The 72,089-nt window shown below is 43.8% G+C and overlaps 1 protein-coding gene across 1 annotated transcript; it reads right to left on the bottom strand.

The window, feature by feature from the left end:
• Positions 1–24,638: 24,638 nt before the first annotated feature.
• On the bottom strand, positions 24,639–43,913 carry LOC109869859 (insulin receptor substrate 2). The gene is made up of 2 exons (XM_020460144.2): positions 40,295–43,913; positions 24,639–27,277 (listed from the first exon to the last, which is right to left on the bottom strand). Exons 1-2 carry the CDS (start codon positions 43,626–43,628, stop codon positions 27,273–27,275), a joined length of 3,339 nt encoding a protein of 1,112 aa, XP_020315733.1. The 5' UTR covers positions 43,629–43,913; the 3' UTR covers positions 24,639–27,272.
• Positions 43,914–72,089: the final 28,176 nt, after the last annotated feature.

Below are 72,089 nucleotides of genomic sequence, written 5' to 3' on the forward strand. Positions count from 1 at the left end.
TGGTAACATGGTGTATATGGTAACATGGTGTATATGGTAACATGGTATAAATGGTAACGTGGTCTATATGGTAACATGGTGTATATGGTAACATGGTCTATATGGTAACATGGTGTATATGGTAACATGGTGTATATGGTAATATGGTGTATATGGTAACATGGTCTATATGGTAAGATGGTGTATATGGTAACATGGTGTATATGGTAACATGGTCTATATGGTAACATGGTCTATATGGTAACGTGGTCTAAATGGTAACATGGTCTACATGGTAACATGGTGTATATGGTAACATGGTCTAAAAGGTAACATGGTGTATATGGTAACATGGTAACATGGTCTATATGGTAACATGGTCTATATGGTAACATGGTGTATATGGTAACATGGTGTATATGGTAACATGGTCTAAATGGTAACATGGTGTATATGGTAACATGGTCTATATGGTAACATGGTCTATATGGTAACATGGTGTATATGGTAACATGGTCTATATGGTAACATGGTCTAAATGGTAACATGGTGTGTATGGTAACATGGTCTAAATGGTAACATGGTGTATATGGTAACATGGTGTATATGGTAACATGGTCTATATGGTAACATGGTCTAAATGGTAACATGGTCTATATGGTAACATGGTCTATATGGTAACATGGTCTATATGGTAACATGGTCTATATGGTAACATGGTCTATATTTCAACGTGGTGTATATGGTAACATGGTCTATATGGTAACATGGTCTAAATGGTAACATGGTGTATATGGTAACATGGTCTAAATGGTAACATGGTCTATATGGTAACATGGTCTATATGGTAACATGGTGTCTATGGTAACATGGTGTATATGGTAACATGGTCTATATGGTAACATGGTCTAAATGGTAACGTAATGTATATGGTAACATGGTCTAAATGGTAACATGGTCTATATGGTAACATGGTCTAAATAGTAGCATGGTGTATATGGTAACATGGTCTATATGGTAACATGGTCTATATGGTAACATGGTCTATATGGTAACATGGTCTAAATGGTAACGTAATGTATATGGTAACATGGTCTAAATGGTAACATGGTCTATATGGTAACATGGTCTAAATAGTAGCATGGTGTATATGGTAACATGGTCTAAATGGTAACGTAATGTACATGGTAACATGGTCTATATTAAAACATGGTCTAAATGGTAACATGGTGTATATGGTAACATGGTCTAAATGGTAACATGGTCTAAATGGTAACATGGTCTAAATGTTAGCATGGTGTATATGGTAACATGGTCTATATTAAAACATGGTCTAAATGGTAACATGGTGTATATTAAAACATGGTCTAAATGGTAACATGGTCTATATGGTAACATGGTCTAAATGGTAACATGGTCTATATGGTAACGTGGTGTATATGGTAACATGGTGTACATGGTAACATGTTGTATATGGCTTCCAGCTCTCACAGTCTCACGTCAGAATTAGACATTCATCCATGTTTCTCCAACATCAAATTTGAAGTTTAAGTTCTGGTATTAATTCTGAGTGGTTATCGTGAGGGTTAAGGTTTGGGATAGGCTTTAATAAGGATCCGCCCCTTTTTTTTACATTTTCACCTATAATAACATAACCGAATCTAATTGCCTGTAGCTCAGGCATTGAAGCAAGGATATGCATATTATTTGAAAGGAAACACTTTGAAGTTTGTGGGAATGTGAAATGAATGTAGGAGAATATAACACATTATATCTGGTAAAAGAAAATACAAATAGAAAACCAAACGTGTTTGGGATTTTTTTTTTGTACCATTATCTTTGAAATGCAAGACAACGGCCATAATGTATTATTCCAGCCCAAGCGAAATTTAGATTTTGGCCACTGGATGGCAGCAGTGTATGTACAACGTTTTAGACTGATCCAATGAACCATTGCATTTATGTTCCAAATGTTGTATTAAGGCCGCCCAAATGTGCCTAATTGGTTTAATAATTAACAAGATTAACAAGAATTTAAGCTTTCTGCCAATATCAGATATGTCTATGTCCTGGGAAATTATCTTGTTACTTACAACCTCATGCTAATCTCATTATTCTACATTAGTTTAAGCATCCTGTGGGGGACCCAATGATCCTGACTTTCTATCGCTTGATTCAAACTTGCAACCTTGGAATCAGAGGCAGTACCTTACCTCCATCCCCAAAACCGAAACCTACTAACTCACTTTTTCCCCTAGTTGCCCCTAGCCCCTAGCCCCCAGTTTCCACCGTCGTTTCCTGACGTCCTCAGATATGAATAGACGTTGAATACTGACTTGTATCACGGGTGACCTGGTTGGTATATGTCTCCGTTCTGCTCTCATGCGTCACACACTGACTGAGAGAGATAAGCATGAGCTCCAGGGAATAGATAATGGAGAGAAGGAGAAAACAGAAAGAAATAGAGGAGGAACCGTAGTACACTTGATTTCTCTCTCTCTCTTTCCCTGTCTCCGTCTCTCTCTCGCCCTCTCTCTCTGTCTCTCTCATATCCCCTCTCTGTCTCTCTCATTTAGTCTGCCTGCCTTTTCTTGGGAGATTCTGAGATATTCAACAAGATTCCCAGAGATCTGACAGAAAAGAATGCAAATATAGAAATTAAGGAATTCTTGGACCATATTTGTACATTTGCTGCTTGACCAAACATCAAGGGAAAACATTGTCACAAACACACAAACATGAGCATACTGTGACAAATACACAGACATGCCCTAAAAAGTACTCAAACCAAGCAATACACACACACACTGTGTGCTGCCCTCTGAAACTGATATTTTTCTCACTTCAAACAACTATTCAAATGGCACTTCCTATCTGTAAGAACACACTTTGTTTGATAACAACTGAGAGATCCATTCTCACACAACACTCACTCACAAACAACACTCACTCACACACAACACTCACACACACACAACACACATAACACTCACTCACACACAACACACACACAAACTCACTCACACACACACATAAACTCACTCACTCACACACACAACACTCACACACACACACACACACACACACACAAACTCACTCACTCACACACACACAACACTCACTCACACACAATACACACAAACTCACTCACTCACACACACAACACTCACACACACAAACTCACTCACTCACACACAACACTCACTCACACACAACACTCACATACACACACACAACACACACAACACTCACTCACACACAACACACAAACTCACTCACACACAACACACACAAACTCACTCACGCACACACACAACACTCACTCACACACAACACACACACAAACTCACTCACAACACACACAAACTCACTCACTCACACACACAACACTCACACACACACACTCACTCACACACACAACACTCACACACACACACACAACACACATAACACTCACTCACACACAACACACACACAAACTCACTCACACACACACACAAACTCACTCACTCACACACACAACACTCACACACACACACACACACACACACACACACACACACACACACACACACACACACACACACAAACTCACTCACTCACTCACTCACTCACTCACTCACTCACACACAACACTCACTCACTCACACACACAACACTCACACACACACACACAAACTCACTCACTCACACACACACACACAACACTCACTCACACACAATACACACAAACTCACTCACACACACAACACTCACACACACAAACTCACTCACTCACACACAACACTCGCTCACACACAACACTCACATACACACACACAACACACACAACACTCACTCACACACAACACACACACAAACTCACTCACACACAACACACACAAACTCACTCACTCACACACACAACACACACTCACACACAACACACACAAACTCACTCACAACACACACAAACTCACTCACTCACACACACAACACTCACACACACACACTCACTCACACACACAACACTCTCACACACACACACACACAAACTCTCTACACACACACACACACACACACACACACACACACACACACACACACACACACAAACAACACTCACTCACTCACTCACACACAACACACACAAACTCACACACACACACAAACTCTCACACACACACACACACACACTTCCTCTTGTGTCACTGTTTCACAATGTTGCGTAATCGTGTCGTTGGAGAATATAGTAAACAAACCAAACTTCCTCTTTCCTAACCTAAAACAAAATCTTTCTCTCTTTCTTATTTCTTTGTATCTGTGCAATCTGGCCCTAAATTGACAGTACACTGTGGCTAAATATTTGACCATGGTTACTGATCAAAACCTCTCTCCTTCTCTCTCTCTCTATTCAATTCAATTCAAGGGCATGGGAAACATATGTTAACATTGCCAAAGCAGGTGAGGTAGATAATATACAAAAGTTTTAAAAAACAATAAAAATTAACAGTAAACATTACACTCACAGAAGTTCCAAAATAATGAAGACATTACAAATGTTGTAACGATGTACAAATGGTTAAAGTACAAAAGGGAAAATAAAGATTTCTCTCTCTCTCACTCTCTCTCTCTTTCTATTTCTCACTTCTTTCTCTCTCTTCTCTCTCTCTCTCTTCTCTCCCTCTCTTGCTCTCTCTATCTCTCTCTCTCAATTCAATTCAATTAAATTTGCTTTATTGGCATGTAACAATGTACATAATGCCAAAGCTTATTTTGGATATTTACAATATAAAAATTAAAATGACAATCAAAATTGTCAACGGGACAACAGTAACCACAATAACCAACTGTCAAAATAACCAGACATTCAACAATAACAATAAGCATACAGTAGAGGACATGTGCAGGTTGATTGGTTTGTCAGACACTGTCCCTCAACTTATGGCAGGCAGCAATGTAGTGCGCTGCCAATCCACAGCTCTCTGTGTCCTCCCCCAACAGGACAGGTAGCCTACTCTCATCAGAGAGGTGTTTGAAACCTTGAATGAGGGTTTCAAATTTGGGGAAATGACACTCTCTAATTGTTTTATATTTTTACATTTTGTCAGGAGATGCAGCTCCATCTCAGGTTCTGCTGTTGTGCAGTGGTTGCACAGCCTTTCCTCTACAGGGAGCCAGGTTTTCCTGTGTCTACCCATCTCAATGGCAAGGCTGTGCTCACTGAGCCTGTACTTTGTCAAGGTTTTTCTAAGGTTTTGATCAGTAACCATGGTCAAATATTTAGCCACAGTGTACTGTCGATTTAGGGCCAGATAGCACTGCATTTTGCTTTGTGTTTGTGTTTCCCAATAAGCAATATAGGTTTGTTTTGACTGTGTTGTAATTTGGTTTATCCTGATTGATTGGATGTGCTGGTTCTGAGGCTTCAGTGTGTTAGTAGAACAGGTTTGTGAACTCAGCCCCAGGACCAGCTGGATGAGGGGACTCTTTTCTTTGCTCAGCTCTTCGCATTGCAGGGCTTGGTAGTGATATGAGAGGGGGTCACTGTATTTTAGATGTTTCCAAAACTTAATTGCTCTTTTTTGAGTGTTTATTTTTAGTGGATATTGGCCTAATTCTGCCCTGCATGCATTGTTTGTAGTTTTCCTCTGGACATGTAGAAAAATCTTACAGAACTCTGCATGCAGGGTTTCAATGGGGTGTTTGTCCCATTTGATGAAATCTTGTTTTGCAAGTGGGCCTCACAACCTCGCTGACATAAAGTGCAATTGGTTCAATGACAGCCAAATGTTAATAGGTATTTCAATTTGAATTGGCTTTTTAATGGCGTAGAATGCCCTGCGTGCTTTCTCTCTCAGTTCATTCACTGCCTCATTAAGGTGTCCAGTTGAGCTTATTTTAAAACCTAAGTAATTGTAGTGTGTGCAGTACTCTATATATTTTGTACCAATTGAGAACTTTGGTCTAATTCCCTGAGATCTGGATCTTCTCTGGAAAATCATTATTTTCGTCTTTTTGGGGTTTACTGTCAGGGCCCAGGTCTGGCAGTACTGCTCTAGCAGGTCCAGGCTCTGCTGTAGGCCATGTGCTGTGGGTGACAGCAGGCATAGGTCATCTGCGAAGAGTAGGCATTTAACTTCTGAATTGTGGAGACTAACACCAGGGGCTGAGGATTTTTCTAGAATAGTGGCCAATTCGTTGATGTAAATATTGAAGAGTGCAGGGCTCAGATTACAACCCTGACGAAAGCCCCTGGTTAAAGAATTCTGTTTTTTTCTTGCCAATGTTAATGCTGCACGTATTGCCAGTATACATTAATTTAATTATGTCATATGTTTTACCTCCTACAACTCTTTCAATAGCTTTGTAGACTCAAATGCTTTTTGGAAGTTGATAAAGCAAGTGTCAATTTTGGTATTATTTTGGTGGACATATGATCAGTTGTGCGATGTTTTGGTATAAATCCAATTTGTCTTTTACTCAAGACATTGTGCTTATTCAGGAAGTTTAGAACTCTTACATTTATAATACTACAGAAAACCTTCCCCAGGTTACTGTTCTCACAAATGCCTCTGTAATGGTTAGGGTCCAATTTGTCTCATTTTTTAAAGATTGGGGTTATGAGTCCTTGATTCCAGATGTCAGGGAAATAATCTACACTCAGGATCAAATTAAACAGTTTTGATAAATCCAATTGAAATGTTGCACTAGTGAGTTTGAGCATCTCATTTAGGATGCCATCAGGTCCGCAAGCTTTTTTATATTTGAGAGCCTGAAGTTTCTCGTTGAGCTCCTGGTGTCATGACTTCTACCGAAGGTAACTCCTCTCCCTGTTCGGGCGGCGCTCGGCGTCGCCGGTCTACTAGCCGCTACCGATCCCTTTTTCTTTTTCTGGTTGTTTTGTCTGTGTTCCTTTTCACACCTGGTTTTCAATTGCTTTGATTTCTGTGTGTATATAGGGCACCTGTTACCTGCCGTAATCCGTGCAGGATTAAGCTTGTGAGTACTAGCGTTCAGTATTCTATGCTGTTTATTGTTTTCGCATTGACGTATGTGTAGATAGTGTCGGAACTGTGGTTGTTCCTCCGTGTACTGACACGAGTTTGCATTCCTTCGAGCGCGTTGTTTGGACATTCATCTGGTCCAATTTTGTATTGGTGGACTATGTGTACAGATCTCTACATTAAACACGCTTCTCAAAAAAAATCCCTGCTCTCCTGCGCCTGACTCCTACACCTCTCACCGAGACGCACTTTATCACACCTGGTCAGTAATTGGGGAGTCCAATGGATTTTGATTGGCCTTTATAGCTTTTTCTAATCCATTCAACTTCTCATGAATGTGGCGTTGTTCTGCATTTTTGTCATTTGAACGATGTTGTAAAGTGTTTTAAAATGGGTCCATATGTCACCATTTTGTATCGCTAATTCCTCTTGTTTAGATTTTTTGTATTTTTTTTTCAATTTTGCCAGAAGTTGTTTGTGTTTATGGACTCCTCAATTAGTGTCAGCTGCTTGCTGTTGTACTGTGCTTTTTTGGTTCTGAGTGTACGTTTATAGAGTTTTAAAGTCTCACAGTAATGAAGGCGTAATTCACCATTATTTGGTTGGATAGTGTTCTAAGTTTTTTCCTTATAATTTTACAATCTGCATCAAACCAGTTGTCATCTGTGATCTTTTTAGTTTAGTTTTTTATCAATTTCAGTTGTGCTTTTTTTGCCATTTGCCTGAATATATAGTTGATGTTTTGTACTGCTAGATTGATGCCTTCTTTACTGTGAGTGAATGTGGTATCCAGAGAGTTATCTAAGAGTGTTTGGATGTTTTGGTTACAGGTTGCTTTCTGGTATTCTTCTGTGCTGTTTTGGGCCCATCTGTATGAATTTATGATGTTGTACAGCTTACTGGGCTGTGAATGTCTGGTTGTTTCCATGTCTGTTCTTTTGAGGAACAACGTAATTTGGCTGTGGTGCTAGTGGCTTGACAGTGAATGAGCTGAGCGAGAAAGGGTCAACGTCTGTGATCATATAGTCTACTGTACTGTGGCCAAGAGGTGAGCAGTAGGTGAATCTCCCCGAAGAGTCCTACCATTGACAATGTACAGACCCAGGCTTCTACAGAGCTGCAACAGATCACTTCTGTTTTTGTTGACGATGCTGTCTCTCTCTCTCTTTCTATTTTTCACTTCACTCTCTCTCTTCTTTCTCTCTTCTCTCTCTCTGTCTTTCTATTTCACACTTCTCTCTCTCTCTTCTCTCTCTTTTCTCTCTTTCCAATTCTAACTCTTCTCTCTCTCACACTCTTCTCTTTCTCTCTTTCTATTTCTCCCTCTTCTCTCTCTCTCAAATGCTCTCTCTCTCGCAGACCTTTCCCTGGGATATAATATAATAAACTATATTGTATTGTGTTTCCTATGGCAAACTAGCAATCTAACGCCACTCATGCGTTATCAAACATGGAGTCTGAGTCCTACTTTTTACTGTTGTTATGGGAAGCTGTAACAGGGGGATGTTGATTTGGTAAGCTGTATGAGGGGGTGTTGATTTGGTAAGCTGTATGAGGGGATGTTGATTTGGTAAGCTGTATGAGGGGATGTTGATTTGGTAAGCTGTATGAGGGGATGGTGATTTGGTAAGCTGTATGAGGGGATGTTGATTTGGTAAGCTGTATGAGGGGATGTTGATTTGGTAAGCTGTATGAGGGGATGTTGATTTGGTAAGCTGTATGAGGGGATGTTGATTTGGTAAGCTGTATGAGGGGATGTTGATTTGGTAAGCTGTATGAGGGGATGTTGATTTGGTAAGATGTATGAGGAGGGGTGTTTTTATGGGAAGCTCTATGAGGGGGGATGTTGTTGTGGGAAGCTGTGGGGGTCTATTATTTGGAGCATGATAGTTCGTTGGTGATATAGACATAAATTCTTGACCCGCCCCACTCCTTGTGAGAGAGGTCGGAGACCACACAGACAGACAGACAGACAGACAGACAGACAGACAGACAGACAGACAGACAGACAGACAGACAGACAGACAGACAGACAGACAGACAGACAGACAGACAGACAGACAGACAGACAGACAGACAGACAGACAGACAGACAGACAGACAGACAGACAGACAGACAGACAGACAGACAGACAGACAGACAGACAGACAGACAGACAGACAGACAGACAGACAGACAGACAGACAGACAGACAGACAGACACAGAGTCCAGTGGTTCTGAGAAGAGCCTTGGAATGGAGACGGAACTGTGTCTGTCTGAAGGTGAACAAACAGGGAAGAGGGACTTATATAACATTCCCAGAAGGGCATTCCACAGGCTTGTCTGAACACAAGAGTGAGGGGCAAGAAGGAAATAAACAGAGAGAGATAGGGAGAGTGTAGTAATGAATGCATAGCAAGTAGGGCTGCAGGTAGCCTAGTGGTTAAGCGCTTTGGTCCAGTAACTGAAAGGTTGTTGGTTTGAATCCCTGAGCCGACTAGGTGAAAAAAATCTGTTGATGTACCCTTGAGCAAGGCAGTAGTTGGTAGTTGGTCTGGAAAATAATTTCTGCTAAATGACTAATATGTAAGCGTGAAGAAGTTATTGAGAAAGAAATAGATTCCTGACAGATCTCCCTATGATGCTGTGTTTCTTGTAAGTGGGGTTTGATTTCATAACAACAACCAATTTATGACTTTATAAAGTGTTTCCCAGACACCAAGCCATGTGATTCCTGAGAAATGAGTCAAGATGTCCCATCTGTGTGTGTGTGTTTTGGTCAGCCTGTTTTTCATCTCAAGACATTCCCAGCTGTTTTTCCAGGTAGGTTTCTCATGCTACTCACAGCCGGTCATGTTGACTGTGGCCCCGCCCACACCTGGCCACCAAATGAATGGAGCTCACCTCAGCCACACCTCTTCCCACCTCTGATCAGAGAGAGAAGAACAACAAAGACAGGACAGGAAACCAACTGGTGGGGGAGAGAGAAGAGAGAAAGAGAGATGGGGGACAGAGAGAGAGAAAGAAATAAGGGGGAAGAAGAAGAAGAAGAGAGGAGAGAGATAGTGAGGGAAAGGAGGAGCAGCAAGATGGAATGAAAAGGGAGATTGCGAGGAAGAGAAGAGAGGGAGTGTGAGGGATGCAATGAGCTCATGCTCTGTCCCCCGACCCAGCCCACCAAGAGTGACTCATCCCTGGCAGGTGTGTGTGTGTGTGTGTGTGTGTGTGTGTGTGTGTGTGTGTGTGTGTGTGTGTGTGTGTGTGTGTGTGTGTGTGTGTGTGTGTGTGTGTGTGTGTGTGTGTGTGTGTGTGTGTGTGTGTGTGTGTGTGTGTGTGTGTGTGTGTGTGTGTGTGTGTGGGTCTGGGCGTGTCTAAAACACAACAGATAGAGAGCATGTTTCCTCAAGCACATCATTTCACCAGAACCTACAGAGAGGATCTCAACAACAGGCTAGTTAGTTACAACCTGCCTGGTGTTTTAATACCTAACATACCTTAATACCCAACCTAACACAGTCATGAAGCAAGACAGAGATCAAAGAGATCTCCCCAATGAAAGGGAGAAAAGCCAGTAAGGAAAGGGAAAAAATAGGAGACATGGTAAAGATGGAGGACAGGGGAAACTGGTGAAAGAGATGGACAGTAGAAAGAACCAAAGAAAACAGAGTAGAGAGATGTTTCCTGTATTTCTCCTGACCCTGTTCTCATTTCAAGAGCCAAAACACGACGTCCCACACTTCCACAACCCTGTTCTGTCCTGTCCTGTTCTGCTGGAGTTATAACTACGACTCCCAGACATCCTGCCCCTAGCCCTGCTCCTTACCCCCTTGCCCCCTACTCCTCCTCCCCTCCCTCAGCAGCAGGACAACACCACCTGGACCCTACTCAATGAGTGAGTGTGTGGTTGTGTGTGTGTGTGTTTATGCGTGTATGTGTGTGTGGGTATTCATGGTAGTGAGTAGCAATGAGCTGTAGGTGTTTACTGTATGTATGTGTGTGGTGATGAGTGTTAATGAGGTGTGTATTTATGTGTGTGTAGTGGTGAGTGTTAATGAGGTGTGTATTTATGTGTGTGTAGTGGTGAGTGTTAATGAGGTGTGTATTTATGTGTGTGTAGTGGTGAGTGTTAATGAGGTGTGTATTTATGTGTGTGTAGTGGTGAGTGTTAATGAGGTGTGTATTTATGTGTGTGTAGTGGTGAGTGTTAATGAGGTGTGTATATATGTGTGTGTAGTGGTGAGTGTTAATGAGGTGTGTAATTATGTGTGTGTATTATTTTTTTTATTTTTTTATTTCACCTTTATTTAACCAGGTAGGCTAGTTGAGAACACCTTTATTTAACCAGGTAGGCTAGTTGAGAACAAGTTCTCATTTGCAACTGCGACCTGGCCAAGATAAAGCATAGCAGTGTGAGCATACAACAAAGAGTTACACATGGAGTAAACAATTAACAAGTCAATAACACAGTAGAAAACAAAGGGGGGGTCTATATACAATGTGTGCAAAAGGCATGAAGAGGTAGGCAAATAATTACAATTTTGCAGATTAACACTGGAGTGATAAATGATCAGATGGTCATGTACAGGTAGAGATATTGGTGTGCAGAAGAGCAGAAAAGTAAATCAATAAAAACAGTATGGGGATGAGGTAGGTGAAAAGGGTGGGCTATTTACCAATAGACTATGTACAGCTGCAGCGATCGGTTAGCTGCTCAGATAGCTGATGTTTGAAGTTGGTGAGGGAGATAAAAGTCTCCAACTTCAGCGATTTTTGCAATTCGTTCCAGTCACAGGCAGCAGAGTACTGGAACGAAAGGCGGCCAAATGAGGTGTTGGCTTTAGGGATGATCAGTGAGATACACCTGCTGGAGCGCGTGCTACGGATGGGTGTTGCCATCGTGACCAGTGAGCTGAGATAAGGCGGAGCTTTACCTAGCATGGACTTGTAGATGACCTGGAGCCAGTGGGTCTGGCGACGAATATGTAGCGAGGGCATACAAGCATACAAGTCGCAGTGGTGGGTGGTGTAAGGTACTGTGATAGACTGTGATAGACTGCATCCAGTTTGCTGATTAGAGTGTTGGAAGCCATTTTGTAGATGACATCGCCGAAGTCGAGGATCGGTAGGATAGTCAGTTTTACTAGGGTAAGCTTGGCGGCGTGAGTGAAGGAGGCTTTGTTGCGGAATAGAAAGCCGACTCTTGATTTGATTTTCGATTGGAGATGTTTGATATGAGTCTGGAAGGAGAGTTTGCATTCTAGCCAGACACCTAGGTACTTATAGACGTCCACATATTCTAGGTCGGAACCATCCAGGGTGGTGATGCTAGTCGGGCATGCAGGTGCAGGCAGCGACCGGTTGAAAAGCATGCATTTGGTTTTACTAGCGTTTAAGAGCAGTTGGAGGCCACGGAAGGAGTGTTGTATGGCATTGAAGCTTGTTTGGAGGTTAGATAGCACAGTGTCCAAAGACGGGCCGAAAGTATATAGAATGGTGTCGTCTGCGTAGAGGTGGATCAGGGAATCGCCCGCAGCAAGAGCAACATCATTGATATACACAGAGAAAAGAGTCGGCCCGAGAATTGAACCCTGTGGCACCCCCATAGAGACTGCCAGAGGACCGGACAGCATGCCCTCCGATTTGACACACTGAACTCTGTCTGCAAAGTAATTGGTGAACCAGGCAAGGCAGTCATCCGAAAAACCGAGGCTACTGAGTCTGCCGATAAGAATATGGTGATTGACAGAGTCGAAAGCCTTGGCAAGGTCGATGAAGACGGCTGCACAGTACTGTCTTTTATCGATGGCGGTTATGATATCGTTTAGTACCTTGAGTGTGGCTGAGGTGCACCCATGACCGGCTCGGAAACCAGATTGCACAGCGGAGAAGGTACGGTGGGATTCGAGATGGTCAGTGACCTGTTTGTTGACTTGGCTTTCGAAGACCTTAGATAGGCAGGGCAGGATGGATATAGGTCTGTAACAGTTTGGGTCCAGGGTGTCTCCCCCTTTGAAGAGGGGGATGACTGCGGCAGCTTTCCAATCCTTGGGGATCTCAGACGAGATGAAAGAGAGGTTGAACAGGCTGGTAATAGGGGTTGCGACAATGGTGGCAGATAGTTTCAGAAATAGAGGGTCCAGATTGTCAAGCCCAGCTGATTTGTACGGGTCCAGGTTTTGCAGCTCTTTCAGAACATCTGCTATCTGGATTTGGGTAAAGGAGAACCTGGAGAGGCTTGGGCGAGGAGCTGCGGGGGGGGCGGAGCTGTTGGCCGAGGTTGAAGTAGCCAGGCGGAAGGCATGGCCAGCCGTTGAGAAATGCTTATTGAAGTTTTCGATAATCATGGATTTATCAGTGGTGACCGTGTTACCTAGCCTCAGTGCAGTGGGCAGCTGGGAGGAGGTGCTCTTGTTCTCCATGGACTTCACAGTGTCCCAGAACTTTTTGGAGTTGGAGCTACAGGATGCAAACTTCTGCCTGAAGAAGCTGGCCTTAGCTTTCCTGACTGACTGCGTGTATTGGTTCCGGACTTCCCTGAACAGTTGCATATCACGGGGACTATTCGATGCTATTGCAGTCCGCCACAGGATGTTTTTGTGCTGGTCGAGGGCAGTCAGGTCTGGGGTGAACCAAGGGCTGTATCTGTTCTTAGTTCTGCATTTTTTGAACGGAGCATGCTTATCTAAAATGGTGAGGAAGTTACTTTTAAAGAATGACCAGGCATCCTCAACTGACGGGATGAGGTCAATGTCCTTCCAGGATACCCGGGCCAGGTCGATTAGAAAGGCCTGCTCACAGAAGTGTTTTAGGGAGCGTTTGACAGTGATGAGGGGTGGTCGTTTGACTGCGGCTCCGTAGCGGATACAGGCAATGAGGCAGTGATCGCTGAGATCCTGGTTGAAGACAGCGGAGGTGTATTTGGAGGGCCAGTTGGTCAGGATGACGTCTATGAGGGTGCCCTTGTTTACAGAGTTAGGGTTGTACCTGGTGGGTTCCTTGATGATTTGTGTGAGATTGAGGGCATCTAGCTTAGATTGTAGGACTGGCGGGGTGTTAAGCATATCCCAGTTTAGGTCACCTAACAGAACAAACTCTGAAGCTAGATGGGGGGCGATCAATTCACAAATGGTGTCCAGGGCACAGCTGGGAGCTGAGGGGGGTCGGTAGCAGGCGGCAACCGTGAGAGACTTATTTCTGGAGAGAGTAATTTTCAAAATTAGTAGTTCGAACTGTTTGGGTATGGACCTGGAAAGTATGACATTACTTTGCAGGCTATCTCTGCAGTAAACTGCAACTCCTCCCCCTTTGGCAGTTCTATCTTGACGGAAGATGTTATAGTTGGGTATGGAAATCTCGGAATTTTTGGTGGCCTTCCTGAGCCAGGATTCAGACACAGCAAGGACATCAGGGTTAGCAGAGTGTGCTAAAGCAGTGAGTAAGACAAACTTAGGGAGGAGGCTTCTGATGTTGACATGCATGAAACCAAGGCTTTTTCGATCACAGAAGTCAACAAATGAGGGTGCCTGGGGACATGCAGGGCCTGGGTTTACCTCCACATCACCCGCGGAACAGAGAAGGAGTAGTATGAGGGTGCGGCTAAAGGCTATCAAAACTGGTCGCCTAGAGCGTTGGGGACAGAGAATAAGAGGAGCAGGTTTCTGGGCATGGTAGAATATATTCAGGGCATAATGCGCAGACAGGGGTATGGTGGGGTGCGGGTACAGCGGAGGTAAGCCCAGGCACTGGGTGATGATGAGAGAGGTTGTATCTCTGGACATGCTGGTAGTAATGGGTGAGGTCACCGCATGTGTGGGAGGTGGGACAAAGGAGTTATCAGGGGTATGAAGAGTGGAACTAGGGGCTCCATTGTGAACTAAAACAATGATAACTAACCTGAACAACAGTATACAAGGCATATTGACATTTGAGAGAGACATACAGCGAGGCATACAGTAATCACAGGTGTTGAATTGGGAAAGCTAGCTAAAACAGTAGGTGAGACAACAGCTAATCAGCTAGCACAACAACAGCAGGTAAAATGGCGTAGACTAGGCAACGGGGCCAACAGATAAAACAAACAAGCAGAATGGAGTACCGTGATTAATGGACAGTCCAGCGTGCATCAGCTATGTAGCCAAGAGATCAGTGTCCAGGGGGCAGCGGTGGATGGGGCAGGGAAGCTGGACTGGCGAGTGTTATCCAGGTTAAAAAAAACTAACAATGACTAAATAGCTTGTAGCTAGTTAGCTGGTTAGCTTCTGGAGGTTTTTGAGTGTGTTCTAAAAATAAATAAAAAATAATAGCGATTCCGTATCACATTGGGTGAGGCAGGTTTCCGGAAGGTATAAACAAATTAAAAGTCAAAAGAGATAGAAAGTAAATATGGGTCCGGTGGGCGTTTGGGACGCGGCGATTCAGGCGGTTAGCAGGCCTGTGCTAACAAGCTAACAGTTTGTAGGCCCGGGCTAGACAAGGTAGCAGTTAGCGGACCGGAGCTGGACAAGCTAGCAGTTAGCAGGCCGAATTAGCAAGCAGGGAGATAGCGAGGGCTAGAGAGTTAGCCTTTGGGGGACGTCGCGATGGGGTGAGTCTGTTTATTCCTCTTCATGCGGTGACATCGATAGACCGGTCGTGGGCCCGGGTATTGTAGCTCAGGAGTATGCTACGGTGGTAGCGCAGGCCGGGCTAGCTTCAAGCTAAGTGGGTGGAAACGCTAGCCAGGGGTAATCATCCGGGGTTGCGGTTTAGCTAGATAGCTAGTTGTGAAGATCCAGCGTATTTGGAAGCTTAGGTTTAGCAAAATGTTTTTAAAGGGATAGCTATGTAAAAAAACGAAAAATAAACGAAAAATAAACGAAATATACAGGGACACGACACGACAGGACGACAGGACGACTTACTGCTACGCCATCTTGGAGTTGACTATGTAGTGGTGAGTGTTAATGAGGTGTGTATTTATGTGTGTGTAGTGGTGAGTGTTAATGAGGTGTGTATTTATGTGTGTGTAGTGGTGAGTGTTAATGAGGTGTGCATTTATGTGTGTGTAGTGGTGAGTGTTAATGAAGGTGTGTATTTATGTGTGTGTAGTGGTGAGTGTTAATGAGGCGTGTATTTATGTGTGTGTAGTGGTGAGTGTTAATGAGGTGTGTAGTGTATGTTCGTGGTTGAGTTACATGGTGATGAGTGTTAATGAGGTGTGTATCTATGTGTGTGTAGTGTATGTTCGTGTTTGAGTTACATGGTGATGAGTGTTAATGAGGTGTGTAGTGTATGTGTGTGTAGTGTATGTTCGTGTTTGAGTTACATGGTGATGAGTGTTAATGAGGTGTGTAGTGTATGTGTGTGTAGTGTATGTTCCTGTTTGAGTTACATGGTGATGAGTGTTAATGAGGTGTGTAGTGTATGTTCGTGTTTGAGTTACATGGTGATGAGTGTTAATGAGGTGTGTAGTGTATGTTCGTGTTTGAGTTACATGGTGATGAGTGTTAATGAGGTGTGTAGTGTATGTTCGTGTTGAGTTACATGGTGATGAGGGCGGTTCAAACCACCAGCTTTCCTCCTCTAATTCCTTTTTCTTCCTCATGCTTCTGTCATAGTGGCAGTAATGGATCTGGGACGATGCCAATGGACCATGACTGGCCACATGGACTATAGGGGTGGAGAGGAGAGAGGGAGGGAGGGAGGGAGGGAGGGAGGGAGGGAGGGAGGGAGGGAGGGAGGGAGGGAGGGAGGGAGGGAGGGAGGGAGGGAGGGAGGGAGGGAGGGAGGGAGGGGACAGTGGAGAGGGAAAAGGGACAGTGGAGAGGGAAAAGGGACAGCGAGAGGGAGAGCGAGAGGAAGTGGGGAGAGGACGAGGGCGAGGGCAGGGGAGAGAGGGAGATGGAGGACAGAAGGGAGAAGAGAAGAGAGAGAGGGAGAGGAAGGAGGGAGAGAAGAGAGGAGAGGTAAAGGTGAAGGTAGAGGGAGAGGGAGAGGGAAAGGAGATGGTTAAATGGCCTACAAGCCTGGTTATTAGTGGGAATATCACATACTCAAGAACAGTACAACTCAGAACACACATACCTTCCCCAACACACACACAGCAGGATTACTAATGTGTGATCACTGACCCAGATTGTCTCCCGGAAGCATCCCGTTTCCTGTGTTGTTATGGTGAGAGTTTGTGGCATGGCTGATGCCTCCCAGGAGGAGAGGATACATTTCTCCCCTCATTCACCCAGGAACCAACCCCCCTCCCTCACCACCATTAGTACACACTCTCAAACACACACATATACTCTTTCTTTTTAACACGCACATGCACACACACACCAGACCTGGGTTCAAATACTATTTAGGCTACTGTTTGAAAGTAGGTATTCTGATATTTTTTATTTGAATGGATTGTATTTGGGAATACACTTGGAAAGTTTTGGCATGTACTTGCAAATCTTCAAATAAACAGAAAGGCATACTACCCTTTCACAAAATATTTTGTAATTATGACAGTATGACAGTGTGTGTGCATGTGTGTGTGCGTGTGTGCGTGTGCGTGAGCGTGTGTGTGTGTGTGTGTGTGTGTGTGTGTGTGTGTGTGTGTGTGTGTGTGTGTGTGTGTGTGTGTGTGTGTGTGTGTGTGTGTGTGTGTGCAAGGGTGTGTGTGTGTGTATATGTGCGTGTGTGAGCGTGTTTGTGAGGGCGTGTGTGTGCGTCCATAGAGAACACTTAGGTTGTTTTATTATTTAATAGAATAAATGAGTGAGCTTAGTTAGGCCTAACGAGCAGAGAGGGAGAGATGGAGAGAGAGAGGGAGGAGAGGAGTGATGGATGAGACCTCGTTAAGAGTGACCAGGTGGGACCTCTCCCTTCAGAATCCCTCAGTCCGTCCAGGATTGCAATTTTTGGGGGCAAAATCAACAATTCCCAGCATATTATGCCAGGGCCTGCAAATGTCACTGCACTATTTCCACATAAAACAGTCAAATCATCTCAAGATTATTGCATACAAATCTCTCTTCACAGCACTTTTACTTCATAGAAATGGTTCAATCAAGCAACAAATCATCAGCAGTGGTGGGTAAAATCACTGAGGATGCCAAGCCAGTAAAACATCGCCCTATTACAACCTACTCTGTGTTGTGATAATTGTGTTGTTTGCTCTGTAAATCCTTGTAATTCATATGCCTTGCCACCGTGACATATACACAGCATTCAGAAAGTATTCAGACCCCTTTACATTTTCCACATGTTCTTACATTACAGCCTTATTCTAAAATTGATTAAATTGTTTTTTCCCCTCATCAATTTACACATAATAACTCATAATGAACATCTCTGGAGACCTGAAAATAGCTGTGCAGCTACTCTCCCCATCCAACCTGACAGAGCCTGAGAACAACTGCAGAGAAGGATGGGAGACACTCCCCAAATACAGGTGTGCCAAGCTTGTAGCATCACACCTTTATTTAACCAGGTAGGCTAGTTGAGAACAAGTTCTCATTCACAACTGCGACCTGGCCAAGATAAAGCATAGCAGTGTGAACAGACAACAACACAGAGTTACACATGGAGTAAACAATAAACAAGTCAATAACACAGTAGAAAAAATTTAAAAAAGAGTCTATATACATTGTGTGCAAAAGACATGAGGAGGTAGGCGAATAATTACAATTTAGCAGATTAACACTGGAGTGATAAATGATCAAATGGTCATGTGCAGGTAGAGATACTGGTGTGCAAAAGAGCAGAAAAGTAAATCAATAAAAACAGTATGGGGATGAGGTAGGTAAATTGGGTGGGCTATTTACCGATGGACTATGTACAGCTGCAGCGATCGGTTAGCTGCTCAGATAGCAGATGTTTAAAGTTGGTGAGGGAGATAAAAGTCTCCAACTTCAGCGATTTTTGCAATTCGTTCCAGTTACAGGCAGCAGAGAACTGGAAGGAAAGTTGGCCAAATTAGGTGTTGGCTTTAGGGATGGTCAGTGAGATACACCTGCTGGAGCTCGTGCTACCGGTGGGTGTTGCCATCGTGACCAGTGAACTGAGATAAGGCGGAGCTTTACCTAGCATGGACTTGTAGATGACCTGGAGCCAGTGGGTCTGGCGACGAATATGTAGCGAGGACCAGCCGACTAGAGCATACAGGTCGCAGTGGTGGGTGGTATAAGGTGCTTTAGTAACAAAACGGATGGCACTGTGATAAACTGCATCCAGTTTGCTGAGTAGAGTATTGGAAGCTATTTTGTAGATGACATCGCCGAAGTCGAGGATCGGTAGGATAGTCAGTTTTACTAGGGAAAGTTTGGCGGCGTGAGTGAAGGAGGCTTTGTTGCGGAATAAAAAGCCGACTCTAGATTTGATTTTAGATTGGAGATGTTTGATATGAGTCTGGAAGGAGAGTTTACAGTCTAGCCAGACACCTAGGTACTTATAGATGTCCACATATTCTAGGTCGGAACCATCCAGGGTGGTGATGCTAGTCGGGCGTGCAGGCAGCGAACGGTTGAAAAGCATGCATTTGGTTTTACTAGCGTTTAAGAGCAGTTGGAGGCCACGGAAGGACTGTTGTATGGCATTGACGCTCGTTTGGAGGTTAGATAGCACAGTGTCCAAGGAAGGGCCAGAAGTATACAGAATGGTGTCGTCTGCGTGAAGGTGGATCAGGGAATCGCCCGCAGCAAGAGCAACATCATTGAGGCTGTAATCACTGCCAAAAGTGCTTCAACAAATTACTGAGTAAAGGGTCTGAATACTTATGTAAATGTGATATTTTTTAACATTTCTGCAAATGTATTAAAAAAAATGAAATATCACATTTACATAAGTATTCAGACCCTTTTCTCAGTACTTTGTTGAAACACCTTTGGCAGCGATTACAGCCTAAAGTCTTCTTGGGTATGAAGCTCCAAGCTTGGCACAGCTGTATTTGGGGAGTTTCTCCCATTCTTTTCTGCAAATCCTCGCAAGCTCAGTTAGGCTGGATGGGGAGCGTAGCTGCACAGCTATTTTCATGTCTCTCCAGAGATGTTCGATCAGGTTCAAGTCCGGGCTCTAGCTGTGCCACTCAAGGACATTCAGAAACTTTGTCCCAAAGCCACTTCTGGGTTGTCTTGGCTGTGTGCTTTGCTTCATTTTCCTGTTGGAAGGTGAACCTTCATCCCAGTCTGAGGTCCTGAGCACTCTGGAGTAAGCTTTCATCAAGGATCTCTCTGTACTTTGTTCCATTCATCTCTCACTCGATCCTGACTGGTCTCCCAGTCCCTGCCGCTGAAAAATATCCCCCCATGTTTAACATTCACAAGGCCGCAGGCCGAGATGGATTACCAGGATACATACCAAGAGCATGCGCTGACCAGCTGGCAAATGTCTTCACTGACATTTTCAACCTCTCCCTGACCCAGTCTGTAATACCTACAGTACCAGTCAAAAGTATGGACACACCTACTCATTCAAAGGTTTGTCTACATTGTAGAATAATAGTGAAGACATCAAAACTATGAAATAACACATATGGAATCATGTAGTATCCAAAAAAGTGTTAAACAAGTCAAAATATATTTTGTATTTGAGATTCTTCAAAGTAGCCACCCTTTTCCTTGATGACAGCTTTGCACATTCTTGGCATTCTCTCAACTAGCTTCATGAGGAATGTTTTTCACAAGGAGTTCCCACATATGCTGAGCACTTGTTGGCTGTTTTTCCTACTCTCTGTGGTCCAACTCATCCCAAACCATCTAAATTGGGTTGAGGTTGGGGGATTGCAGAAGCCAGGCCATCTGATGCAGCGCTCCATCACCCTCCTTCTTGATCAAATAGCCCTTATACAGCCTGTAGGTGTGGTGGGTCATTGTCCTTTTGAAAAACAAATGATAGACCCACTAAGTGAAAACCAGATGGGATGACGTATCGCTGCAGAATTCTGTGGTAGCCATGCTGGTTAAATGTGCCTTGAATTCTAAATAAATCACAGACAGAATCACCAACAAAGCACCCCGACACCATAAAACTTCCTCCTCCATGCTTCACGGTGGGAACCACACATGTGGAGATCATCCATTCACCTACCCTGCGTCTCACAAAGACACGGCAGATGGAACCAACAATCTCAGATTTTGTCTCATCAGACCAAAGGACAGATTTCCACCGGTCTTAATGTCCATTGTTCGTGTTTTTTGGCCCAAGCAAGTCTCTTATTATTATTGGTGTCCTTTACTTGAACTCTCTGAAGCATTTATTTGGGTTGCAATTTCTGAGATTGGTAACTCTAAGGAACATATCCTCTGCAGAATAGGTAACTCTGGGTATTCCTTTCCTGTGGCGGTCCTCATGAGAGCCAGTTTCATCAAAGCGCTTGATGGTTTTTGTGACTGCACTTGAAGAAACTTTCAAAGTTCTTGAAGTTTTCTGGATTGACTGACTTTCATGTCTTAAAGTAATGTTGGAATGTCGTTTCTCTTTGCTTGTTTGAGAGGTTCTTGCCATAATATGGACTGGGTCTTTTACCAAAAAGGTATAAACCCTTCTACCTTGTCACAATACAAATGATTGAATAAAACACATTAATAAGGAAAGAAATTCCAAAAAGTAACTTTAACAAGGCGCACCTGTTAATTGAAATGCATTCCAGGTGATTACCTCATGAAGCTGGTTGAGAGAATGCCAAGAGTGTGCAAAGCTGTCATCAAGGCAAAGGGTGGCTATTTGAAGAATCTCAAATATAAAATATAGTGTTTTGATTTGTTTAACACTTTTTTGGTTACTACATGATTCCATATGTGTTATTTCATAGTTTTGATGTCTTCACTACTACTCTACAATGTATAAAATAGTAAAAATAAACAAAACTCCTTGAATGAGTAGGTGTTCTAAAACTTTTGACCGGTAGTGTATCTCAATTACCACGTACCCCTGCACATGGACTCAGTACTGGTACCCTATGTATATAGCCAAGTTATTGTTACTCATTATGTATCTATTATATATTTTATTATTAGATGTTTAACTTTCTGATTATTTCTCTATTTTCTTTCCCTCTGCATTGTTGGGAAGTGCTCGTAAGTAAGCATTTTAATTTCAAATTTTACTTGATACCACACTGAGTGTACAAAACATTACGGACACCTGCTTTTTCCACTTCAATCAGTGTAGATGAGGAAAAGGCAGGTTAAAGAAGGATTTTTAAGCCTTGAAATGACTGAGACATGGATTGTGTTTGTGTACCATTCAGAGGGTGAATGGGCAAGACAAAATATTTAATTGCCTTTGAACGGGGTATGGTAGTAGGTGCCAGGCGCTCCGTTTTGTGTCAAGAACTGCAACGCTGCTGAGTTTTTCATGCTCAACAGTTTCCTGTGTGTATCAAGAACGGTCCACCACCCAAAAGACATCCAGCCAACTTGACACAAGTGTGCAGCATTGGAGTCATCATGGGGCAGCATCCCTGTGGGACACTTACTGATTCCATGCCCCGACAAATTCAGGCTGTTCTGAGGTTAAAAGAACAAGGGTGTAACTCAATATTAGGAAGGTGTTCTTAATGTTTTGTACACTAAGTGCATATGCACACAAAAGCAATCTGCCAAAACCCCTTCACAAACATACAGTCGTTACCAAATGTTTAGAGAATTACACAAATATACATTTTCACAAAGTCTGCTGCCTCAGTTTGTAGGAAGGCAATTTGCATATACTCTAGAATGTTATGAAGAGTGATCAGATGAATTGCAATTAATCGCGAAGTCCCTCTTTGCCATGCAAATTAACTGAATACAAAAAACATTTCCACTGCATAACAGCCCTGCCACAAAAGGACCAGCTGACATCATGTCTGTGATTCTCTCATTAACACAGGTGTGAGTGTTGACGAGGACAAGGCTGGAGATCACTCTGTCATGCTGATTGAGTTCAAATAACAGACTGGAAGCTACAAAAGGAGGGTGGTGCTTGGAATCATTGTTCTTCCTCTGTCAAACATGGTTACCTGCAAGGAAACACGTGCCATCGTCATCTCTTTGCACAAAAGGGCTTCACAGGCAAGGATATTGCTGCCAGTAAGACTGCACCTAAATTTTAAAAAAATCAAATCATCAAGAACTTCAAGGAGAGCGATTCAATTGTTGTGAAGAAGGCTTCAGGGCGCCTAAGAAAATCCAGCAAGAGCCAGGACCGTCTCCTAAATTTGATTCAACTGCAGGATCGGGGCACCACCAGTACAGAGCTTGCTCAGGAATGGCAGCAGGCAGGTGTGAATGCATCTGCACGCACAGTGAGGCGAAGACTTTTGGAGGATGGCTTGATGTCAAGAAGGGCAGCAAAGAAGCCACTTCTCTCCAGGAAAAACATCAGGGACAGACTGATATTCTGCAAAAGGTACAGGGATGCTGATGACTGGGGTAAAGTCATTTTCTCTGATGAATCCCCTTTCCGATTGTTTGGGGCATCCGGAAAAAAGCTTGTCCGGAGGTGAGCGCTACCATCAGTCCTGTGTCATGCCAACAGTAAAGCATCCTGAGACCATTCATGTGTGGGGTTGCTTCTCAGCCAAGGGAGTGGGGCTCACTCACAATTTTGCCTAAGAACATAGCCATGAATAAAGAATGGTACCAACACATCCTCCAAGAGCAACTTCTTCCAACCATCCAGGAACAGTATGGTGATGAACAATGCCTTTTCCAAAAGATGGAGCACCTTGCCATAAGGCAAAAGTGACAACTAAGTGGCTCGGGGAACAAAACATCGATATTTTGTGTCCATGGTCAGGAAACTCCCCAGACCTTAATCCTATTGAGAACTTGTGGTCAATCCTCAAGAGGCGGGTGGACAAACAAAAACCCACAAATTCTGACAAACTCCAAGCATTGATTATGCAAGAATGGGCTGCCATCAGTCAGGATGTGCCCCAGACGTTAATTGACAGCATGCCAGGGCGGATTGCAGAGGTCTTGAAAAAGACCTCAACTTAATGTAATGGTCAATAAAAGCCTTTGACACGTATTAAATGCTTGCAATTATACTTCAGTATTCTATAGTAACATCTGACAAAAATATCTAAAGACACTGAAGCAGCAGACTGTGAAAATGTATATTTGCGTCATTCTCAAAACCTTTGGCAACTACTGTATACACACGTAATTACAACCCCTCCCCCCATACACACACACCCTGCCCCCAAAAACACACACACACAAACTAATATCCCAACCAGACTGTTACAATTATACAAAGTTTTCCAACCTTAATTACCATTTCAATTAGTATGGCTGTGAGAAGGAATAATCTGACAGCATTATGGCTGAGGGCACAGAAACATAATCCCATAACTGCTTTTATTTATTCCTCCTCTGTTCTGTCGCTCATGACAAGCTAGTCTAATTACTATTGTAGGGGGTTGGGGGGGGCAAACCCATAACAACGCTACTGCTAGAAGATACTTAAAGAATTCTTCTGTCTTGCCACTGGGGTATTGTTCAATGGACAGAAGTCATAGTACAATACTCATTGAGGGATACTAGTAGAGAGGGAACAGATGAACATGCATGGCTAAGACACAAAAGAGAGAGAGAGGTTTTTATTTGATTTATTGAAAAATGAATTGAGGCATCTGGTGTCTGTAGAGACGGATGATGCTCCCTCTTTCTTCCATTCAGATAAGAGATCCCCCAAAAAACTCCACACTTGTTTGTGGGAAAAAGAGAGGAGACAGAGTCATTAGCTTTCTTAAACAATGTTATTCTTTATTGCAAGTGTCTATAAAGAATCAATACAGTCTAAAGCCATGGCAACTACACTAGGTTTAAATGATCATCTCTTAGCATCTCAATAAGAGATATGAAGTATTTACAATGGAAGACACAGCAAGTTAAGCTAGGTCGTCATATCATCGTAATGTTTAGACGCTAAATAAAAACCCAACAGGAACGCTATGCAAATGCAAAAAAACACTGGTCAAATCACCAATACGCTCTATTAGCAAAAACAAACAGAAGACTTTCCATTATATCAATTGGCAGAAAAAAATTACAAAGAGCAAAAAAATAATATATTTTAAGGTTTAACAAACATTATTAACATATTATTATACAGTTGGTACCTCTCTATAAACAAATTTCTTAAAAATGTAAATATTGCATGTGCCATTCGTGAAATGTACCTAAGTAGCAAGAATAAACGTGTATGTCAAGTATTAATGAATAATTTGTTCTCAAAGTATTTCTCGGAATTACAGCATTAGAAAATGTCCTTGTAGAGGCAATCATTTCACAAGACCATCCTGTAATAATCATTTTAAAATCCAGGCCAAACATTGCTGCTTGTATATAACTTAATAATTAGTGCTTTCATTGTTTCCGGGAATTCACTCCAAACACATAAACAGTACAAACATAATTTATCATCTTTAACTTAAAATTCCTCTCAAACAAAAGGTTCAGCTTGCGCTCAATTCTATTCTCTGTATTTGTACATTTTTACAGTATATAGGCGAACGTTGAGTACCAATGAACTGACAAAGTAAGCGACACTCTTCGTCCTTACTCCTGTTTGCCTGTTTGTTTTGTCTTATTCTGCATGTTGTAGCAGTTGTTGTAGATATCATTGTTGTGTTATTTCTACTCGTTGTCAAGGTGGTTACGTTCCCCAAGAGGAGAACATGGAATAGACTACATTCAAGTGTCTTGTGTTTACAATCTAGGCAGTTTGTAAGTGCAAGACCGTGCAGCGTCAGCTCTGGTGTGTCTCCTCCTTCCTTACTGTCTCACAGCCCAAAGCAGCAGCCATGGCTTCAGGCATGTCAAAACCTCTCTGAAAACCAGTCGTGAGTCTGCCCACCAGCCCAATCACAGCACACCTCTGTGACAAATAGCCTATCACAGCTAACCACAGGCGCCGTGCTGAGGCATCAGGTGAGAATAACGTGTCACAGGTGGGTCATTGTGAGTGAACTAGGTCATCTGTTAAAGTATATAAAGGCTTTGTCTCAATGATGGTGTTCTAGGCATTAACAACAGACCACCAGCCCAGGTGAAACTGGGACATGCGGATGTGTGTGATGATGGTGTTCTAGGCATTAACAACAGACCACCAGCCCAGGTGAAACTGGGACATGCGGATGTGTGTGATGATGATGGTGTTCTAGGCATTAACAACAGACCACCAGCCCAGGTGAAACTGGGACATGCAGATGTGTGTGATGATGATGGTGTTCTAGGCATTAACAACAGACCACCAGCCCAGGTGAAACTGGGACATGCGGATGTGTGTGATGATGGTGTGTGTGATGATGATGATGGTGTGTCCTACTCTAGAAAACTTCTCCTAGACCCCATTCTCCTGGCTTTTACTTGCGTGTTGAATAATGCCGAACAGCTTCTTCTCGTAAGCTTTGTATGCAATGATAAATATATTACTATGGCATATTAATATATAGTAACGATATGTGAACGAACTGTAATAATCTCAATAATCTTTGATTGCAGAGGGAAAGAGGTCAGACAGACATTTCTTCCTCTCCAGCTGTTCAGACAAGCATTCCGTCTCCATGGCAATGGATTTAAGTCTTTGATTTTCTGCGTGTTTATAGGTCCAAACTAAACGTCCATCAGAAACTGCGGACAGGAGAGTAGTAAGGCTTTGGATTGGTGTTCATAAAAACATTCACCTCTGAAAATAAATAAATATATCTCGATATATATTTCTGGTGTGTAAATAAGTACTAACCTGGTTTGCTCTGAGGTAGGGGTTTTAAGCAACTGCTAACTCACTACGTTGTTGAATATATTCGTAAAATGCCACCTCTCTTCAGTACAAATTCAGTGTACACATCCACACACACACCACTAAGTGCACACATATAAATAAATAAACATGTGTAAGTATGTATAACGTGTGTTTCGCATATCTTGAGGTTTGGTTCAAGGTGAGGTTAACTGGCCAAAGCCAAACGATAACCAGTGGAATAATAATAACAATAATAATAATATCATTTTGCAGAAGTAACTTTGAATGTACATAGATAATCTTTGAAGAAACATTCTTTTTATTTGTCTAGATAGCAGCAGAGACGGCCCCTCAATGTCTGGGTGCCGAGAGGGGGGAGTGAAGATAGGAGACTTGGGGGAGGGGGGGGGGTCAAGTGTCCACATTGTCGTGACGACGGCAGGTCTGTTGACTCCTAGGGGAGGGGATGGTGGAGGTTAAAGTTTGTCTACTGCAGCACATGGTCCAGCTGTTGGCGTGGCGACCTCGTCACTAGGCTGCAGCGTTATCCATCGTTCACAGCCAGGAGAGACAGAGAGAGAGAGAGAGGGGAACAGGGGGTATAGGAGGGGGGGGATGGTCCCATCAGATTTCAGTCTGAATGGAGGGAAAGAGAAACAGAGAGGGGTGTGGTTTGGTTAATTAGGTTGTCATTATCTACAAGAAAATCCCACATACATACTTAAAAATGCATTCCTTTTTTTGTCCCACTAGGCTCTTATTATCTCTTCCTTTGAAAACGATGTGTACGTACAGTATGTCTGCGTGAGCGTGTGAAAGTACAGTATGTGTGCGTGAGCGTGTGTACGTACAGTATGTGTGCGTGAGTGTGTGTACGTACAGTATGTGTGCGTGAGTGTGCTCGTCAGCTGGGAGACAATCAAGTGGCAGAGGGGAAACAGAGCAACGTTTAGCACTATTCAGCTGACAGAGTACAGTCTCCAATGACGACAAACACATTGAAAAACATACAGAAGCACAGAAACAGAAAACACACACCTAAGCATACAGCGCTCTAAGAGAAACAGAAAACACACACCTAAGCATACAGCGCTCTAAGAGAAACAGAAAACACACACGAAGCATACAGCGCTCTAAGAGAAACAGAAAACACACACCTAAGCATACAGCGCTCTAAGAGAAACAGAAAACACACACCTAAGCATACAGCGCTCTAAGAGAAACAGAAAACACACACCTAAGCATACAGCGCTCTAAGAGAAACAGAAAACACACACCTATAAGCATACAGCGCTCTAAGAGAAACAGAAAACACACACCTATAAGCATACAGCGCTCTAAGAGAAACAGAAAACACACACCTAAGCATACAGCGCTCTAAGAGAAACAGAAAACACACACCTATAAGCATACAGCGCTCTAAGAGAAACAGAAAACACACACCTAAGCATACAGCGCTCTAAGAGAAACATAAAACACAAAAAAACTGACAAAAACAGACCAGGTAAACAAACAAGAGTGTTTTTCTGGCCTTGTGTAAACACTGTGAGTAGAGAGTCTCTCTCTCTCTTCTGTGACCCTTGCTCCTGTGTACTTGTTTGTGCAGTGTGATCTGCATGCAGTGCTGGCGTGGAAGTAACAGCACACTGCACTTCCCCTCCATGCCTCTCCCTCTCACTCACTCACTAGCTCTTCTCCCACTCACTCACTACCTACCTCTTCTCCCTCACTCACTCACTCACTCACTACCTCTTCTCCCACTCACTCACTACCTACCTCTTCTCCCTCACCTCACTCACTCACTCACTACCTCTTCTCCCTCACCTCACTCACTCACTCACTACCTCTTCTCCCACTCACTCCCTCACTACCTACCTCTTCTCCCACTCACTCCCTCACTACCTACCTCTTCTCCCTCACTACCTACCTCTTCTCCCTCACTACCTACCTCTTCTCCCTCACTACCTACCTCTTCTCCCTCACTACCTACCTCTTCTCCCTCACTACCTACCTCTTCTCCCTCACTACCTACCTCTTCTCCCTCACTACCTACCTCTTCTCCCTCACTACCTACCTCTTCTCCCTCACTACCTACCTCTTCTCCCTCACTACCTACCTCTTCTCCCTCACTACCTACCTCTTCTCCCTCACTACCTACCTCTTCTCCCTCACTACCTACCTCTTCTCCCTCACTACCTACCTCTTCTCCCTCACTACCTACCTCTTCTCCCTCACTACCTACCTCTTCTCCCTCTCACTACCTACCTCTTCTCCCTCTCACTCACTACCTCTTCTCCCTCTCACTCACTACCTCTTCTCCCTCTCACTCACTACCTCTTCTCCCTCTCACTCACTACCTCTTCTCCCTCTCACTCACTACCTCTTCTCCCTCTCACTCACTACCTCTTCTCCCTCTCTCTTTTTCCAGTGGTGGAAAAACTACCCAATTGTCATACTTCAGTAAAAGTAAACATACAGTGCCTTGCGAAAGTATTCGGCCCCCTTGAACTTTTTTCGACCTTTTGCCACATTTCAGGCTTCAAACATAACGGCATTTATTGGATATTTCAAACTTTTTCTACAAATCAAACATTGAAAAATTGGCGTGCAAAATTATTCAGCCCCCTTAAGTTAAAACTTTGTAGCGCCACCTTTTGCTGCGATTACAGCTGTAAGTCGCTTGGGGTATGTCTCTATCAGTTTTGCACATCGAGAGACTGAAATTTTTTCCCATTCCTCCTTGCAAAACAGCTCGAGCTCAGTGAGGTTGGATGGAGAACATTTGTGAACAGCAGTTTTCAGTTCTTTCCACAGATTCTCGATTGGATTCAGGTCTGGACTTTGACTTGGCCATTCTAACACCTGGATATGTTTATTTTTGAACCATTCCATTGTAGATTTTGCTTTATGTTTTGGATCATTGTCTTGTTGGAAGACAAATCTCCGTCCCAGTCTCAGGTCTTTTGCAGACTCCAGCAGGTTTTCTTCCAGAATGGTCCTGTATTTGGCTCCATCCATCTTCCCATCAATTTTAACCATCTTCCCTGTCCCTGCTGAAGAAAAGCAGGCCCAAACCATGATGCTGCCACCACCATGTTTGACAGTGGGATGGTGTGTTCAGGGTGTTGCTTTTACGCCAAACATAACGTTTTGCATTGTTGCCAAAAAGTTCAATTTTGGTTTCATCTGACCAGAGCACCTTCTTCCACATGTTTGGTGTGTCTCCCAGGTGGCTTGTGGCAAACTTTAAACAAAACTTTTTATGGATATCTTTAAGAAATGGCTTTCTTCTTGCCACTCTTCCATAAAGGCCAGATTTGTGCAATATACGACTGATTGTTGTCCTATGGACAGAGTCTCCCACCTCAGCTGTAGATCTCTGCAGTTCATCCAGAGTGATCATGGGCCTCTTGGCTGCATCTCTGATCAGTCTTCTCCTTGTATGAGCTGAAAGTTTAGAGGGACGGCCAGGTCTTGGTAGATTTGCAGTGGTCTGATACTCCTTCCATTTCAATATTATCGCTTGCACAGTGCTCCTTGGGATGTTTAAAGCTTGGGAAATCTTTTTGGATCGAAATCCGGCTTTAAACGTCTTCACAACAGTATCTCGGACCTGCCTGGTGTGTTCCTTGTTCTTCATGATGCTCTCTGCGCTTTTAACGGACCTCTGAGACTATCACAGTGCAGGTGCATTTATACGGAGACATGATTACACACAGGTGGATTGTATTTATCATCATTAGTCATTTAGGTCAACATTGGATCATTCAGAGATCCTCACTGAACTTCTGGAGAGAGTTTGCTGCACTGAAAGTAAAGGGGCTGAATAATTTTGCACGCCCAATTTTTCAGTTTTTGATTTGTTAAAAAATATTGAAATATCCAATAAATGTCGTTCCACTTCATGATTGTGTCCCACTTGTTGTTGATTCTTCACAAAAAAAATACAGTTTTATATGTTTATGTTTGAAGCCTGAAATGTGGCAAAAGGTCGCAAAGTTCAAGGGGGCCGAATACTTTCGCAAGGCACTGTATCTTAACAGAAAATGGCTCAAGTAAAAGTGAAAGTCACCCAGTAAAATACTAATTGAGTAAAAGTCTAAAAGTATTTGATTTTAAATATACTTCAGTATGAAAAGTTAATGTAATTTCTAAAATATGCTTAAGTATCAAAAGTAAAATAATAAATAATTTTTAATTCCTTAAATTAAGCAAACCAGATGGCACCATTTTCTTGTTTTTTCATTTACGGCTAGTCAGGGCTGCACTCCAACACAGACACAATTTACAAATGAATAATTTGTGTTTAATGAGTCTGCCAGATCAGAGGCAGAAAGAATGAGCAGGAACGTTCTCTTGATAAATGTGTAAATTGGACCATTTTCAAAAGTACTCATTACATTTTGAATTCTTAGCAGATCAGAGGCAGAAAGAATGAGCAGGAACGTTCTCTTGATAAATGTGTAAATTGGACCATTTTCAAAAGTACTCATTACATTTTGAATTCTTAGCAGAACGCTAAGAATTCAAAATGTAATGAGTACTTTTGAGTGTCAGGGAAAACATATGAGGTAAAAAGTACATCATTTTCTTTAGGAATAAAGTGAAGTAAAAGTTGTCAAAAATATAAACAGTAAAGTACAGATATCCCAAAAAACTACTTAAGTAGTACTTCAACGTTTTACTTATGTACTTTACACCACTGTCTTTTTCAAGCAGAGAACACAAGTTTTTTTCACAGAGCTGGCCACTCTCTTGAACAAACCTGATTCAGAACCCGCAGTGTTAGGAAACACACACACACACACACACACACACACACACACACAGAAATGACATAACATCAGAACTTGAAACAAAACGCCAGACCAAAACACTATAATAATGATACTTTCCCAGAATACTGATCCTCGATACCCACCTACTAGGAGAACCCCCTATACCCACCTACTAGGAGAACCCCCTATACCCACCTACTAGGAGAACCCCCTATACCCACCTACTAGGAGAACCCCCTATACCCACCTACTAGGAGAACCCACCTACTAGGAGAACCCCCTATACCCACCTACTAGGAGAACCCACCTACTAGGAGAACCCCCTATACCCACCTACTAGGAGAACCACCTATACCCACCTACTAGGAGAACCCCTTATACCCACCTACTAGGAGAACCCCCTATACCCACCTACTAGGAGAACCCACCTACTAGGAGAACCCCCTATACCCACCTACTAGGAGAACCCACCTACTAGGAGAACCCCTTATAGCCACCTACTAGGAGAACCCCCTATACCCACCTACTAGGAGAACCCACCTACTAGGAGAACCCCCTATACCCACCTACTAGGAGAACCCACCTACTAGGAGAACCCCCTATACCCACCTACTAGGAGAACCGCCTATACCCACCTACTAGGAGAACCCCCTATACCCACCTACTATGAGAACCCCTTATACCCACCTACTAGGAGAACCCCTTATACCCACCTACTAGGAGAACCCCCTATACCCACCTACTAGGAGAACCCACCTACTAGGAGAACCCCCTATACCCACCTACTAGGAGAACCCACCTACTAGGAGAACCCCTTATAACCACCTACTAGGAGAACCCCCTATACCCACCTACTAGGAGAACCCACCTACTAGGAGAACTCCTTATACCCACCTACTAGGAGAACCCCCTATACCCACCTACTAGGAGAACCCCCTATACCCACCTACTAGGAGAACCCCCTATACCCACCTCCTAGGAGAAAGAGAGGAATGGGATAACTACTATTTATACTCAAAACTGCTAAATGCCTCTGTCACTCCACAGTCACAGAGGAGGTGCAGTACATAGTATACTAGTAAATAGAGTGATTCACCTTGCGCTACTCACACTCACAGGAGGCTGATTAGAGTCTCTATTATCCTGCTAATCACATTAGAGGGGCTGACCCACTTCCACAGACACTGTGTCACCCTGTGCCGTGCTCTGTCAGATATACAACCAGGAACCAGGAACCAGGACCTAGCCTGTTCATGGGAACCACACCTCATGACTGACCAACCTCACCATAATGCCACACCTCATGGCTGACCAACCTCACCATAATGCCACACCTCATGGCTGACCAACCTCACCATAACACCACACCTCATGGCTGTCCAACCTCACCATAACACCACACCTCATGGCTGTCCAACCTCACCATAACACCACACCTCATGGCTGACCAACCTCACCATAACACCACACCTCATGGCTGTCCAACCTCACCATAACACCACACCTCATGGCTGACCAACCTCACCATAACACCACACCTCATGGCTGTCCAACCTCACCATAACACCACACCTCATGGCTGTCCAACCTCACCATAACACCACACCTCATGGCTGACGAACCTCACCATAACACCACACCTCATGGCTGTCCAACTTCACCATAACGCCACACCTCATGGCTGTCCAACCTCACCATAACGCCACACCTCGTGGCTGTCCAACCTCACCATAACGCCACACCTCATGGCTGTCCAACCTCACCATAACGCCACACCTCATGGCTGTCCAACCTCACCATAACACCACAGCTCATGGCTGACGAACCTCACCATAACACCACAGCTCATGGCTGTCCAACTTCACCATAACGCCACACCTCATGGCTGTCCAACCTCACCATAACGCCACACCTCATGGCTGTCCAACCTCACCATAACACCACACCTCATGGCTGACCAACCTCACCATAACACCACACCTCATGGCTGACCAACCTCACCATAACGCCACACCTCATGGCTGTCCAACCTCACCATAACACCACACCTGATAAAATATATTCTGACCTGGTATGGTGTATGTGATGGCAGAGTTCACAGAAGTAGTTTGAATTTCACAGGGCCAATTACACCCAGGGTCCAGTCACTCCATTCAGGGAGAGGGTTGGACAACCAGAGTAACAAAGTCAACCTGACATGGGAATGTATATGTGTGTGTCTCTGTGTGTGTGTGTGTCTCTGTGTGTGTGTGTGTCTCTGTGTGTGTGTGTGCGTGCCGCAGCAGGGCCAGTCCAGACCAGTTGGTTGCAGACACAGGGGTGTGAGGGAGTGGGGATGAGGGAGAGTTGCCGAGAATCAGAGCTTAATCATCTCACACACACAACCGAGGTTTCTAAACACACACCCCTGGTTACCAATCACACAGTCCTGCCAAGCCATCACAATCCCCTTTTATGAGTGGAGACTCAACCCGCACTTCTCAGTGCAGTGTGTGTCAGCTGAGAGAGACTACCTCCCCTAATACAGCTAATTTCACACACGCTGATCACAGAGGGAGAGAGCGAGGGGGTAGAGGGAGGGATAAACAAACCCGTTACCGCCTACCCATCCCCCTTATAGGCACGCCACCACACACCCCTCTACCCCTTCCTGGAAGGTGCCCCTTCCCCCAACCACACTGCTCTCAACATTATTTATTTATTTCTCACTGGCTATACATAGACCTGCTGTTCTCAGGCCAGGAACACTCTACATCACACTCACACACTCCACAGGCATATACAAAGGAGAAGACATGCTACTGTAGTTTAAAGTACAAAGTATGAAGTTCATATCTCAGACAACAGGTCTATGGTTCTCCTAGCAGTAGCATATCTCAGACAACAGGCCTGTAATTCTCCTAGCAGTAGCATATCTCAGACAACAGGTCTATGGTTCTCCTAGCAGTAGCATATCTCAGACAACAGGCCTGTAATTCTCCTAGCAGTAGCATATATCAGACAACAAGTCTGTAGTTATCGTAGCAGTAGCATTTCTCAGACAACAGGCCTTGTAATTCTCCTAGCGGTAGCATATCTCAGACAACAGGTCTGTAATTATCCTAGCAGTAGCATATCTCAGACAACAGGTCTGTAATTATCCTAGCAGTATCATATCTCAGACAACAGGTCTGTGGTTCTCCTAGCAGTAGCATATCTCAGACAACAGGTCTGTAGTTATCCTAGCAGTAGCATATCTCAGACAACAGGTATGTGGTTATCCTAGCAGTAGAATATCTCAGAAAACAGGTCTGTAATTCTCAGAGCAGTAGCATATCTCAGACAACAGGGCTGTGGTTCTTCTAGCAGTAGCATATCTCAGACAACAGGTCTGTAATCCTCCTAGCAGTAGCATATCTCAGACAACAGGTCTGTGGTTCTCCTAGCAGTAGCATAATTCAGACTAACAGTTTTTTTTTTGGGGGGGGGGGGCACAGGGTTGTGTTAACAAACAACATGTTAACATTTATTTTTTAATTTGAGAGAGGAAGAGGGAAGAAAAGAGAGTGAACCAAAGAAAAATGGAGAGCGATAAGAAGGAATGGGTGAGGAGGGAGTGAAGCCTGTTCCCGGGAAGTCAGGAGAACATGAGCTCAATGAGGCTTAAGTGATCCTCACTGCAACTCACCTCAGTGTTTGGGAAACCTATGTGTGTGTGCTCTCCCTTCCACTAAATCTAACTCGAAACAAAACAAAATACTCAACAATGTCTAATCCTGAACAGAATGTAATACTCCTTAACTCCCAGCTAAATGGAGGGAACGTTAACAGAGTTTATCTAACCATGGAACATCCCGTCCTAGTTTATGGGTATCACACAGAGAAGGGGAGGGAGGGAGGGGGGTGAAGTGAGAGAGGGGTGAAAGACAGAGAGAGGGCAGGGTAGTGAGGACAGGTGAAGACAAACGTTATTAGAAATACGTCACTACGTCTAGCTATTATTATTGGATAGATCTATAATTAACCACACACAGCAGCTGACAAGTCAATCAGCCTTTTTCAGCACAGCTATGCTATCCTCTAAAATCACACCACTTCTGTGAAGTTCATTTAGGTAACAAATTCAGTTAAAATTCTCAAAAGCAATTATTCTTCTCAAAGACGTCCATAAAACAGGAGGCAAATCAAGGAATTCCTGTAATGGGGCTATTTAGCTATCTAATTTACTAATGGTTTAATTAGTTGTTAAACAAACATCTATGGCATTTTATTAAAGCCAACCAGAGGCCCTCAGCTGGAACTAGGAGCTACAGACAGAGGGCTCTCTGGGCGGAGAGAGAAAGGAGGGCAGAGACCAAATGACTAGGAGACTTAATCACATGACTTACAGTAAACAGAAACTAATGCCAGAAAAAGTGAGAGAAATAAAGAGAGAGAGGGAGGGACAGAGATAGAGAAAGGGAAAAAAGTGAGTAAGTGAAAGAGTGAAAGTGAGGGTTAGAGTGATATTTGGTCTCAATTCAATTTCAATTCAATGGGCTTTATTGGCATGGGAAGCATATGTTTACACTGCCAAAGCAAGTGATATAGATAATAAACAAAGTGAAATAAACAATAAAAAATGAAAATAAACATTACACTTATAAAAGTTCCAAAAGAATAAAGACTTTTCAAAAGTCATAGTATGTCTATATACAGTGTTGTAGTGATGTGCAAACAGTTAAAGTACAAAAGGGAAAATAAATACATGTAAATATGGGTTGTATTTACAATGGTGTTTGTTCTTCACTGGTTGCCCTTTTCTTGTGGAAACGGGTCACAAATCCTGCTGCTGTGATGGCACACTGTGGTATTTCACCCAATAGATATGGGAGTTTATCAAAATTGGATTTGTTTTCAGCCTCTTTCTCTCACGCAGATGGTGCTCAGTCATTGCCTCTGAAGGGCCAGATAACCAGTGAGCACTGCTGGGAGGGGCAGGTGCAAGACCCCGGCCCCCACCATCTGCTAACACACACACACTGAGGTAGAGAGGGAAACAAAAGGGGGGACGAGGTCAGAGCTCCCAAATAAAAACTGGGAGAGAACGAGTGTCTCTATCAAACACCTGACAGCCCAAAAGAGAGAGAGCTCTCATAAAAAAAAGAGGAAAACATGAAGAAAGGAGAGAGGAATGATAAGAGCGTCAGAGAAAAACACAGAGAGGGTTTCAGACACAGAGATAGACTAGAGAGCGTAGGAGAGGTGAATACACGTTTTTTATTCTGTTTGCAGATAACTGGTGTTTGCTTGTAGCGTTCCCTTCCTCTCTGCTATTCCCAAGGGTCCTCACACACCCAGAGCCAGTTCAAAGGTTACGTTTCTGACCCGGGGCGGCAGAGTGAGGTGCAGGAGTGGGCCATATGGGGGTATGCTTTGAAATTTAAACAGCCCCCAACCCACTCAGTGAGCCACCCCCTTCCCTCTCCCATCTGAGTGAGAGCATGCCTACCCCCAAACCAAAACAACAACAATGCCAAAAACACTAGCTTTGGACAGGCCATCAGCTCAATGAGTCAATGAACCAATAAACTAATAAGTCTCAAATACTGATATCTAATTCACAAAAACACAAGGCCAGAGTAACCTACAAACACAAGGCCAGAGTAACCTACAAACACAAGGCCAGAGTAACCTACAAATACAAGGCCAGAGTAACCTACAAATACAAGGCCAGAGTAACCCACAAACACAAGGCCAGAGTAACCTACAAACACAAGGCCAGAGTAACCTACAAATACAAGGCCAGAGTAACCTACAAATACAAGGCCAGAGTAACCTACAAATACAAGGCCAGAGTAACCTACAAATACAAGGCCAGAGTAAAACACAAGTCCAGAGTAAACCACAAGCACAAGGCCAGAGTAAACCACAAGCACAAGGCCAGAGTAAACCACAAGCACAAGTCCAGAGTAAACCACAAACGCAAGGCCAGAGTAAACCACAAACGCAAGGCCAGAGTAAACCACAAGCACAAGGCCAGAGTAAACCACAAGCACAAGGCCAGAGTAAACCACAAGCACAAGGCCAGAGTAAACCACAAGCACAAGGCCAGAGTAAACCACAAGCACAAGGCCAGAGTAACTCAAATGCAAGGCCAGAGTAACCTACAAACGCAAGGCCAGAGTAACCTACAAACGCAAGGCCAGAGTACCCCACAAACGCAAGGCCAGAGTAACCTACAAACACAAGGCCAGAGTAACCCACAAACACAAGGCCAGAGTAACCCACAAACACAAGGCCAGAGTAACCTACAAACACAAGGCCAGAGTAACCCACAAACACAAGGCCAGAGTAACCCACAAGCACAAGGCCAGAGTAAACCACAAGCACAAGGCCAGAGTAAACCACAAGCACAAGGCCAGAGTAAACCACAAGCACAAGGCCAGAGTAACTCAAATGCAAGGCCAGAGTAACCTACAAACGCAAGGCCAGAGTACCCCACAAACGCAAGGCCAGAGTAACCTACAAACGCAAGGCCAGAGTAACCTACAAACACAAGGCCAGAGTAACCCACAAACACAAGGCCAGAGTAACCCACAAACACAAGGCCAGAGTAACCTACAAACACAAGGCCAGAGTAACCCACAAACACAAGGCCAGAGTAACCTACAAACACAAGGCCAGAGTAACCTACAAATAGATACACACAGCAGCTGTCACACACACACACAAAATATAAAGGCCAATTCATCCTCAAATGATTTGCATTCCAAATCCAGCCAGTCACAAATGAATGTGAGCATGTGGAATGCTGACTACGAGTCACATTGTGGTGCTGAGGGAAGAATGTGGAAAGGCCTGTAATTTCTTGGTAAACACTTTGTTCTTTCTCTCCGGCTGATCATTTGTTTTTCAGGAATGCCATAAATAACCAAGCAATAACCGGCCACAGCCAACTCGTACTGGATCAACTCTGCTCCGTCTCTCTTGCTTTGTTGTCTCCCCTCCTCTGTTCTTACCCCCCTCCCTCCCACTGTGGTCTGTTTTGTCCTGATTTTGAAAAACAAACTAATACATGTCACTCCTCTGTCTCCATTCCTCCTCCCCCATCTCCTCTCCTTCCGTAGCTTAGGGCCAGGTCTTTCTTTCTGCTCAACTTTGTGGAAATGACTGCTATGTCTACAAAACAACTCAGTCAGCAGACATGCTTAGGGTTGCAACATTTTCCAGAAATCCTAGTAGGAGGATTCCGGATTTTCGTGCTTATTCCTCCTGATTTTGGGAATAATTCAACCACTATTTCAGAGAAAACCAGGGAATTTATTGAAAGTTCCCAGAATGTTGCAACCCCAGTCATGCTCAAACACACATGAAATCCCTTATTACACAAACATAAGTAAATACACTGGCATAATACTTCTTAACACACACCTTTGATTGAGTATGTTTGGCCAATCAGTGCATAGGTTTTTATCCCCTTGGGAGCAGGTGCAGTGTGTGTCTGTTTTGTAAAGTTCCTCACGGTAAAACAACAACGTGATCTGCAATCCTCCCCAGTAGGTTAGAAAGTGAAAATTCACATCTCCCAGCAGCCTTTGAACACTGCATTCATAACATGAAACCCAATACCTGACAAGTGATAAACAACTGACTCACTTGTTTTTCTGGGGGACCCAGTGCACTGACTACACCCAGCCCTTCTGTTTACAGCCAGAGAGGGAGACAGAGGAAGAGAGGAAGTAGATGAGGAAAGGAGAAAGAGAGCGCTCTCTTTACCAGGGCATTGCAGATCACAACATTGTGTAACCGCTGTTTATAGGCCTACAAGTAATGTATATTTCACCATCAATGTCCAAACCAAATATATGGGGAGTGTGTTATTTACTGTTGTATAGCAGGCTACTGATACTACAGTAGACATAAGCCAGGAACGAGGTGAAAGGTAATGTTTTGCTTTCCCCAACCTCAATAGTTACGGACGGGGTTGAAGTGTGATTTGGTAGGTGAATTGTCCCCTAAATCGATGTATTTTCTGTGATCATTTTGAACAGAATCAGTTTGAGCCTACTTTCCACTATATTTGCTGACTCGTATCCTAATCCTCTGAGCACATATAACTGTGTTACATAAAGAAGAAACCACCTAGCCGATATATTCCTTCTGGATTGTTCTGGCATGCTGAGCAAAAAAATGTTTAGCATCATTGAAGCAACGTGTTGGGATATTTTCTCCTGTCTCTGTACATTTGCACTAGCGTAGTCTGGTCCAGATGAATAACTGCGTCACATGAAACGCTGGCTGGGACTCAAGCGCACACATTGATCCAGAATTCAAACTTCAATCATTTGCATGACGAAACCACGCGGATTTCCCGCAGCCTTGGCCTTAATGATGTACTGAATGTGTGTGACGGGCTACTCCAAATATCACAGTTGATTTGCACTGGATAAGCTGCAGAACAGGACTAATACACTACACTTCTCATGGTGCTCCAACTTGCACCGTCACGTATCATTTCAGCCGCCATGTTTAATAGATCATGTTTAGAGAAATAAATCATATCTATGTTGAAGTAAGTAGTTTCACTATAAGCAGTATACACCAAATACATTTGTTTACATGGACTTGCAATAACAAACATAAACACTAAACACTTTGATGTGGCTCATGCAATGGAATGTATTTTTCGTAATGTCAGTTGAATTGACTCAATAAATCACAGCACACATTGAAGGGTAAGAATCCTGCTTCTACTTCCTGGCATGGCTACACTCAAAATGTCTAGTCCAGCAATTATGCCATCATTGACTTAAATGGAGACATCCTTTCTATTCATTCTATTTCTATGCCATGTATGAATGAATGGGCTCATGATAAGCATGCAAAGGCACACACATAATCGGCAGAGGCTCACCTTTCACTGCTGTTGCAGTCTCCTTGAAGCCCATGGTGGCATAGGGGCTGGCGTTGAAACCGTTCATGCCCCCCTTGCATCCACACGCTGCCTTGAACCTCAGCAGTCCCTCACAGCCCCCCAGACTGGTGCAACCCCCCAGGCTCCCTTCCATCAGGTTTAAGGCAATGTAGTTGAGTCCGTTTTGGTAGCCTGCCGACGTCTCCCGGCACATGGGGCTGTTGCTGTTCCCATACTCCTCGTCTGAGCCCTCCGAGCTCCGGACCAGCCGCGACACGTTTTCCACCGACGCCGAGCTGTGCCGCTTGTTGGCATCGTGGGCGAATGATGGAGACACTGGCGTTACTGTGGTTGTGGAGGAGAAGGTCTCGGAGCTGTGGCGCCTGCGACCCTGGGGGTCAGCCCGGATCACCTTAGCCCCCCTGTCTGGGTTGACGGGTGGGGTGGAGGGACCCCCCAGGAGGAAGGACTCCACAGGGGCAGGGGGGACCACCACTACGCCCTCTCCCCCCAGGGTGAGTCTCTGGATGCAGGATGAGGGGCTGGTAGGCAGGGGGGTGGTGGAGTCAGAGGGGCACAGAGAGGCAGGGAGAGAGGCAGAGGGGTTGGTAGGACTGAAGGTCATCTCAGTGTAGTCGTCTTTTACAGCTCCAACCGGGCACACAGGACTCACATGCTTTTGGAGAGGATATTCCACTACGACTCTCTCCTCCTCTCTCTCCCTCTGGTACTCCTCCTCTCTCTCCCTCTGATCCTCTCTGTGAGGCTGGCTGGGACACACGAGGAGCACAGGACTCGGCTCCATGCGCCCTATTGAAGAATAGGAATCCCTGTGTTTGGAAGAGCATGAGCTGATGTTGATGTTGACGTATTCGGAGAGTGGCGGGGAACTCCTCGCCGGCCTGTCCACCGAGCCCAGCGATGAAGCAGAGCTTTCAGTCGTGATAGAGACAGGCGGGTATCGTGTGGCGTTGCCAAAGTCTATGTTGATGTACTCCCCGGGACTCCTGGGCTCAGAGGGGAGAGGGTGTTCGCTCATACAGGGCAGTGTCCTCAGAGAGTCAAGGGCGAGCCGGGTAGGTCGACTCACCCTCCCCCTGTGGACCAGACCCCCCTCCTGGGTCACCCTGCCGGCTCTGAGGATCGAGGGGGCTGAGGAGAGGGTGTTGGTGGGGGGTGTACCGATGGAGACTGGTGAGATGGGACAGTAGTTGGACTCCTCTTCTATCCTCTGCCTCTGTAGACTCATCACCACGTACTGGTCTGTGTCTGTGACACCGTTCCTCTGGGGCTGGGCTTTGAGAGAGCGGGGCAGGGAACTGATGGAGTAAGGCTGTCTGTGGTGAGGGTGAGGCTGGGGGGTAGTGTCTGTGAGGAAGTAGTCTGAGGGGGTGAAGGACACCAGAGGGTCCACAGGGGACATGTTGAGGTACTCCCCATTGGTGAGTTTCTCATCTGAGCTGTCCACAGACATCTTGGCCCCGCAGAACATCCTCATGTAGCCGCTGTCCTCCAGAGACACACTGCCAGGGGAATCTGTATGGGGACCCATCCCAGCTGGAGAGGGGTGAGAGCGGGGGTTGATGATCTGCTTTGGGGCCGACACACACATGGGGCTCATGGGCATGTAAGCATTACCTTTGACCCCCGCTGTCTGAGGGGCCACACCTGGAGTCATGGGCATGTAGCCACTGTCGCCTAGGTGACCGTTGGAGCCTATCTGGACATCGCCATAGTCCTCGGGATAGGTCACTTTTGGGGAAGCCATGTGAGAGCTGCGACCCGATTGGCAACCAGTGGTGTAGGTGGCCCTCATGAGCGTGTATTCGTCCAATGAGGCAGAGGAGACCTGGGGCGGTGCCCTGTGCTGGCGCGGGGTGGTGAGGGAGTATGTGCGTTTCCGGTATGCCTTGTCCAGCTCTGGTAACCGGCGGTAACCGTTCTGTCTCTCCATCACCATGTAGCCATGCAGGTTGCTGCCTTCCCGGGAAGGGGGTGTGTCTTCCCTCAGGGACTCTGGGGTGTTACTGCGGAGGGTGAGGTGCAGGCCTGCAGGGCTGGAGCCATAATCATCACAGGAGATGAAGCCCCCATCACTGGGGGAGACTGAGGCACTGCAGCTGGAGGGGCAAGGAGCACTGCTCTCCGAGCAGGAGGACAGGCTGACAGGGCTGGGGGTGGCTGTGGGTGGAGAGTGAGACAGAGGCATGGACATGGACTTACTGTGCTGGAGGGAAGAGGATTCAAATGTCCTGCTGGGCCGGGCTGTAATGGTGTTTGATCTCCCTAATAGGTTCGGTTGAATACCGGGGCTGAGGGGACTCCCGTTCACAGACATGGGGCGCACCATGGTGCCTTCTCCCTCGCTGGCAGTGCGTATCCGGCAGGAGGTAAATTTATTAACCGGGGAAGTTGTGGCCATGCTGTCAGTGCGCGACCGCCGCTGGAGCCCGGTCTGGCTTGGAGGAAGGTTGTTGAGGTGCCGCCGAGTCGGCACGGAGATGGGGTTAGTGCCTGAAGACTGGCTCTTGCTGCGCGGCCGAAACTCTGACAGCTCCTTCATGGCTTTCATGGCCTCCAATATAGTCTCGTGGATGTTTTGCGCCACCACTGAGTCGTCAGCCTGCATCCACAGCTCGCCTGGTCCCGTGGCTGCTGACCGTCCGACCTCGATGAAGAAAAAGCTCTCTGAGTGCCCGCATCTCCGAATGTTCATCAGCTGTAAACTGACGGACGCGACATCCGAGTTGAGCTTTACGAAGCTGATAGTCCGGCTGGATAAACACAGTCTGTACACCCCGGTCAGATTCCGGCTCTGCCCCAGCCCTTTTGATTTCAGGTTCACTTGCCATACCTCCTTATACGCGGCAGTTACCGGCGTAATCATCCCGTAGTTCGCCTCATCAAACCCCACCAGCGAAGACGCGGAATTGGAAGCGGAGCCGTCGGAGTACACTTTCCCCTCGCTCATTAAATCCGTTAAGACTCGGTACCAATTCTCCTGCTCTTTTTCATTATCTGCCGCCACGGCAAAATATTCGTCCTTGGTATAGAGGGCGATAAGGTGTTTGTGTTTGGCGTCAGCTCTCTTGTTGATATTGAGGCAGCAGTCAAGAGGTATAACCCTCTTTGCCGCTGACTTGTTTTTCCATTTCTTCTCGCTCTCGTAGTACTCCAGCCGGGCAGGGAAGCCCTCGCCCGGTTCCTTCAGAACGAAGAAGCGCTTGTGTCCGTGCTTCTGCTTCTTGAGGTATCCACATTTCTTAATCTTGGTGTTACTAATGTTCGCGTTGGATAACAAGTGTCCTCCCCCAGTATTTGGAGGACTCGCCATTCTATCGTCCTTTAAAAAACAGATCTCACTTTCGTTGACCTGTTGTTATATCCTCACTTATCGAAGCCTGGAGAGAAACTCTGTATAGTCCGGATCTCTCACAGACACTTTCACTCCAAGCGCCGGCTGTGCGTTCGGCGTCTGTAGCTGTTTAACAGTAAATAACCCATATCGCTAAAGTGACCGGAGTGAAGAGGGAAACAATATGTGACGTTCTACACATCCAGCTTTGGTTACAAAAAAAGAGAAGGGGAGGAGAAAAATTCACACACTGACACTGGGTCGCTGCAAGCCGACGGGGCGTACCTGCAAATCCGCCTACTTATTGGGCTTATTGGTGGTGGAGAGGGCTGCATGATAGTGAAAAGACTCCGTCAGACGTTATAAAGCCCTCCCACTCAATTACATTCAATTCAATGGGCTTTATTGGCATGGGAAACATATTTTTACATTGCCAAAGCAAGTGAAATAGATAATAAACTAATAGGAAATAAACAATTAAAAAAATGTACATATTACACTCACAAAAGTTGTAAAATAATATTGACATTTAAAATGTCATATTACTGGCTATGTACACTGTTGTAACAATGCACTCACTCTCATACACACACTCCTGACCTCTTGCGACTCAATCTGGGAACTGTTGATGCTGTTCATGTGCTAGTCGGATTGTCCGATTTGCTAACTCTTTGTAGTTATACCCGTGCGGCGTTCAACCAGTTAGCAAGTCGGAAATGTCAGGGTTTCCTAGTTCCGACCAGCATGTGAATGCACCATTCGCCCGATCATATCTGTAGCCAGTGGTGCATTTACTAGGCCTGTATGCATATTAAATGCGTACGTGTATCCTCTTCTTGCAGAGCAATTCAGGCTATGTAGCCTATTATCAAATGATTTATGACGAGGCGTATCACAGACCCTGGTGGCTATTTGGGTTAAGTATTGTTGTATTTATTAGGTTTGTGCGCAGTATAGCATTGATGATGTCTTGTGTTTGGTTAGTGCGCAATAATAATTATGGAGGGAAAGCTCAATTATATTCGTCACAGGTTTCAGAGTGGATAAACTGATATAAGTTTGAGTGAATGTACGCCTATGTTATACTTAGATGTTATTTTATTATGATAAGTTAGTGCTGTCAATAAATAACAATGCTATAATAGGCATGTAATACAAGCCTTGATGATATAAAGAATTAGGTCTATTTGCATTCGTATTAATTTTTTACACAAGTTATAGCACCATTCTAAAACACGGTATGATGTATGATCTAGTAGATTCTACAATGGATTATCCATGCTCCGAACGGCAATTGGCATCAACTGCGATTTACAACGTGATGAGGCGCATGCGAGAGGAGGGTGCGTGACTGTTCCCAGTCTGTACCCAGCCTCTGCCCTCCTACTTCAGAAGTAAACAAGCATCACGAGACTGCGGCTCTGTGACACAGCTAGGCTGGGAGGGAGAGCGGGAGAGCCTCTGACGCAGGCAACACTAGATATTGCCCCTATGTCCCCTGATAATACCCTACATTCATGCCTGCGCCATGATGGGCAGAGAGCCCTCTCCCTCTTTTCCTCTCTTACCGAATTTGGCAACAGAAGAGTCATTAAACAGTGAAATTGTAAACAACCGTGTGAGAGTGAGAGAAATGCCGCGTTCAAAACAACTGGGAACTCGGTACTCGGAAATCTCCGACTTCAGTGAGTTTAAGACAACTGTGAACTCGGAAAAAAACGAGCTTCAACTGGGAAATGTTGTTTGTACTGTCATCCAACTCGGATATCAAAGTAAGAAACTCGGGCATCGTTCTAGAGCTCAGAGCTTGGATGACATTCAAACCGATTTTTTGCAGTCGAAGCTCGTTTTTGTCAGAGTTCCCAGTTGATTTGTATGCACAGAATTCGAAAGTCAGAGAGTTCCCAGTTGTCGTGAAAGCACCAAGAGCCCACGGCGCGCTCCGTAGATTGTTACGTAAGGCGCGCGCCCACTGGCCTATTTTTACTGCGCCCAGGCTTACAACAGTACTGCAAGAGTATATTTGCCTTCACAGACTGAGCAAAAGGGGAGATGACCCGTTGGATGCTTCCTCTATTGCGTATTTGAGCACAGATAGCCTACGTTCCACGCAGGAAGGGGAGGGAGAGCGGAGAGAGCACCTCTCAACACAGAAAACAGAAAAATCATGACCCAAATATGGTTATATTATTTATTTTTATTTTTATAATGACGCAGAGTCATTGGTCCTGAATCTTCGTGCGTCAGCGGCAGGTGATGTGCGTAGTGATGAAGACAACGCTCTGCCCAGCTGGCTATCACGCTCCCGCCCGAACCTAAAATCCTGCCCGTGCCACCTCATCCCTGATTCTTGTCCCGTAGACTAGAGGGAAAGCGGTCTGTTGCGAAAAACACCCTGTCTGTCAGCCAGACGAGGTGATGTAAGGTCGTGTTTTTCTGTTTGGTGGTAGGCCTAGGCTACTACATTCTGCCGGTGACGCAGATTTTCCTGGAATGGATGTTCGATAGAGAGTCGAGGGTGACAGCTGATGGGAGGCTTTAGTCACCTACTACAATTATGATCCTCACTTTAATTAGAAAATGACATAACATCATTTTTAACATCTTTCATGTGGAATGCCATCATGTAGTGGTTTAAAAAGAAAATGGACTGACCCTGACAGATAGTCAAACATAGATATCCAACCATGATGCACTTTCCACTAAGATGAACTAAGAACTAACAGTCAGTTCGCCCACCACATAAGTGGCCTATGTTAGTGGCATGAAGATGAAACCACTGAAAGTCACTCCCCCACTCTTCTTTATTCCTGTTAAAGACATTTGTGCTGGCTCAGCAGCCAGTCAACTCTGTCCTCAGCACCAAGGTCATTTACACAGAGCCCTGCACAGGTCAATTATGCCAACAATAGCACTGATTTGACTGGTGCCGCACTGGAAATGGAATCAAATCATGAAATGACATCAGCCTGACCCGCTCTCTCCCTCAGGTCCCCTACAGCTGTTGAATTGGTCAAATCAATCAATGCACGGGAGAGTCAGGGCCTGATAGGATACATTTCATTTGGGTGCAGTCTTCACCACCTCACACAACCGTGATATTTTGATAACCGTATAAATCTCTCTAGGACAAGGTGACTTTTATCAATATATTCGTTTGTATTTACCCACCAAAAATGAAAATTAGCTGCTAATGTAAATAAATAAAATTTTAAAAATTACCTTTATTTAACTAGGCAAATCAGTTAAGAACAAATTCTTATTTTCAATGATGGCCTAGGAACAGTGGGTTAACTGCCTGTTCAGGGGCAGAATGACAGATTTGTACCTTGTCAGCTCAGGGATTTGAACTTGCAACCTTTCAGTTACTAGTCCAACACTCTACCCACTAGGCCTCCCTGCCACCCCAAAAGCCACGATGATCTGAATGATACAGGCAAATCAAGGCAAATGTAAGTATCTCTGAATTAACTATCTAATGTTAGCTAAAAGTAGTCATTCATAAATTAGGTACATTTATTTAAATGGACAATTCTGTGAACTTTCTTGTCCACGTTTTAAATTGACACAATAGCTGTTAGAAAAGGTGTCAGCTAGAGATGACGTGCAGGAGCTTGCAGGGATTTGTAGTTTTTCACGATGTCTACTTTGATACTAATTAGCATTTTCAAATCTGTGAGTAAATAGAGCGTAATATATTGATAAAAATCTTGTCCGAGAGAGATTTACACGGTCATCAAAACGTCAGGGTAAGCCGACATGAAACAGCCCTTATTTTAAGTGAGTTTAAAACCCCCTATGGGAAAAATGAATGGTAGAAACATGATTGTTTCCCGGATATTATGACACTTCCACTGTGGGGCTCTATTGTCTTTAAACTGTACCAGTCAGAGGGGGGTATCTGGTGTAGATGTCTTCCACACTACCTCTTAAAGATAGACTTGAATCTAGGTCCGTCTCTTTACACATGTATCTCGCTCTCTTAGACCTAGTTTGTGTTGTCAAAGTAGTGTATTTAAAGAGGCCCTAAGACGCTTTACTATAACATTATTCATTTATGAAGTGCGGGAGTGCTGATATGTTGAATAGGATTTTAATAGGTTGAGGATTTAGCATATTCATCTTTAGACCATGTGGACGTGAAGGAGACGACCAGGGAAGACTGGCGACCATCTGGTATCTCCTCTACCTGGTCGGTTAACTCTAGCACCCAGAACTAACAGCCATTATACTACTGCAGCACACTGTTATATAACTACCCCCTACCAAACCCCTCCCTGTTTACCTATGTCATTATGGAGGAGTATGTAAGGCTGTAGCATACAGAATGCTCGTGATCTACAGGAATGTCAGGGTGATTGTAACACTGAGAGTGGATTGCTATAACATTTTAATGATAGTCTATGGTAAGAATGGCTATAACATTTTAATGATAGTCTATGGTAAAAATGGCTATAACATTTTAATGATAGTCTGGCAATAACATTGAGAGTGCCTCTGATGGGCAAAGAGAGAGTGAGTGGAGCGAAGAGAGAGAAATAGATGAAGATAGAGATAGAGATGGAACAGAATGGGAGATGAGGCATGTAATAAGAGCTTGATACCTTAATCAGGAGAGAGGGAGAAAGGGAAGATGGAAAGGGTTGTGGGTGGGCTTCTGGAGGGAAACCAGGAGGAAAGGGGGGTCTCTATTTGCATTACCCATAAACCCCCTCCAGTATAAAATGCAAATGAGGAGTCCTTAAAACTCCAATAAGGTGTGTGATAGGCCCATAAATTGCCTTCCTTGCCTGAATGCCGTCAGTCCAGAGCCGTGTACACACCCTGCTCCTCTTTTATGTCTTCTCCACCCTCTTAGGTAATACTGAACAAAAATATAAAAACAACGTGCAACAATTTAAAAGATTTTAAGGAAATCAGTCAATTGAAATAAATTCATTTGGCCCTAATCTATGGAGTTGACTGGGAATACATATGGGAATATGTATTCTGGGACTGGGAATATGCATCTGTTGGTAACAGATACAGTACCTTAAAAAAAAAATATGGGCGTAGATCAGAAAACCAGTCAGTATCTGGTGTGACCACCATTTGCCTCATGCGGCGTGACACATCTCCTTCTCATAGAGGTGATCAGGCAGTTGATTGTGGCTTGTGGAATGTTGTCCCACTCCTCTTCAATAGCTGTGCGAAGTTGCTGGATATTGGCGGGAACTGGCGTACACGTTGATCTAAGGCATTTCAAACATGCTCAATGGGTGACATGTCTGGTGAGTATGCAGGCCATGGAAGAACTGGGACATTTTCAGCTTCCAGGAATTGTGTACGGATACTTGCGACATGGCGCCGACAGACATGGCAACTCTGCTTTTAGCTCCAAAGCAACTTTGCAGTATTTTAAAATGTTTACATTATTAGCCCAAAACGTTTTTTATGTTATTACATACAGCTGGAAATACCTTTTGGATATCAGAGCGGCGGTAACTCACCAGTGTTCCGGCCAGAAACACGACTTTCCAAAATTGGATCCTTTGTTCATGCCCTCCAAGGCAATTTATCTTATCCCATAGGCATCTCCAAGACGCCGCCAGCACAGAAGAGGTATTTGGAGGCGTTCACACGATCTACCACTTCTGAGGATACAGTGCATTCGGAAAGTATACAGACCCCTTCTCTTTTTCCACATTTTATTACATTATTCTTATTCTAAAATTAATTCAAAAATAAATTCTCCTGAATCTGCACACAATACCCCATAATGACAAAATTAAGACATGTTTTTAGACATTTTTTCAAATGTATAAAAAAACAACAGATGCCTTATTTACATAAGTATTCAGACCCTTTGCTATGAGACTCTAAATTGTGCTCAGGTGCATCCCGTTTCCATTGCTCATCCTTGAGATGTTTCTACAACCTGCTCGCAGACACAGACGTCTTGCTCCCGGACAAGCTAAACACCTTCTTTGCCCCCATTGAGGATAACACAGTGCCACCGACGTGGGCCGCTCCCGAGGACTGTGTGCTTTCGTTCTCCGAGGCCGACGTGAGTAAAACATTTAAGCATGTTAACCCTCGGAAAATTGCTGGCCAAGACGGCATCAATAGCCGCGTCCTCAGAGCATGTGAAGACCAGGTGGCTGGAGTGTTTACGGACATAATCAATCTCTCCCAATCCCAGTCTGCTGTCCCCACTTGCTTCAAGATGTCCACCATTGTTCCTTTACCCAAGACAGCAAAGGTAACTGAACTAAATTACTATCTCCACAAAGTACTAAATTTTGTCATCATGAAGTGCTTTGAGAGGCTAGTTAAGGATCATATCACCTCCACCCTACATGACACCCTAGACCCACTTCAATTTGCATACCTTCCCAATAGATCCATAGACAATGCAATCACCATTGCACTGCACACTGCCCTATCCCATCTGGACAAGAGGAATACCTATGTAAGAATGCTATTCATTGACAACAGCTCAGCTTTGAACACCATTGATCCCTCCAAGCGCATCAATAAGCTCAGGGCTTAGATTCTTGAAAGTAGCCACCCTTTGCCTTGAAGACAGCTTTGCACATTCTTGGCATTCTCTCAACCAGCTTCATCTGGAATGCTTTTCCAACAGTCTTGGAAAAGTAGTTCCCAGATATGATGAGCACTTGTTGGCTGATTTTCCTTCACTGCGGTCCAACTCATACCAAACCATTTCAATTGGGTTGAGTTCAGGTGATTGTGGAGGCCAGGTCATCTGATGCAGCACTCCATCACTCTCCTTCTTGGTCAAACAGCCCTTACACAGCCTGGAGGTCATTGTCCTGTTGAAAAACAAATGATAGACCCACTAAGCACAAACCAGATGGGATGGCGTATCGCTGTAGAATGCTGTGGTAGCCATGCTGGTTAAGTGTGCCTTGAATTGTAAATTAATCACAGTGTCACAAGCAAAGCACCCCCACAGCATCACACCACCTCCTCCATGCTTCATGGTGGAACCACACATGCAGAGATCATCCATTCACTTACTCTGCGTCTCACAAAGACACGCCAGTTGGAACCAAAAATCTCTCATTTGGACTCATCAGACCAAAGGACAGATTTCCACTGGTCTAATGTCCATTGCTCGTGTTTCTTGGCCCAAGCAATTCTCCTCTTCTTATTGGTGTCCTTTAGTAGTGGTTTCTTTGCAGCAATTCGATCATGAAGGCCTGATTCACGCAGTCTCCTCTGAACACTTGATGTTAAGATGTGTCTGCTAATTGAACTCTGTGAGGTGCAATCTGAGGTGCAGTTAATTATCGATTTCTGAGGCTGGTAACTCAAATAAACTTATCCTCTGCAGCAGAGGTAACTCTGTGTCTTCCTTTCCTGTGGTGGTCCTCATGAGAGCCAGTTTCATCATAGCGCTTGATGGTTTTTGCGACTGCACTTGAAGAAACTTTCAAAGTTCTTGAAATGTTCTGCATCGACTGACCTTCATGTTCTAAAGTAATGCTGGACTGTCGTTTCCCTTTGTTTGTTTGAGCTGTTCTTGACCTGCCGTAATATGGACTTGGTATTTTACCAAATAAGGCTGTCTTCTGTATACCACCGCTACCTTGTCACAACACAACTGATTGGCTCAAACGTATTAAGAAGAAAATAAATTGCACAAATTAACTTTTAACAAGGCACACCTGTTAATTGAAGTGAATTCCAGGTGACTACCTCATGAAGGTTGTTGAGAGAATGCCAAAAGTGTGCAAAGCTGTCATCAAGGCAAAGGGTGGCTATTTGAAGAATCTCAAATACAAAATATATTTTGATTTGTTTAACACTTTTTTGGTTACTACATAATTCCATATGTGTTATTTCATAGTTTTGATGTCTTCACTAGTCTACAATATAGAACATAGTCAAAACAAAGAAAAACCCTTGAATGAGTAGGTGTCCAAACTTTTGTCTGGTACTGTAGATATTTATACTCCGGACTCCGACATTGCTCATCCTAATATTTACATTATTCTTAATTCAATTTTTTTACTTATAGATCTGTGTGTATTGTTGTGAATTGTCAGATATTACTGCACTGTTGGAGCTAGGAACACAAGCATTTTGCTACACCCGCAATAACATCTGCTAAATATGTGTATGTGACCAATAACATTAGATTTGATATGATTTATCATGCTGAAACGTGAGGTGATGGCTGCGGATGAATGGCACGACAATGGGCCTATCGTCACGGTATCTCTGTGCATTCAAATTGACATCAATAAAATGCAGTTGTGTTCATTGTCCATAGCTTTTACCTGCCCATACCATAACCCCACTGCCACCATGGGGCATTCTGTTCACAACGTTGACATATGACGCCATACATGCATGTCTCGCATCTGCCAGAATTGACACCAGGATTCATCCGTGAAGAGCACACTTCTACAGCGTGCCAGTGGCCATCGAAGGTGAGCATTTGCCCACTGAAGTAAGTTATGATGCCGAATTGCAGTCAGGTCAAGACCCTGGTGAGGATGACGATCACGCAGATGAGCTGTGGTTTTGAGGCCAGTTGAATGTACTGCTAAATTCTCTAAAACGGCGTTGGAGGCCGGCTTATGGTAGAGAAATTAACATTAATTTCCCTGGCATCAGCTTTAGTGGCCATTCCTGCCATCAGCATGTCAATTGCACTCTCCCTCAAAACTTAAGACATCTGTGGTGTTGTGAGACAAAACTGCACATTTTAGAGTTGTCTTTTGTCTGCAGCACAAGGTGCACCTGTGTAATTATCATGCTGTTTAATCAGCTTTTTGATATGCCACATCTGTCAGGTAAATGGATTATCTTGGCATTGAAGAAATGCTCACTAACAGGGACGTAAACTCATTTGTGCACAGAATGTGAGAGAAATACATTTGTGCAAAAGGAAAATTTCTGGGATCTTTTATTTCAGCTCATTTAACATGGGACCAACACTTTACATGTTGCGTTTATATTTTTGTTCATTGTATTTCTGCTGGTAACACTTAACTGGTTAGGATAGCTGACTAGGTGGGAGTCTTATGACTAAAGAGGCTTCATGCATATCTTTTATTTTTACCTATAAGAGTAGGAGTAAAATGTCTATTCTCAGCACTTACGACCAATTTCTTACTCTGGGATGCATTGTGGATACTGGCCACGGTAACACTATCGTACACACACACACAAACACCCCTCACCCCAAATACATACACAACCACTGGATCCTACAGTATACTTCAATAGCTGAGTCACAACCCCACAGTCCCCAGCCTCTCCATCCCCTGCAGTATCGTCACTACACTGCTGATCATGATTGGTTTCATAATCTGTCATAAAGCAGATTAGTTGATCCTGTGTGATGAGATAAGATTAGGGTTGGAGCTAGAGGTGGCCATGGGGGATCAGACTTACTCCTCTCATTCCAACACAAGCCCCCTGCCTCAAATGAACAGCAGCCTATTGCCGCATTTGTAACCACCCTCTACGCACCCAACACACCAGTCGTCACCCCTCACACAATCCTCATCTTTGTCAGCTGCAAAACAGATTATATCCTGAGCCATGGGGTGTCTGATGCATATTGTTTTTCATGTTGTCGATCTGATTGTGATCCTGTTGTTTTCATGTTGTCGATCCGATTGTGATCCTGTTGTTTTCATGTTGTCAATCTGATTGTGATCCTGTTATTTATTTTCATGAGCTGTCCCCCACCATATTATGGTGTTTTTCCTGAAGTGTCATGTTCAGGAGTTTAGCCATACAGATCAGTGTTTGTTTTCAGGGTTAGCATAGGACTTCACAGTAGCTTAACACAATGACAACTCAGTGGCCTTGTGGTTAGAGTGTTCTTCCTGATATTGGAAGGTTGTGAGTTCAATCCCTGGCCGAGTGATACCAAAGACTGTAAAAATAGGACCTGATGTGTCTCTGCTTGGCACTCAGAATTAAGAAGATAGATTAATGTCCAGGGGGTGTGCTTGTACATTAAGCTGCCTTACTCTACAGAAATAGGAGATAGGCTCTTGCCCTATGAGCCTTTTCGGCTTGTGCAAGGCTACTTATGACAAGTCCAGCGGCGTAGGGGACAATAATCTCCAGTTCAGCTAACCAGAGTCACTCAGACTTTCAGCCAAATATCTACTCACTCTTCTGTTAGGTCACTAACCAGAGATGATGTGGGGATCAACAAAACCACAGAGAGAAGCCACCCTGTATGTCTCCAACTTGTGGTCTCTGCCATTAGTGTGTGTTTGTCTTGTGACTTCTTAAGAATTGACCAGAGAAAAGGAGAATCTCATCTCATTACAGGGATTTTTTTTTCCTTCACACGGTAATGTAGGGAAAACAGGCTGGATGGAACCAAAGCAAAGAAAATAAAATGTAAAGAGTCCCCTCTCCTACCGACCCACTACTTACCTAACCTTTTAGAACCTCCTGGCACACTAACCAAAATAGAGGTCTTACCTAGTGTGCGTAGACAGTTAGTACTACGGGTTATGTATGCCCGCAGGCCTCTTGCCTAAGGACTCCCAAAGTGCCTTCCCTTTCCCCCCTGGGAACAAATGAAACAGAATAATTCAAACTCGGTGAACAAGTCCAATAAGCAAAAACACAGAGTCCTATTGGCAGACACATACCTCAGAAGTAGCTGCTACAAACCACTTTCAACACAACTGGTACTGAGGAACAACCAACACAGGTTATCAAAGAAGCTCAATCTTCTCCTTACACAGGAATATTGGCTTTATTACAGCTGGAGAAGGAGTTAGTCATTGAAAACAGCTGTATCCCCTGACGAGAGGGAGGGTTCAGAGCGCCACTCATCGGCGGGGCCGACCAATCAGCTGCTTAGAATTCAGGAAGCCATTTCCTGAAATATACACACACACAAATACATACAAACCCAAAACAACACAGACACTGGGGAACGTAACAATGAACTATAAAAAAGTATTTGATTTGCTCTGTAATGTTAACCCATAACCTGTGTGTGTGTGTGAACAGAGGAGGGTCTGGATGGTACATACTGGATATAGGTCTCTCTGTTACTCTGATGGTGTCAGCTTTAATTGACTCAATTCCCTAATTAATACAGTAAATGACAGATTGACATTTCTCTTCAAGTTAATTTCCCCTGTGATTAATATGGCAGACGGAATGACCTAGAAGAAAGGCAGCATGTGGCCCTTGAGATCTCCTGTGTTATTGGACATGACATGCTCCCCTATCGAGCCCTCGCAGCAATGACTACACTTTTGATTACTTCAGTCAACTAAATCATTGGAATAGACATGATCTATTATCTAAATTAATCTGCACATTTGACCCTCGGTATATGCGGGATGTGTGGGGTTGTATTAAAGATGGAGGAATTAGAGGTTATGAATAAAGTAGCTCTATCGTGTGAATGTCATATTGAATAGCGAAGATATAGAGCAGGGGAACTCAAATCCTACCCTATGAGGTCCGGAGCCTGCTGGTTTTCTGTTCTACCTGATAATTAATTCCACACACCTGGTGTCCAAGGTCTAAGTCAGTCCCTGACTAGAGGGGAACAATTTTTAAAAAGTAGTGGAATTGGCTTCAAGGTACAGCGTTGAGTTTGAGGGATATAGAGTATTGGGTCATTGTTCCAAATTAGGTTTAATGATGATCACTCCCCCTGCTGAAAAAAACAGCATATATCAGCATACAGTTCAATGCAAGGACACAGTGGAGTGTGGGGGTCAAGGACAGAATAGTGGGACTGGAGACAGGGACCAAAGTCAGAGCAGGCAGAATGAGCAGAGGTTACGATCTGACAGTGTGGAAGTGGCAGGGCTGAGTATTTGTAGAGGTCTTGATTATGGAACAGGTTGCAGCTGGTGGGGATCTGCTCTGCCTCCAGCACAACTGTCTCCACCCACACAATCACACACACACACACACACACAGAGAGGAAGAGGGAGAGAGCACTGGGGGATTGGCGGCAGGTTAGGGAGACACAGGATGAGAAGTAGAGGTCATGGTAGGAGCAGATGTAACACCTCCACTGTGTTTTGGACACTGGTGACCAGCCTTTGCAGATTTTTGGACACTGGTGACCAGCCTTTGCTTTGTTTTGTACACTGGTGACCAGCCTTTGCTTTGTTTTGTACACTGGTGACCAGCCTCGCAGTGTTTTGCTGGTGACCAGCCTTTGCTGTGTTTTGCTGGTGACCAGCCTTCGCTCTGTTTTGCTGGTGACCAGCCTTCGCTGTGGTTAGAAAGAAGAATAATCATAATATTAATTAATCAATCAATGTACATGCAAAAACACAACAACAAAAAGATATTGAAACAAACTATTCTAAAAATCAACAGCAATAGAGCATGCTGGGAAATATGATAGTGATGGGCGTGATCAGACCAGCTTGACCAGCTAGACCATGCTGGACCAGCTTGATCACCAGCATATCAGCATCACCTAAGGCACCATGAAAACACCGCTAAGGCAACATGAAAACACAGCGAAGGCAACATGAAAACACAGCTAAGGCAACATGAAAACACAGCGAAGGTAACATGAAAACACAGCTAAGGCACCATGAAAACACAGCGAAGGTAGCATGAAAACACAGCTAAGGCAACATGAAAACACAGCGAAGGTAACATGAAAACACAGCTAAGGCAACATGAAAACACAGCTAAGGCACCATGAAAACACAGCTAAGGCAACATGAAAACACAGCTAAGGCAACATGAAAACACAGCTAAGGCACCATGAAAACACAGTGAAGGCAAAATGAAAGCACAGTGAAGGCACCATGAAAACACAGCTAAGGTAACATGAAAACACAGTGAAGGCAACATGAAAACACAGTGAAGGCACCATGAAAACACAGCTAAGGTAACATGAAAACACAGTGAAGGCAACATGAAAACACAGCTAAGGCACCATGAAAACACAGTGAAGGCAACATGAAAACACAGTGAAGGCAACATGAAAACACAGTGAAGGCAACATGAAAACACAGTGAAGGCAACATGAAAACACAGTGAAGGCAACATGAAAACACAGTGAAGGCACCATGAAAACACAGCTAAGGTAACATGAAAACACAGTGAAGGCAACATGAAAACACAGCTACGGCACCATGAAAACACAGTGAAGGCAACATGAAAACACAGTGAAGGCACCATGTTGGTCCATTCTGTTTTTTTTCAGCAGGGCCTGCACAGACATTTACCTCGACACTATTATTTCATTGACATTTCAGGATTATTTACCTTTTTGCAAGACCTTTTTGCCCCCTCCCCTACCTCACCATCCCCTACTGCCCACTCCCCTACCTCACCATCCCCTACTGCTCCCTCCCCTACCTCACCATCCCCTACTGCCCACTCCCCTACCTCACCATCCCCTACTGCCCACTCCCCTACCTCACCATCCCCTACTGCCCACTCCCCTACCTCACCATCCCCTACTGCCCCCTCCCCTACCTCACCATCCCCTACTGCCCACTCCCCTACCTCACCATCCCCTACTGCCCACTCCCCTACCTCACCATCCCCTACTGCCCCCTCCCCTTTCACGCCAGCCCCTACTGCCCCCCTACCCTACCTTGCCAGTCCCTACTGCCCCCTCCCTTACTTTGCCCTACTGGCACCCCCCTACCATGCCAGCCCCTTCTTTCCCTCTGTCTCTCCATCTATCTCTTCCCTCACTCGCCCTTCCCCCCTTTTCCTCTGTTTTACCTTGCTTTATCTTGTGCAACACTGACACTAAATGACTTTTTAAGTTTTCTCATTTCATGGGTAAGTGAGACAGATATTTATTTAATATGCTCATAAGAGGAGGCAGGAGGTCTATTTATTGGAGCAAAGCTGGAGAGATAGAACATGTTTATTTTACCAGATGTAGAAGCCAGATAGCATGTTTATTTTACCAGATGTAGGAGCCAGATAGCATGTTTATATTAAGACGCACACAGATTGCAATATATTTATTCATGAGCATTTCCTACACAACATATTACTTCAAGCCGACGACATACTCATAAATACACACATAAGCTTGTGAACGCACACACACACACACACACACACACACACACACACACACACACACACACACACACACACACACACACACACACACACACACACACTTAGCCTAGATGTATATGTGTGAAACCGGTGCACTCCCCAGCTTGATCAAACAGATATGAATGCACATATTATGCAGGCTCCATAATGGCTTCATTTGTCATTTGTCATAATTATGCATTGTCTGGGGTCACATGGGCTCCCAAGTGGCGCAGCGGTCTAAGGCACTGCATCTCACTGCTTGTAGGCGACACTACAGACACCCTGGTTTGAATCCAGGCTACATCACAACTGGCCGTGATTGGGAGTCCCACAGGGCGGCGCACAATTGGCCCAGCGTCGTCCGGGTTTGGCAGGTGTAGGCCGTCATTGTAAATAAGAATTTGTTCTTAACTGACTTGTCTGGTTCATTATTACTTCTTTTATTTTAAACATGGTGCGAAGTAAAATGACTATGATATGGGACTGCTCTCCATAAGCAGACAAATCTGGTGTAACAGGAGATGAGGGGTTAAATGCAGACAGAAAGCGAGACATTCTCCCCATCGACTTGATTTAAAGACTGAAATTGTTTTGGTCACAATGAGAGAGTGGAGAGACCTTCCATCTGCATTCTGTACCTTTATTAACTAACTTCTACTGTTTGGGCACAACCTCTGTCACACACACACGCATGCACACACACACACGTAATGACTGATCCCTGGCAGTGACCCCACTCTCGAAGGGTGTCTCAGGGGGAGTGCGCTATACAAAAAATATATATATTATATTTCACACCACACACTGTACGTGTATGAAACAGTACTAATATAAGCACCCGGTCTAAGGCACTGCCTCTCAGTGCTAGAGGTATCACAACCAGCTGGGATTGGGGGTCCCATAGGGCGGGCCACATTTGGCCCAGCGCCGTCCGGGTTAGGGTTTGGCTGGGATAGGAAGTCATTGTAAATAAGAATTGGTTCTTAACTGACTTGCCTAGTTAAATTAAGGTTGAATAACATAGAATGAAAATGAAAGCCCCTATTGGACCTTTTTGACACACAGTGGATCAGTGTTGACAGGAAAAAATCAACACACGATGTTCTAAAGTGACTGAGTGGAGAGAGGAAGAAGGGAGAGAGGGATGAGGAAAGGGGGCACTCAGTTTGTCCTGAATTGATCAGAATAGGATTACGTAGGCAAACTGTGAGTAGGAGGCTATGTGTACCGGGGTTTAGGATCTGAACTAGGGTTGCAAAATTCTGGGAACTTTCAATAAATTACTTGTTTTTCCAGAAATACCGGAATTATCATGAAAATCTGTAATCTTCCAACCAGAATTTCTACAAAATCAGGCAATTTTATTGACAGTTCCTGGAATTTTGCAACCCTAATCAGAACTCTTTCTTTACACACTAGCTCACTCTATGTTTTCTCTGCTTACCCTCTCCCTCCCTCACACACACACACACACACACACACACACACACACACACACACACACACACACACACACACACACACACACACACACACACACACACACACACACACACACACACACACTCTGTTCACTCATGTTCTTGATAGGGACATTTTCCATGTGTACAGTACCAGTCAAAAGTTTGGACACACATACTTATTCAAGGGTTTTTCTGTATTTTTACTATTTTCCCTAATTGTAGATTAATAGTGAAGACATCAAAACTATAAAATAACACATGGAATCATGTAGTAACCAAAAAAGTGTTAAACAAATCCAAATATATTTTATATTTGTTACGACTTCCGCCGACGTCAGCTCCTCTCCTCTCCTTGTTCGGCGGTCGATGTCACCGGCGTTCTAGCCATCGCCGCTCCATTTTTCATGTTTCCATTTGTTTTGCCTTGTTCCATACACACCTGGTTTTCATTCCCTAATCACACTGCATGTATTTAGTCCTCTGTTCCCCTCCATGTCTTCGTGTGAAATTGTATTTATGTTATGTGGGTATTGTTACGCGCTTTACTTTTTGTCTATGTTCCGTTTTGGGGCACGTTTATGTACTTTTGTTCTTTCGTTGGACCGGAATAAAAAGTGTGGCTGTTCACTTCACTATGCTTTCCTGCAACTAACTTCGCCTCCAGTACACACCCTTAACAACATTTGAGATTCTTCAAAGTAGCAACCCTTTGCCTTGATGACAGCTTTGCACACTCTTGGCATTCTCTCAACCAGCTTCATGAGGTAGTCACCTGGAATGCATTTCAATTAACAGGTGTGCCTTGTTAAAAGATCATTTGTGCAATTTCTTTCCTTCTTAATGCGTTAATTAGTTGTGTTGTGACAAGGTAGGGGTGGTATACAGAAGATAGCCTTATTTGGTAAAAGACCAAGTCCATATTATGGCAAGAACAGCTCAAATAAGCAAAGAGAAATGACAGTCCATCATTAGATTTAAGACTCGGAGGTCAGTCAATATGAAAAATGTCAAGAACTTTGAAAGTTTCTTCAAGTGCAGTCGCAAAAACCATCAAGCGCTACAATGAAACTGGCTTTCATGAGGACCGCCACAGGAAAGGAAAACCCAGAGTTACCTCTGCTGCATAGGACAAGTTCATTAGAGTTACCAGCCCCAGAAATTGCAGCCCAAATAAATGCTTTGAGGAGTTCAATTCACAGACACATCTCAAGGCAAAAGATGGCTACTTTGAAGAATCTAAGATAGAAAATACATTTAGATTTGTTTAACACTTTTTTGGTTACCACATGATTCCATATGTGTAATTTCATGTCTTCACATTGTATTCTACAATGTAGAAAATAGTAAAAAAAATGAAGAAAAACCCTTGAATGACTGTCCAAACTTTTGACTGGTACTGTGTGTCAGTGTGTCTATTGCGATCCACATAAACATGTGGTATGTTATATGGTATATATAAAACGTTTTATAGTCCTGTACCCCCCAAACATTTAACCTCCAGCTGCGTACCCCCTCTAGCACCAGGGTTGGCGCACTCTCAAATGTTGTTTTTGGCATCATTGTAAGCCTGCCACACACACATTATACAATACATTTATGACTGTGAGTTTTTGTCACAACCTGGCTCGAGGGAAGTGACAAAGAGCTCTTAAAGGACAAGGGCACAAATAATAATAATAATCAATCATTTTCTTACATATAAAACCTTATTTGTTAATTGAAAATTGTGAATAACTCACCATCGGTTAATGAGAAGGATGTGCTTGAAAAGATGCTCATAACTCTGCAATGTTGGGTTGTATTGGAGAGTCTCAGTCTTTAATAATTTTCCACATGCAGTCTGTGCCTGTATTTCTTTTTCATGCTAGTGAGGGCCAAGAATCCTCTCTCACATAGGTACGTGGTTGCAAAGGGCAACAGTGTCTTAACAGCGTGATTTGCCAAGGCAGAATACTCTAAGCGCAGCCCATTCCATAAATCTGGCAGTTGCTTCTGATTAAGTTACATTTTCACAGAACCGCTTGTTGCAATTTCAATGAGGCTCTCTTGTTCAGATATCGATAAGTGGACTGGAGGCAACGCATGAAAGGGATAACGAATCCAGTTGTTTGTGTCATCTATTTCGGGAAAGTACCTGTGTAATTGCGCCCCAAACTCACTCAGGTGCTTCGCTATATCACATTTGGCATTGTCCGTAAGCTTGAGTTCATTTGCACACAAAAAAATCATATAATGACGGAAAGACCTGTGTGTTGTCCTTGTTAATGTAGACAGAGAAGAGCTCTTTTGTTCCGCACATTAAATATAGTTGTGGAGAGTCTCTGTAATCCTAGATTCTGATCATTCAGGTGAGGAAAAAACATCAACCAGATAGGCCAGTCGTGTGAGAAACTCGTCATCATGCAAGCAGTCAGACAAGTGAAAATTATGGTCAGTAAAAAAAACTTTAAGCCCGTCTCACAATTCAAAAAAACATGTAAATACTTTGCCCCTTGATAACCAGCACACTTCTGTATGTTGTAAAAGCGTTACATGGTCGCTGCCCATATCATTGCATAATGCAGAAAATGCACTAGATTTCAGGGGCTTTGCTTTAACAAAGTTAACCATTTTCACTGTAGTGTCCAAAACGTCTTTCAAGCTGTCAGGCATTCCCTTGGCAGTAAGAGCCTCTCGGTGGATGCTGCAGTGGACCCAAGTAGCATCGGGAGCAACTGCTTCCACTATGTCTTTCTGTCATGGCTTTTGCGCCACCTGTACAGATACCAACATGAGCAGCAGCTACGTTAGGCTACATATAGACCGTTGGTGGAATTCCCGTGAGAGAGTAACGGTTAATGTGATTGGATGTTAGTTATTTGACTAGGCATTTGACATTGTGTTGCTATTTCGCTGAGCACTAGATGGTTTCATTTTATTTTTGGCAGTGAAATGAGGCTACTCAGGCGAGAAAAAAGCCCAGTTGGAAAATATAAATGGACTATTTGAAAATGTGAAGAATTATTATTTATTTATTTATTTAAATGTTAATCACATTTTTATTTGTCGTACCCTCGACAGCATTGCATGTACCCCTGGGGTATTCAGTTTGGGAATACCTGTTCTAGAGAATGGGAGGTACGCGCTCACATGGTAATATTGGAGTGTGACACAGGGAGATAGGCGACAGAGTAGGGGACAAGGTGCAGGGTCTGATACATGGAATCCAAGGAGGTGGTGGACAAGGAGACAGAAAGGGAGGGGACACAGAAAGGCAATACAGAAGAAGAGAGAGACAGAACGGTAGGAGAGAAAGACAGAGAAATACTAGAGAAGAAGACAGAAAAGGGACGTAACTAGGAGACAGAAGCCTAAAAGCAGGACGGAAGGAGACAGGAAGTGAGGTTAAGGAACCAGATAAGTAAAGGACAAGGACGAAGAGGCCGCCAACATCTTTTGAGAGATTCGTTCACCTCCGTCTGCTGGCAGCTCTAAGAGAAAGATGAAGGATATATATTTTGAGTCTTCCCACCACTCCCCCGCCATATGCCAGACAACGTAAATCAGACGCACACACAGACACAAAAACATTGTAAAACAGGACACCTCATTGTTGCTGAGAGGTTTTGGACTCTGATTGGACACTATATCTGCCTCTAACTGTGCGTCTTGACACATATGGTTCTACAATTCAAGCAGTAAAAGAATATGACACAAAATGATTCACTAAGTACAGGAGTGTAGCCACAGGCACAACTGAAATTGACTGCATGCAGTAATTCTCTGTTGCCTTGTTTTTTTGCTTTTGCCACAGAATGTTATTTTATGCTGCATGGCTTCTGCTTGAATCAGAAGACTGTGACCTTGTTGGTTAAAAACAACCGCAGCAGAGGAGCAGTGGCCCTTGGGTTGTGGGTTCATAGTGTCATGGCCTCTTAAAGGTCAAAGTGAATTAGGTTAGCGGCACACAGATGGAGGGTTGGATGGTGGGGGTCAAAGGGGCAGAGACTGACTCTTGTTTATGTGTAGCTGCCTTTTCATAGCACCACAACTGACACTTGGAGGGACGGATGGATGATCAGATGGATGATCAGATGGATGATCAGATGGATGATCAGATGGAAGTACCTTGTGGAATTGGTTAGTGGAAAGTATACAACTAAAAGAAAGAGGTGGTGAGGGTTATAAGTGAGAAACAGGGATGGAGACAGACTTATACAGGAGAAACAGAGGTTGACAACAGGAGAGAGAATGAGAAGGTGGTTAGATTGGACTGTTGGATGAAAAAGGCATCACTTTGGCCAAACGTGTAATCTTGGCCTCCCTGGCAGCCATGAGCCTCTCTGGATCCTGTTAAGCCATAAGCCTACTTCTCCCTGTGTTACTGCTCAACACCATAATCATCAGTGGTACGAGCATTATACTTTATAGGGGGCTCTCATGATTTCCACATCACACACTTACACAACAAGAGACAGACTCTTAACAGTCACAAATACAAAACAATGGCCTTATACATGTATTTGGTTTCTCTGTTTGGTTGACATGTGACTGTTGCTCCTACAGCCTTGTGTGCTAGAGATCCAGGCTTTGCGGCTAGTGAACAAGACTATCTCAACAGTAACATGCACAAGCTTTTTCCAGATTGTTGCCCCTTTTAACAGCAATTTCCCTTTTCCTTTAAATATGCAAATGAGTCTTGATTGCATTCATCATTGCCACAGCATTGATTAAAACCAATACATCTCTGGGACTGACCCCCTCCCCAGGGTCATACATATTCATGAAATGGAGGTTGTAATCCATTCTGAGTTTAGGGGATGGGGTGGGTAGGTTGTATTTTTTGGAAACAAACTAAAGACCATTGTAATTTAATTAAATTCAACCTCTCAGCAAGATCAAATTGAATATTTCATGGTGGGTTCAGGATAATGCACAGGGTCCTTGTAGAATAGAATGTAAACTGTTGTTGTATTCCCCTTAGGTTAAGTTGTGTTGTTGTTGTTGTTGCTGTGTACTACCGTGACTAGACTACTAAAGTAATGGTATTCCTATTGCGAGCTGGCATATTGAGTATTGTTTTACCTTCACCCCAGGTGATTATGGTAAATCAGAATTTGTTTTAGGGCGACAAATCCATGTTATGATAAGTGTGCTTTCTATAATTCCCTGGAGAGAGTTCAGGATAAAGAACACATTAATAGGAGTGGAGTCTGTTTAAAGACTACCTCCAGTGGAAATAGACAAATGCTCCTTAGAATAACATTAACATCAATGTTTTCTTCCAAGTAAAGATGTTGAGATATCATTTTACAATTTTATTCAGGGGGAGACTGTGAAACAGAGAACTTTGCTTTAGTTAAGACAAAACACATTTCTAAATCTCTTCTATATTCAATGCGTGACTTTAAATCTCTCTCTCTCTCTCTCTCTCTCTCTCTCTCTCTCTCTCTCTCTCTCTCCCTCTCTCTCTCTCTCTCTCTCTCTCTCTCTCTGGTTGGCAGCATTTCTGTTTATTTTCCCTCTCATTAGAACTGATCTGTCCTGATAAAGTCCAATCCCCTCGTAACTCGTGCAGCATTAGTTGGCTAGAGCTGAGACCCGTAACCCCCTACCATACGTACCTACCACAGATGACCTCAACCCTCCCTCGATAGCTTCCCACCACTCAAACACTACCTGTTATCAATAAGAGAATTAGAACAGCTATACTGAAGTTCAAACCATAACCCTACAGTGTCAGGGGAAAGCTGCAACATTTACCCTTGTATGGCGTAAACCATAACCCTACAGTGTCAGGGGAAAGCTGCAACATTTACCCTTGTATGGCGTAAACCATAACCCTACAGTGTCAGGGGAAAGCTGCAACATTTACCCTTGTATGGCGTAAACCATACACATGCCTCAATATACATTTAATCACTGACTAGTATAGCATTTATTTAGCTATTAAAAGTCCTCAGTTTTTACTTACTTTCATTCCCATAAGTCCGGGGATACCCTGAGGAGAGAGATAGAGTTGTAAATCTCATCCTGATTGAATAATAAATACATTTTATGAATCTTTATAACATAGTCCAGTCTCGTGTCTTTTGTTTTGTTAATTAATATAGGTCTAGTAGGTCTAGTATGAAATGCTGGTATAAGGTTAAGTATGTGGCAGTGTTGAAGAAAACATGGAACCATGTTGGCTGTGTTGATGACAAAGCGTACTTACAGGAGGACCCTGCAGACCAGAAGAGAGAATGCTTGCTGCATCTACTTCTCTATATTACCCTCTGTTGTGTTTTTCATTATGCCCACAGACCTTTTTCCATTCTCCACAGTAATCTGCATACAGGTCTATAAAGATACCTCTGTCTCTCTCCCTCTCTCTTGCTCTCTCTCTCCCTCTCTCTCTGTCTCTCTCTGATTCATGGGGTCATTATCCACAGAAATCTGCATAAAGGTCTATAAAGATACCTCTGTCTCTCTCCCTCTCTCTCTCTCTCTCTCTCTGTCTCCCTCTGATTCAGGGGGTCAGATGAGGAAGGCTAGCTCATTATGCCATTCTGTGTCAGCCTGTTTCCAGCTGAGTGCGGTCATCTGAGGTTCATCACAGCCATCTCCACAGGAACGAGCCCAATCTGCCCAATCTGGACAAACTATAAATACGAATCCACAGTTGTCTTTGGGTGCTTCGCCAATCAAGATGAGCCCTAGGCAGTGCTGTAGAAAGGGCTCAGGGCTATAGTTAAATAAGCCAGAGTTGGTAAGGGGATGAAGGAAGCATGTTAGCTGGGCTAAATCTGACTTGCTAGGCAGCTAATGCCATTGTAAACAGTGTTAAGTCCACTGTGTCTCTCTCGCTGCATAACTGAGTTACAGGTAAGGTCAAGTTTAAGCTCCTCTACAGAGATTTGCAGTAATGTATGGTAATTCCATTATAGAGTGGTGGAGGATTATCCCTATTAAATAATACTGAGCCAGACTTGGGGCACCGACGTTGTTACTCAAGGCTGACTGTACTGTCATTATCTGTGCTGGTCTATTCTCTTCCTAAACTGTTACTCTACTTGTTTGATTCACCGGGTTTTAAACCCAGGCCTCAAGAAACTGTTTGAGCTAAAGCCTCCACTCCACTCCACTACGGTCATGAACTGGTAAAATGGCATAAGATGTGTAAGATGGCACCGATAGACATGGCCGTCTAGTTTCTGGCACTGAGGCAACTTTGCAGTATTTTACATTTTTTCAATGTTATTCGTCACGTTATTGCAAGTATTTCGCTACACCCGCAATAACATATACTAAACATCTGTATGTGACCAATAAAATGAATTTGATTTTTAACTTTAGGGGAGAGCTAGCGTAATAGTGGGCTGCAAACTCAAGTTGAATAAATGTCAACACTATATCTGACATTTTTTTACCCCCTAGAATCGATGTCTGTGCCCACTTCGAAATCTAATTGGCATAATATTTTTTTTTTTTAAATCTGTCAGTATAAGCTAGAGATATATGTTGTCAGACCATGAGACATCCCAAAATTGGTCTTCTCGTTCGAACGGTTTGACCTACAAACTATTATGACCCCGCTATGGAAAGATGAGACTCTCACAAACTCGATGGTGTTCTTGTACAGTCGATATGCCAACTTCATTCTGTAGCGTCCGAACAGTTTGGGCTACACACTAAAATGGCCCCTCTGTATAAAGGTGAGACTCTCACAAACTCGATGGTGTTCTTGTACAGTCGATATGCCAACTTCATTCTGTAGCGTCCGAACAGTTTGGGCTACACACTAAAATGGCCCCTCTGTATAAAGGTGAGACTCTCACAAACTCGATGGTGTTCTTGTACAGTCGATATGCCAACTTCATTCTGTAGCGTCCGAACAGTTTGGGCTACACACTAAAATGGCCCCTCTGTATAAAGGTGAGACTCCCACGGACATGGACATGTTAGTTGTTTTTCTCTGGAAAGCTTACAGACCTCTCAAGACTTGTCCGAAGTTCCCCCCCATACCAGTTGAAACAAATAATGGAAGTACTCTGCATTCAGAAAGTATTCAGACCCCTTTAGTTTTTCCACATTTTGTAACATTACAGCCTTATTCTAAAATGGATTCAATTGTTTTTTTCCCTCATCAATCTACACACATTACACCATAATGACAAAGCAAAAACAGATTTTAAGTAATGGGAAAGAAATTGAAAAATCACTTTTTAATAAGTATTCAGATCCCTTACTCAGTACTTTGTTAAAGCACTTTGGCAGCGATTACAGTCTTATTGGGTATGATACTACAAGTTTGACACACCAGTATTTGGGGACTGACTCCCATTCTTCTCTGCAGATCCTCTCAAGCTCTGTCAGGTTGGATGGGGAGCGTTGCTGCATGGCTATTTTCAGGTCAACCCAGAGATGTTTAATCGGGTTCAAGTCCAGGCTCTGGCTGGGCCACTCAAGTACATTCAGAGACTTGTCCCGAAGCCACTCCTGCATTTACTTGGCTGTGTGCTTAGGCTTGCTGTCCTGTTGGAAGGTGAACCTTTGCCCCAGTCTGAGGTCCTGAGCGCTCTGGAGCAGGTTTTCATCAAGGTTCTCTCTGTACTTTCCTCTGGTCATCTTTGCCTCGATCCTGACTGGTCTCCCAGTCCCTGCTGCTGAAAAACATCCCACAGCATGATGCTGCCACCACCATGCTTCACTGTAGGGATGGTGCCAGGTTTCCTCCAAACGTGACACTTGGCATTCAAGCCAAAGAGTTCAATCTTAGTTTAATCAGACCAGAGAATCGTGTTTCTCATGGTCTGAGAGTCCTTTAGGTTCCTTTTGACAAACTCCAAGTGGGCTGTCATGTGCATTTCACTGAATGGCTTCCATCTGGCCACTCTACCATAAAGGCCTGATTGGTGGAGTGCTGCAGAGATGGTTTTCCTTCTGGAAGGTTCTCCCATCTCCACAGAGGACCTCTGGAGCTCTGTCAGAGTGATCATCGGGTCTGGGTCACATCCCTGACCAAGGCCCTTCTCCCCCGATTGCTCAGTTTGGCCGGGCAGCCAGCTCTAAGAAGTCTTGGTGGTTCCAAACTTCTTCCATTTTAGAATGATGGAGGCCACTGTGTTTTTGGGGACCTTCAATGCTGCACTAAGGTTTTGGTATTCTTCCCCAGATCTGTGCCTCAACACAATCCTGTCTCGGGGCTCTACGGACAATTTGTTTGACCTCATGGCTCTGAGATGCACTGTCAACTGTGGGACCTTATATAGACAGGTGTGTGCCTTTCCAAATCATGTCCAATCAGTTGAATTTACCACAGGTGGACTCCAATCAAGTTGTAGAAACATCTCAAGGATGATCAATGGAAAAAGGATGCAAATACGGTATTCATGTTTTAGATTGTTTATACATTTACAAACATTTCTAAAAACCTGTTTTTGGTTTGTCATTATGGGGTACTGTGTGTAGATTGATGACAATACTTTCTTATTTAATACATTTTAGTATAAGGCTGTAACGTAACAAAATGTGCAAAAGGGAAAGAGAAAGGGGTCTGAATACTTTCCGAATGCACTGTATATATGGAGACTGTTTAGTGCCAAAAATAAGGGGGTAAATATATGTCAAAATAAAAGTTAAGAAATCTGGATCTTTCTTATATTTCTTAGATACAGGACAAACAATTCAGAACAAACTTCCTTTTGATTCTTTGGGGGGGGACTATCTGTTGTTCCATGTAGTGAATCTGATATCCAATGCATTTATTCTAATATTTGTTTTTCAAATTCTTCAAATTCAAAATGGAATAGCAAAATGATCCTTGGTATGAACTTCTTAAAACAATTCCATATTGCTTAGCAGATCCCCCCCGGCTTAGACAGGGCTTAGACTCTTATGGGTTAAGCTTATGGCTATGTGTGTGAGCTGTATACTTTTGTTTCAAAGTAGATTTGTTTAAGACTAGCCAGAATCACACTGTGTTACTCTGATTTAGCCCACTGCAGTAAACAAAAGTAGGGTGATTGGTTGGGGTAGTTGTTTACTGCAGTGGTCTAATAACCCAAAAGTTGCATGTTCGAATCTCATCAAGGACAACTTTAGCATTTCAGATAATTAGCAACTTCTTACTACTTTTTAGCTTCTGTACAACTACTTAGCATTTTAGCTAACCCTTCCCCTAACCTTAATCTTTTAACATAACTCCTAACCCTTACCCCTACTCTACCTGAAGTTAGCCACCTAGCTAACGTTAGCTCTAGCCACCTAGCTAATGTTACTGACAGCAAATTGGAATTCGTAACTCATAATACATTTAGCAAATTTTTTAACATATTGCATGAAATACAATTTAACATACTGTACAAATTGTACAAATTGCAATTCATAACATACCATACGAATTTTAATTCGTAGCAAATCATACGAAATGGATCATGGACATCGACAAATGAATACATACCATATAAAATGTAACATATCATACTAATTGGAGTGTCCCGGATTTACTTTAACTTTGTTACGTCCACACACACACACACGCACGCACACGCACACACACACACACACCTACCTGCGTATAAACACACACGTTTGTATACACACACACATGTATGGGTTTAGGGTGTAAGATGTCAATGTCCTCATCTAACATTTAAGTGTGATCTGGTCTGAAGTTGAAATGAGGGACACAGGCTAATATAAGGATTAATAGGTTAAGTCTTCTATCGTGAGCTTGTACTTAAGGGATTGGGGGGTTGTATTACATGGGCATGCATGCATTTGTGTGTGTGTGCCAGTATGTGTATGTGTGTGTGCTCACACACTGGGATTGTATTGGAGGAGATGCGTACTGTCTTTGTTGGTGAATGTTCTTCATGCAGCATCTTAGACAATGGAGCTCAGATTGACTTATGTGGTGCCTCAAGAGAAAAACAGAGACGGTGGAAAACGTAGAGAGAAAAAGAGAGAGACGAGAGAGAGAGAGAGAGAGAGAGAGGACAGACGGCTAAATGATGCATGTGGCGTGATTAACCAATCAAGTGTTTTAATTTAATGTTGCGTGTTAATGACTGTCTGTCTGAGAAGAACAGAGAGGCCCATGGGTAGGAGAGGGAACTCTCCCTCTAAAACACAGTTAATCAAGTAGTTAATGGACTTTTCTGAGTTTCTGGGTGTTCAGCGCAATTATGCTCTGCTTTTACTTATCTGAGGCGTCTCAGCAATGAAACCACATGAGGTGAGAGAAGGGCTGATGCTATCACTCATGACAGTAGCCATATGATACATCAACATCCCCGACTCTCTAATTGTGGGCATCTCAACTTGGGAATTCACCCTGACTCCATTCACATCTAATGAGATACAGTATTATATGTGCTGTAGTTCATTTCCATGGACAGCGTATTCAGACATTGATGATACAATTCCATGTTTGTCTTCTTCTTTCAAACATGTTTTTTTTGTTGTTGAAATATACACAGTATTCAATGCACCAATGGTTCTAGAATTGATTTATGTTATGCCGAAGCATTGAGATAGCATCTTGGGTGAACAGAGGGCAAATAGATTACTTTGTGAAAACAGATATTTTTATAGAAAATGATTTTTATTATGCTATTAAGTTGTTATTGGGGGCATTTCCACAGTTACAGAGAGATGTTGAGACTCAGATGTTTCACTTTAAAATGTATGTCAAACAAAAACCAATGATTGCAGAGTTAAACAAACCATACATCTCTATGCACAAGGATGACTTTGAACTATTTCAAAAGATGCAGATGCAAAGTTGGGATCAAACTTGCATGTGCACTGTTCTTTAAATAAATGTGTTTTTGTAAAGATTTTCTGTGGAAATGGTTAAAAGTCGTCCTTGTGCATAAAGAGATAAATGTTTGTTTTTTACTTTACAATTGTTGTGTTTTGATTAACATACATTTTAAAGTGAAAAATCAGAGTCTCAGCTTCACTCTGATACCATGGAATGGCCCTGAGTCCGGCTGCATTATATTGCGCGGCCCACGTTGTTCAGGCCCAGTATGAGACAGTGATCATATTTAGTAGGAGTGTGGGAGTGTAGGCTGGGGAGAGAGGAACATGGGGAGGCTCTGTTAATGAATTGGGTGTTTGAGATTGTAATGCAAATCTAACTGGAGACGGCAGGGTGCATACACAGACACACACACACACGCACACACACACAGTAGGCTGTGACACATCCCTCTAATACGTGAATCAGTCACAATACTGCCTAGCTGTCGAGACACACAGACACACAGACACAGACACAGACACACACACACACAGACACACACAAAAGACACACCCATACACACATCCCACTACGCATTCAACCAAATGATTTGAGGAATGAGCATATTCACTTTCATGTATTATTAGAATGATTGATATCAGCTGCTGTTCCCACACATTCTGTCTGTCTGGGATGCTGGCAATTAAACTGAGAGCATAGTGCTACATGCAGAGGGAGAATGATCAATTCAACTGAGAGCATAGTGCTACATGCAGAGGGAGAATGATCAATTCAACTGAGAGCATAGTGCTACATGCCGAGGGAGCACAATCAATTAAACTGAGAGCATAGTGCTACATGCAGAGGGAGCATGATGAATTAAACTGAGAGCATAGTGCTACATGCAGAGTGATAATGATCAATTAAACTGAGAGCATAGTGCTACATGCAGAGGGAGAATGATCAATTAAACTGAGAGCATAGTGCTACATGCAGAGGGAGAATGATCAATTAAACTGAGAGCATAGTGCTACATGCCGAGGGAGCATGATCAATTCAACTGAGAGCATAGTGCTACATGCCGAGGGAGCACAATCAATTAAACTGAGAGCATAGTGCTACATGCAGAGGGAGCATGATGAATTAAACTGAGAGCATAGTGCTACATGCAGAGTGATAATGATCAATTAAACTGAGAGCATAGTGCTACATGCA

The sequence above is a fragment of the Oncorhynchus kisutch genome, linkage group LG2 (assembly GCF_002021735.2).
Source record: "Oncorhynchus kisutch isolate 150728-3 linkage group LG2, Okis_V2, whole genome shotgun sequence".
In the NCBI taxonomy this organism is placed as follows: domain Eukaryota; kingdom Metazoa; phylum Chordata; class Actinopteri; order Salmoniformes; family Salmonidae; genus Oncorhynchus; species Oncorhynchus kisutch.

What these genes read in the sequence shown, in the direction of transcription:
- LOC109869859 (XM_020460144.2), bottom strand. Translation starts at nt 43,628, where the DNA reads ATGGCGAGTCCTCCAAATACTGGGGGAGGACACTTGTTATCCAACGCG.